Source organism: Apium graveolens, chromosome 2 (assembly GCF_009905375.1).
Source record: "Apium graveolens cultivar Ventura chromosome 2, ASM990537v1, whole genome shotgun sequence".
Lineage (NCBI taxonomy): Eukaryota > Viridiplantae > Streptophyta > Magnoliopsida > Apiales > Apiaceae > Apium > Apium graveolens.
This window is the reverse complement of record NC_133648.1, coordinates 192,226,803-192,298,891: the sequence shown is the minus strand read 5'-3', so window position 1 is coordinate 192,298,891 and position 72,089 is coordinate 192,226,803. Positions and strand designations below refer to the sequence as shown.

The 72,089-nt window shown below is 35.2% G+C and overlaps 2 protein-coding genes across 2 annotated transcripts; both read right to left on the bottom strand.

Annotated features, from left to right (window-relative positions):
- Window positions 1–56,353: 56,353 nt before the first annotated feature.
- On the bottom strand, window positions 56,354–57,205 carry LOC141695872 (uncharacterized). The gene has a single exon (XM_074500083.1). The coding sequence runs from the start codon at window positions 57,203–57,205 to the stop codon at window positions 56,354–56,356; it is 852 nt and encodes a 283-aa protein (XP_074356184.1).
- Window positions 57,206–59,340: 2,135 nt separating this feature from the next.
- On the bottom strand, window positions 59,341–60,576 carry LOC141695867 (uncharacterized). The gene has a single exon (XM_074500076.1). It carries the CDS (start codon window positions 60,574–60,576, stop codon window positions 59,341–59,343), a length of 1,236 nt encoding a protein of 411 aa, XP_074356177.1.
- Between the last annotated feature and the right edge of the window lie 11,513 nt (window positions 60,577–72,089).

The window sequence follows — 72,089 nt, the reverse complement described above, 5'->3', positions numbered from 1 at the left end:
ATAATTTTTTATGTAATCTGTTTTGATTTCATTGATATTAATAAAAGACTTGTTTTGTTTTTATTACGGGCTCTATCTATTTAAGTGTTTAAATAAGATATACCATAGTTTAGAGTAAAGCTTTTTATGGATTATGATGAGATCATAATAGTGAGACCTAAAAGATGATAACTCTAAACTTAAATAGTTCCTGATCATAGGATTACTAACTGGTAATTAATAATCCGCAAAGATCGATACATACTATGCTTGCTTCATTATGAAGGATGTCTGTTCTCATAGACATTTGTGTGGTGACACTATAGCTAGTATGTAGGTGCTTATTATAGAATAAGTTCACTGAACATGACTCGCACAGCAGAACAACTGATGGAGTTCACTCACGTGTCAGCAGTTGTTCACATAGTGATAGTTGTACAAGTATCCTTAGGCTTGAGGTCATCATAGTGATCTTGTGTACACTGAACTATACTTTGGTTTAGTTCTTAGTCTCCAGGGACAATTATTAGGGCTCTACTGGGTATAGGAATTTGTACACGAAGATAGTGTATGATCAATAAAGGATCTACCCCTTCCAGTGAAGGAAGCGAATGTTCAAGGCTGATCCACTTATGCTAGTTCAGGAATCTCTGGCCAGAGTGAATGAAATTAGAAAGGAGTTTCTAATTTGCATAGAACTAAGCATAGTAAATGGTAAGCAAGTGATTAAATTAGATAGGCTTGACACGAGATCCATGCCTTGTATTTAATCAGGACATTGTAGGGTAGAAGGAGTTTATTGTATGGTAACTATTCACTGAATAGGTTCTTAGTATTCTAAACAGTGAATTCGTATTATCCGGATAGTCGCGATATGCTGAGAAGTATCCCTCACGATGTAGAATAAATATGATTAATTAATTAATCATATTTAATAAATTAGAGAATTTATATAAATAATGATAAAATAGTTTTATTATTATTTATTTCTACTACCGGCTTAATATTGAACCTACAGGGTCACACCATAAAAAGAGAATGATTTAATGGTGGAAGAATTAATTAATAATGGCTGATAATTATTTATTTATGAAATAAATAATTAATTGGCAAATTTAATAATTGATTAAATTAGATTTAATTGATTATAAATTAATTAAGAAAAGTTCTTAATATTATTAATTAAGAATTTAATTTTTGGAAATTAAATCAAGAGAGAGAATTATTTTTAAAGTGTTTAGAAAAAGGATTAATAATTAAAAGGTGTTTTAATTATTAATGAGAATAATAAATGGGTTAATAATAATAATATTTTATGGGAAAATTTTAGCTGAAAATTTTGCTTATAAATATACTATTATAAACCCTATTTTTATTTTAACCCAAAAATTTTAGAAAAACCTAATTCTCTCCACCTCCTCCTCCTCCTTAACGTCGTTTTCTTGGTGGATACCGGTGGAGTGCTTCACGTTTGAGGAGCAGCTGCTAAGGATCTCCGATCGTTGCTTTTGGATCGCTATTAAAGGTTAGTAATCGATTCATATGTTTTAATCACGATTTATATGCTTTTATTTGGATTTTGTATGTGTAAAAGTGTTTTACCATGCCTCCGCTGCGGTTAAAATCCAGCAACTACTACTATGAGATCTGGCAAATGGACGTGAAAACGGCCTTCCTCAATGGGGAACTTGAGGAGGAAGTGTATATGACACAGCTAGAGGGTTTTCTTTCCAAGGGAAATGAACACCTAGTGTGTAAACTGCTGCGAACCATATATGGTTTAAAGCAAGCTTCTCGTAGATGGAACATTTGTTTTGATGAGACAATCAAAGAGTTTGGTTTTATCAAAAACATAGATGAACCATGTGTCTACAAGAAGGTTAGTGGGAGCGCGGTAACATTTCTTGTATTGTATGTAGATGACATACTTCTTATAGGAAATGATATACCGATGCTGCAATCAGTCAAAGTATGGCTATCAAAGAACTTCACCATGAAGGACTTGGGAGAAGCATCCTACATTCTCGGTATGAAGATCTATAGAGATAGATCTAGAAGAATGATAGGTCTTACCAGGGTATATACATCCAGAAAGAGCTTAAAAGGTTTAGCATGGAAAACTCCAAAAGGGGTCTCATACCAATGAGCCATGGAGTGTCCCTTTCCGAAAAAATGTCTCCTAAGACACCTGAGGAAAGAGAGTGTATGAGTAAGATTCCTTATGCTTCAGCAATAGGATCTATCATATACACGATGTTATGTACAAGGCCTGATGTTGCTTATTCAATTAGTGTGACGAGCAGATATCAGTCCAATCTAGGTGAAGACCACTAGAAAGCAGTGAAAATCATCCTTAAGTACTTGCGAAGGACTCAGAACATTTTTCTTGTTTTTGGTGGTGAATCTGAGTTGAAAATAGAGGGTTATATTGACTCTAGTTTTCAATCAGAAAGTGATAGCAAATCCATGTCAGGGTACGTGTTTACTCTGAATGGTGGTGCGATTAGTTGGAAGAGTTCCAAACAGTCTACAACGGCTGACTCCACAGCGGAAGCAGAATATATAGCTACAAGTGAGGCTGCAAAAGAAGCCGTTTGGATGAGGAATTTTTTTTCAGAGTTGGGAGTTTTTCCTAGCGTTGAAGAGCCTATTGTGTTGTATTGTGATAACAACGTAGCAATAGCACAAGCCAAGGAACCTATGTAATAACCCCAATTTTTGGAAATTTTTGAAACCCTTATGAATAGTGATTTTGCAGATTATGCTGAATAAGAAAACTTTTCATGCCACACTATGTAGGGGTTCTGTTATTGATATTCTGAGATTTTATAAGTACTCTATATGGTATATAAGTGTATGTAAAGATCATCAGAATCCAATTCCGAACACTTTAATTTTTCCCGGAAATCCACCAGATACAGAAAGAAGTGAGTATAAGGTAACAGGATAAAAAGGATTTAAATTCAAGGATTTTAATAGAGGATCATAAAAAGGAATATAATGTATTGAGAAAGGTTAAGGGAACCTAAGTAATAAGATCCCGGGTATGATCCCTCAAACGGTAAACTAAAACGAAAGTTAAGCGAACCGTATAACAGATCAGCGGTCATTAGGCAAGCAATTAAGAGTTAATCAAGGAGGTTAGGGATGATGATGTCATCAAACCAACAAGATGACATAGGAAAGGTGACATAAGCATGACATAAGGGGGAAGGAGGTGTGGTTGATTTAAAACCACACAAAGTTCATGGTTAAAAAGGTAATTAACCAAAATCAAGCTAAAAACAACCAACCAACAATCATTTCACCCAAAACACAAAGATCATTTCATTTTCTTCACTTTGCTCTCGGCTTCTTCTTCTTTTCCAAAGCAAGAAAATCAAAATCATAGTTCCAAGCTTTGTTAAATCACAAGGTAATTATCCAAGACTCGTTATGCATAGTTATGAATATCCTATAAGTTTGAGCTCCTAAATCATTCACAATCTCTTCCTAAAAATCATGGAAGAAGATGGTGAATAGTGTTTTTCAAGAACTAAATTTTTTTGTTCTTGAAGTTTTGTTTAGATTAAGCTTGGATAAGGACTTTAAGGGTGATTCCAAGCTATTCTCTTGATTTTCCACTCTCCAAGGAAGGTATAACCCCTCCAAACCCTAACTTTATTTGAGTAATTAGGTTTAGTTTTGTTGTTATAATTGAGGAGAGGCTTGCTAGTTGTAAATGTAGAGATTAGTTGATTTTGTGAAGTTTTTGGAGTGGTAGTTCTTGGATTGTTGATTACTGAACTTAAGTGTAGTTAAATTCAAGTTTAAGAATAAGTATAAATTGTTAATGTTGAGTTGTTGAGGCTGTTATGATGTAGTATGGATGGGGTTTTGATTGGGTTGTGATTGTGGATTGATTATGGGTTGAATTGGAGTGTTTTAAATTTGGGTAATCGCGTAAACATAGCCGTGGTAATGTCCGATTTACTTTAGGTTGTTTTTGTTCTTAACATTAGGACCCGAGAACTCCTTGCTAGCTTTTTTGACCATTGCCATGATTAGATAGTTCATGTTACGAGCTTCGTTTTGATATGTGGTTCGTTTGATTCCGATGTACGGTTTAGGAGAAACGGCCGTTTTAAGTAACGGTGTTTCGCGACTGAACCATTACCCCTCGCCTTACTTTGAAACCTTGGTTAAGGACTTTAAATGACTAATTGGGGTATGAAACAATTATGTTAAGTGGATTAGGAAATTGGTAAGGTACTCGCGAAAGAATCACTTTAAAATTCTTAATGGTTAATTTATTAAAAATGGTGGAGCCGAGGGTACTCGAGCGACGTAAGTGAATCGTTAAGCGCAAAAGCAAGCGTTAGAGTCTAATTGGTTAAAGTCTAGTTTCTTAAGCGACCGGGGTTTAATTCCGACTTATGTTGTTGTTCATAGGTTGTCGGACCCACTCTAAGCTTAAGTCTATCCGGGAGCACTCAGGCAAGTTTTCTACCCATATAACTGTTGTTGTGATGTATATGTGTATATGCATGATCTTGTGATAAATGTATGTTTGTTATTAGCAAATTCTTGCGATATATTGTAGCATGTGATATGGTATATATGCATGCCTGTTTCATATTCTTGATTTATATATCTGTTGGTACAAATGCTTATGAGTAGCATAATACCTATGCTAGAGATAAGCAGTAGTTGCGTATACCCAGAGGATAGGGGACCCAAAGATGAACCCTTTTCTAAAACAGGGAGTAGATGTTCTCGAGTATATGATATATATATAGTTATATATATATTGATATAGTTTTCAAAACTATTAATCGAATAAGGTTTATTCGATAACTTTATTTTATTTAATGAATATTACTTGAATATTCATTCGAGGACTTATGACTCAATTTATATTATTTAATGAATATTATTTTGAATATTCATTCGAGGACTTATGACTCAGTTTATATTATTTATTGAATATTATTTTGAATATTCATTCAGGGGCTTATGACTCCATTTATTTTATTAATGAATATTATTTTGAATATTCATTCAGGGGCTTATGACTCCGTTTATTTTATTAATGAATATTATTTTGAATATTCATTCGAGGGCTTATGACCCCGTTTATTTTATTAATGAATAGTATTTTGAATATTCATTCGAGGACTTATGACTCCGATTATTTACTAAGTAATATTCTTTATTTTATTAAAGAATAATGTTTCGATAATCAAACTTATTTTGATTATTCAAATAAAGATAGTACTTTCGTATAAGTATATCTTTGATTATTTAATACCCATTTCAAGTATGAGTTTAACACTTCTACTTCGATTATTTTATAGAGATTATCCTTTTTGGGAATATTATTATTTAAATAATAATATTCAGATATTTTCTAATATATTGGGACTGATTTATTTTAATAACTCAGCAGTACTCCAAACATTCTTAAAAATGTTTTCGAGTCTTTAAATTGACTTTTAAAGTTTAGAGCGGATCCCAAAACTCGTTTTCAAATTTAAGATCTTCCTTTTGAAGGGGACTTGAATACTCGTTCAAAAATCTAAAGGATCCGGCTCTGTGGTGTATTTTATATTCGCAACGAGGTTGCTTTTTTGATAAATGAATTGATTACTTACCCAACGTTCGGGAAGTAAGTCCATCTATTTGAGTCGGCATAAGCAACATGGGCTCAGTGGGCGTCCATGAAAGTGTAAGTGGCTCAGTGGGAGTCCATCAAATGCGTAAGTGGCTGAGTGGCAGTCCAGCATAAGGTCCTATTGCGGCCAGGGTGATGACCAGTGGGGAATTCGTCCATCTACTAGTAGAAAAGGTTACTTATTGGTATCTTTGCCTGATCAGTAAGATATCAGGTTTATGCCAAGGTCTTCTCCTTTCTAAATTCATTGGATATTGCAACTCTATTTATAATTTTCATAATAGAGGTTTTCAAGGAGTGTATGAAATGTATATATATAGGTATATATATATATCGGGACTTAATGAAGTATCTCGTAACTTCATTATTTATAACGATATTCAATGATTGAATCTATTCAAATCTTGTCTTGTAGTCTCATCTATGTGATGAACTTTTGAAACTAATTATAACTTGAACGGTGGTAGTTCAAGTAGTATTCGAAAAAGATATAAGCATATTGAAGTATCTTGTAACTTCATCTTTTCAACTAATATCTGGTTAATGATTATCTTATGCATGACAAAGATTTTCACAAAAACGTTGAGACAAGGTTAGATATATGAGATCACCTTGCAACGATAGTTTTATACAGTTATAAACTGGAACTCTGTGTATATTATACATGGCAGAGGATTTCAAAGATTTTGAAAAGTATATATGTATATATACTGAATATTTTGCGACTTCGTCGCGTTAAGATATCAGCTTGGTTCATTTCTTCTTGACCAAGACTTTCATGAGTACTATGAGAATGCTCATATATAGTTAATCATTATACATATTATTTTGGTGGGCTTGTTGCTCATCCTTGCTTTATTCTTTCATCACACAACATCAGATAGACAAGATGAACAGGACCAAGCTTCCAATTCACAAGCGGTTAGAAAATGTTCTGCAGTTTTCTGGAAGTGTTGATGCCGTCGTAGCTCAGGTAGGAGCTACCAATAGGCTAGGTTTTCAACTATTGATGAACCAGATTTATGTATATTTATGAATTGTAATAATGGCAAAGAAATGTAAATTTATTCAGAAACCCTTTTAAGGTATATTGGCATATACTTGTGGAATAAAATGACTTGTGATTATTTTTGGGATATTCATCTTTGAGACTATAACTTGTGGTGTGTGTGTTTATGGTGGGGTCACAGTACAGAATAGTTGATTATTAATTAAGATTGGGTGTTATTAAGGGAAATGGAACTCGTGACAACCCGGATCCCCGACCCCGGATTTGGGGGTGTTACAGGAATGGTATCAGAGCTAAGCGTTATAAACCTCAGAGATGATGCGACGTTAAGATAAGAAGTTCACTAAGATAATAAGAACTCTTGCCAAGTTCATAGTCGGACTACCTAGCGTAGTACTGACAGTTAAAACCCTTATGGGAACCCTTATAAATATCGTGATAGAAGCGTAGTTCGTTATCGTATATGGTAGCGGGACTCCGAACCCTAAGGTTGAGGAGCAACAACGCGATGATGTTTTATTACTTATTGGAGATCAGATTATGGATCCGATAGAGCGTCCTAACGCGAGATCGGATGATGTTCATATTGAGGATGTAGCGGTTGAGGATGTTATCCTAGAAGGGATAGTTGCTGAGGAGGATCCTGACAAGAATGAATAAAGGACCACTGATGAATTGATGACCATGGTTAGGTCGACTACCAGAGGTAGGATTGGTCGGTCACTACCGGAGGTTCGTTCAAGTTTGTAAAGATAGTAGCCCCCTTTAACGCGGCTTACTCGTAAGACTGAGAAGTTTGAATGGACAGAGAAATACGAGAACAGCTTTCAAGAACTGAAGCAAAGATTGGTGATGGCCCCTATGTTGGCATTGCCGGATGGAAAAAGGAGATTTTGTGATTTGTATTGACGCTTCGCATAAGGAATTAGGGTGCTTCTTATACAGCACAACAAGGTAATCGCGTACGCGTCAAGACAATTAAGGGAATATAAAATTCGATATCCCCACCCATGAGCTTGGGCTCGTGGCAATAGTTTTGTCCTAAAGATTGGAGGCACTACTTGTATGGAGAGAAGTACGAGATTTACACAAGCCATAAGTGCTCTAGTGCATTTTCACGCAGGAAGAGCTCAATATGCGCTAGAGGAGGTGATTAGAGCTAATCAAGGATTACGATTATGAGATTCTTTATCATCCAGGGAAAGCCAAAATGGTGGCTAATGCCCTTAGTATAAAGGAGAGACTCAAGATGAAAATGTCTTTGGGAGAGTTGATAAGAGATTTTGAGAAAATGGAAATAGAAGTGAAGGTAACCGGAGCCGGTACCGAAAAGATGTTTGAGATTGCAATACAGTCCGAATTATCGGAAAAGAACATATTGTGCCAGAAAAAAAATGATGAATGAAGGCAGAGAGCCAACAATTAGATAAAAGATTAATACCGAGAAAGATGATAAGGGAATAATGAGGTATTCCTACAGAATTTGGGTTCCAAATGTTCAAGAGCTTAAAGATGAAATCTTAGATGAAAGCTAGTTTGAGAAATAAAATTTAGAGCAAACCCTGAACGTGATAGTCAGGGAGGTCGCCATCAAGATAGAAGGAACCCTTAACATAATGGAGTGGAAAATGAGGATTTTAACGTATAAGATAACCCCAAGTATGGGAGAAGGATGAAACATTTCATACTAAGGAAACAGAAAGTCGAGTAAGGAAAGGAGACCCGAGACGGTACTCCTATACGGCAATTCATGGACCTGTCTAAAAAGAACTTAGACTATTATCCCCAACCACCACCTTGAGGAAATAATGTGGTGTGAAATTCTTTCAGGACCTTTAAGTCGCTAAGCCCTTAGAGTTCCAAGGAACAAGCTGACCCAGTCGAGGCAAGAGCCTGGCTAAAGGAAATATAGGAATTATTTGAGAGTCTAAATGATTGACGAATCACAAAAGACTGTTTTTGTCACTTACCCTCCTAAGAGAGAGACCACCCACTGGTGAAAGACCAAGAAAGGCACGGAGCCAGAGGTCATAATAAATTGATTAAAGTTCAGACAATTGTTTTCGGGAAAGTACTTCCCAAGGTTATGGAGGTAGTGTAAAAGCTTTAGAGCCAGAACAAAAGCGGACGAGTATGATGAATTATGAAGCGGCCCAACATTCTTGGAAAACAATCGAATCGACGGCTCGGAATACCCCAGAAGGGAATTCTGCTCTACTTCCCCCAATCTTCACTTTACGCCACGCCGCCAGAACTTGTAAAAGTTGTCGAGATTCGTTCTATGGACACGAATCCAGAATGACGGGATGTTTGAAATCAATGCTTATGTTGTGTTGGTTCATGAAATAATGATAAGAGAAAGGAAAATAAAAAGGAATTGAAGTGGAAAGGAATATAAAGGCAATAGAGTTTGAGGAATGATAAGGGAGTTGGGTATGAGGAAACCCTAAAGACTCGTAGCAATAGAAATAGAGAAGTATGTAATCGTCAGGATGAGGGTGATTCACTATGAGTTAAAAATTGATGGTTGAAGGCATAAGAGATACATATATTTTATTCCCTGTAAGTTGGGAGGATCCGAGGAAACCTTGAGATAGTTCGAAGGATGAATAATAAAATGCGGATAGACTAAGGAGACAAGAAAGTAAGAAATTAGGAAAATTGGATGAAGGAAGTGACCTTCAAGAATGTGAAGTGTAAGACCGGTGGCTTGATACCCAGAAAGGGAGACGCCGGGTATGAAAGATATCCCAACATTGAGATGACTGTTGAAATAAAAAACAAAAGTAAATACGGAATTATTAAGAGGAAATTCACGTTGAACATGACCAATATCTTCCAGGACATCCTTGTTATCATAACCAAATTAGGCAAGAAAAGCGGATAACCGTTGTTATCTTTTGGAGGCCATATTGATTGACCTCGTTTTGAATACAGATGTTATTGTGAAATTAGGTATAGACTATCGAGGTGGGAATGATGAATAAGATAATCTATCAAGGATATATGACTTGATTTATCCATGGAAGGATGCATGTACCTTTTTAAAGGTGGAATTAAGGATAGAACATCGATAACTTAAAACGAATCCTAGGGGAATGCATAAAGGTTGGCATTTCACCTTTAATAGGGATAGTATGAGTTTTGACAGTATGAATTGGAAAGGATTAAGGTAATAACAACCTTTAAGAATCAGTGGAGAAATTTTTTTTCAGAAGTATATAGACAATGATTAACCTCTAAAAAACTGAGGCAATAACTTATGGAAAAATGGTGATATTTTTTTTTTACTCATCAGATTTTAAGGAAAACATCTTCACACAAGCAGTGATGGGAAATGAGGTAGAAAATTTAGTGAAAGTGGTTAAGATGACATTAATTGTAAGGAAATTTTACTATCAGGAAAGGCCAAAGAGGTGGGCGACACTTTAAAGGTAAGAGGATAATTATAGGCGCTTGTGCCAAAGGAATACAGTGATGATGGTAAAAAAAACTGTGAAGGTTGTATTACGGTTTGGAAGATTGACATTCCTTCTGATGACTGTGCAATACCCAACCGTAATAGTAGTTTGGTAAAGGTTTAATGCGTAAAAATCACCATGAGCGGGCTATCTATCTTAGAAGGAACTATCTTGAGAATAATCCAGGACCATGTTTCAAAAAGGACTAAACGAACCTTCGAGTTAAGTTTTCTATTGAAGGTATATGATTAAGAATGGTATTAACCTGCTATCGGTGCTTTGATTGAAACTCTTCTGCAATTTTATATGCTTCATGTCATGTATGTATGTCAGGATCAGGAGTGTTCTTCATGAATTGCGAATGGTGATTATGTTAACCCCTTAGAAGAATTCTATACTACATGTATGGACTCCGTATTGTTAGATATTAAGATTTCATGGAAAGTGAATGAAGGCAGTAGGTCAGTGGTGGACCATAGTAATGCAGCAATGATTCTGCGAGTAATGAGCTGATTACAACCGTGAGAGTGGTATTGGAATGGATGTTGAGATTGAGTACCACTAATCGTGTCGTGTTGACGTATAAGTTATCAATTGATAGACTAATTAAGTAGATTATCTACCTATTGAATACTTATTCCTTCTTATCAATAGAGAGTCGTATTACTATGCGAGGAAGGTTGCGGTGCAAGCATAAAATTCTAGTAATGATAATGTATAAAATGAGATACCAGATTCGATTTTCGATGTCGAGGGAGTTTCAAAGGTGATTGAGTATAAGCTCGAGGAAGGGCATGGGTCCATAGAATGATGGACGGAATAGCAAAAATATTTAAGCATGTGAAATGCGATGCGATAATACTTGATATATATACACATATATTTTGTTCTCCTATGACAAACCTCTATAGTTCAGAGGTAAATTCCAAGCCAGAATTTTGTGGCAGCACGATTTATATATATACAATTCTCTTCAATTCATTCTTTTCTCTCCTTTTCATTTTGTATAAGCTGAGAAGAACAACCCTTCCAGAAGGGGAGGTATTGCTGAATGACTATCTATCTGTGTGATAGAAGCCTAGTAGGATACCACATGTTGTTTAATTGCTTGTCAAGTACTAAAGGCTGGCCACCTTCTGTACTAACTATGCAATATAACAAGTGTTCATGATCATAGTGATCTCTCAACAAATTCCTTTAATTCTATATGATTGATCAAATTTTGGAAAATGGAAATAGCTGAAAAAGGAGTAGTAAAGTTATGGTGGTATTCAGAATGGAAACACATTCGTGATACTAAGGTTGACGTGGTTATTAAAAGGTTATAGAACGCTAACAAGCAAAAGTATAACCAGTATAATATTAGGAACAGAAGGTAGTAGCGATTACGAACTGGAAAAGAATGGGTATTAAGAAGCAAAAGCTCTAATGCTAAAAGCTATATTGAGAGTCTGTGCAATAGACTTGAAAGAATTTGGAATGATCACTTAACACGGATTGAGTTTTCTTACGACAATAGATCATATGTCAGTATTGAGATATCGCCTTATGAGATCCTTGAGGGGAGACAATGTCGATCTCCCTTATGTTAGGATGAAGTTGTAGAGCGCAAGATGCTCGGACCCGCAGTAGTCCAAAGGACCAGGGATATAATAGATCTAATCAGAGGACGGCTGGTAGTAACCCAAGATGGACATAAGAGGTATGCTGATTTGACTCGAAAGGACAAAGAGTATGAAATAGGGGACCTAGTAATGTTATAGGTATCCCTTGGAAAGGATTGATGAGGTTCGAAAAGAAAGGAAAGCTAAGTCCACAAATGGTTGGACCCTTGGATGTATTAAGACGTATTGGGAAGTTAACATATGAGCGCATAGGCATGCAACCAAACGTAACCTATATGGAGCAACCGGGAAAGGTTATAGATTGAAAAGGAACTAGTGCTTAGGATAAGGGTTATCAAACTAGGCAGAGTTTGGTGGTAGGACCACAATGTGGGAACATTTACTCGAGAGTTAGAAAGTGCAATGCTAAGAGAGTATCCCTATTCATTTTCTATCTGATTCCGGGACGGAATCCTTTTAAGGAGGGGAGACTGTAATAACCCCAATTTTTGGAAATTTTTGAAACCCTTATGAATAGTGATTTTGCAGATTATGCTGAATAAGAAAACTTTTCATGCCACACTATGTAGGGGTTCTGTTATTGATATTCTGAGATTTTATAAGTACTCTATATGGTATATAAGTGTATGTAAAGATCGTCAGAATCCAATTCCGAACACTTTGATTTTTCCCGGAAATCCACCAGATACAGAAAGAAGTGAGTATAAGGTAACAGGATAAAAAGGATTTAAATTCAAGGATTTTAATAGAGGATCATAAAAAGGAATATAATGTATTGAGAAAGGTTAAGGGAACCTAAGTAATAAGATCCCGGGTATGATCCCTCAAATGGTAAACGAAAACGAAAGTTAAGCGAACCGTATAACAGATCAGCGGTCATTAGGCAAGCAATTAAGAGTTAATCAAGGAGGTTAGGGATGATGATGTCATCAAACCAACAAAATGACATAGGAAAGGTGACATAAGCATGACATAAGGGGGAAGGAGGTGTGGTTGATTTAAAACCACATAAAGTTCATGGTTAAAAAGGTAATTAACCAAAATCAAGCTAAAAACAACCAACCAACAATCATTTCACCCAAAACACAAAGATCATTTCATTTTCTTCACTTTGCTCTCGGCTTCTTCTTCTTTTCCAAAGAAAGAAAGTCAAAATCATAGTTCCAAGCTTTGTTAAATCACAAGGTAATTATCCAAGACTCCTTATGCATAGTTATGGATATCCTATAAGTTTGAGCTCCTAAATCATTCACAATCTCTTCCTAAAAATCATGGAAGAAGATGGTGAATAGTGTTTTTCAAGAACTAAATTTTTTTGTTCTTGAAGTTTTGTTTAGATTAAGCTTGGATAAGGACTTTAAGGGTGATTCCAAGCCATTCTCTTGATTTTCCACTCTCCAAGGAAGGTATAACCCCTCCAAACCCTAACTTTATTTGAGTAATTAGGTTTAGTTTTGTTGTTATAATTCATGAGAGGCTTGCTAGTTGTAAATGTAGAGATTAGTTGATTTTGTGAAGTTTTTGGAGTGGTAGTTCTTGGATTGTTGATTAATGAACTTAACTGTAGTTAAATTCAAGTTTAAGAATAAGTATAAATTGTTAATGTTGAGTTGTTAAGGCTGTTATGATGTAGTATGGATGGGGTTTTGATTGGGTTGTGATTGTGGATTGATTATGGGTTGAATTGGAGTGTTTTAAATTTGGGTAATCGCGTAAACATAGCCGTCGTAATGTCCGATTTACTTTAGGCTGTTTTTGTTCTTAACATTAGGACCCATGAACTCCCTGATAGGTTTTGACCATTGCCATGATTAGATAGTTCATGTTACGAGCTTCGTTTTGATATGTGGTTCGTTTGATTCCGATGTACGGTTTAGGAGAAACGGCTGTTTTAAGTAACGGCGTTTCGCGACCAAACCATTACCCCGCGCCTTACTTTGAAACCTTGGTTAAGGACATTAAATGACTAATTGGGGTATGAAACAATTATGTTAAGTGGATTAGGCAGTTGGTAAGGTACTCGCGAAAGAATCACTTTAAAATTCTTAATGGTTAATTTATTAAAAATGGTGGAGCCGAGGGTACTCGAGTGACGTAGGTGAATCGTTAAGCGCAAAAGCAAGCGTTATAGTCTAATTGGTTAAAGTCTAGTTTCTTAAGCGACCGGGGTTTAATTCCGACTTATGTTGTTGTTCATAGGTTGTCGGACCCACTCTAAGCTTAAGTCTATCCGGGACCACTCAGGCAAGTTTTCTACCCGTATATTTGTTGTTGTGATGTATATGTGTATATGCATGATCTTGTGATAAATGCATGTTTGTTATTAGCAAATTCTTGCGATATATTGTAGCATGTGATATGGTATATATGCATGCCTGTTTCATATTCTTGATTTATATATCTGTTGGTACAAATGCTTATGAGTTGCATAATACCTATGCTAGAGATAAGCAGTAGTTGCGTATACCCAGAGGATAGGGGACCCAAAGATGAACCCTTTTCTAAAACCGGGAGTAGATGTTCCCGAGTATATGATATATATATAGTTATATATATATTGATATAGTTTTCAAAACTATTAATCGAATATGGTTTATTCGATAACTTTATTTTATTTAATGAATATTACTTGAATATTCATTAGAGGACTTATGACTCAGTTTATATTATTTAATGAATATTATTTCGAATATTCATTCGAGGACTTATGACTCAGTTTATATTATTTATTGAATATTATTTTGAATATTCATTCAGGGGCTTATGACTCCATTTATTTTATTAATGAATATTATTTTGAATATTTATTCAGGGGCTTATGACTCGGTTTATTTTATTAATGAATATTATTTTGAATATTCATTCGAGGGCTTATGACCCCGTTTATTTTATTAATGAATATTATTTTGAATATTCATTCGAGGACTTATGACTCCGATTATTTACTAAGTAATATTCTTTATTTTATTAAAGAATAATGTTTCGATAATCAAACTTATTTTGATTATTCAAATAAAGATAGTACTTTCGTATAAGTATATCTTTGATTATTTAATACCTATTTCAAGTATGAGTTTAACACTTCTACTTCGATTATTTTATAGAGATTATCCTTTTTGGGAATATTATTATTTAAATAATAATATTCAGATATTTTCTAATATATTGGGACTGATTTATTTTAATAACTCAGCAGTACTCCAAACATTCTTAAAAATGTTTTCGAGTCTTCAAATTGACTTTTAAAGTTTAGAGCGGATCCCAAAACTCGTTTTCAAATTTAAGATCTTCCTTTTGAAGGGGACTTGAATACTCGTTCAAAAATCTAAAGGATCCGGCTCTGTGGTGTATTTTATATTCGCAACGAGGTTGCTTTTTTGATAAATGAATTGATTAGTTACCCAACGTTCGGGAAGTAAGTCCATCTATTTGAGTCGGCATATGCAACATGGGCTCAGTGGGCGTCCATGAAAGTGTAAGTGGCTCAGTGGGAGTCCATCAAATGCGTAAGTGGCTGAGTGGCAGTCCAGCATAAGGTCCTATTGCGGCCAGGGTGATGACCAGTGGGGAATTCGTCCATCTACTAGTAGAAAAGGTTACTTATTGGTATCTTTGCCTGATCAGCAAGATATCAGGTTTATGCCAAGGTTTTCTCCTTTCCAAATTCATTGGATATTGTAACTCTGTTTATAATTTTCATAACAGAGGTTTTCAAGGAGTGTATGAAATGTATATATATATAGGTGTATATATATATATCGGGACTTAATGAAGTATCTCGTAACTTCATTATTTATAACGATATTCAAAGATTGAATCTATTTAAATCTTGTCTTGTAGTCTCATCTATGTGATGAACTTTTGAAACTAATTATAACTTGAACGTGAAAGGAATATGTCCTAAGTCCAATCATGTATTAGGATTTAGGAATAACTTTTATGTAATCTGTTTTGATTTCATTGATATTAATAAAGACTTGTTTTGTTTTTATTAAGGGCTTTATCTATTTAAGTGTTTAAATAAGATATACCATAGTTTAGATTAAAGCTTTTTATGGATTATGATGAGATCATAATAGTGAGACCTAAAAAGATGATAACTCTAAACTTAAATAGTTCGTGGTCATAGGATTACTAACTGGTAATTAATAATCCACAAAGATCGGTACATACTATGCTTGCTTCATTATGAAGAATGTCTGTTCTCATAGACATTTGTGTGGTGACACTATAGCTAGTATGTAGGTGCTTATTATGGAATAAGTTCACTGAACATGACTCACACAGCTGAACAACTGATGGAGTTCACTCACGTGTCAGCAGTTGTTCACATAGTGATAGTTGTACAAGTATCCTTAGACTTGAGGTCATCATAGTCATCTTGTGTACACTGAACTATGCTTTGGTTTAGTTCTTAGTCTCCAGGGACAATTATTAGGGCTCTTCTGGATATAGGAATTTGTACACGAAGATAGTGTATGATCAATAAAGGATCTACCCCTTCCAGTGAAGGAAGCGAATGTTCAAGGCTGATCCACTTATGCTAGTTTAGGAATCTCTGGCCAGAGTGAATGAAATTAGAAAGGAGTTTCTAATTTGCATAGAACTACGCATAGTAAATGGTAAGCAAGTGATTGAATTAGATAGGCTTGACACGAGATCCATGCCTTGTATTTAAGTGGAACATTGTAGGGTAGAAGGAGTTTATTGTACGGTAACTATTCACTGAATAGGTTCTTGGTATTCTAAGCAGTGAATTCATATTATCCGGATAGTCGCGATATGCTGAGAAGTATCCCTCACGATGTAGAATAAATGTGATTAATTAATTAATCATATTTAATAAATTAGAGAATTTATATAAATAATAATAAAATAGTTTTATTATTGGGTGAAAAACCAAAATAACCATTTTTAAATAATAATCGCCCAAAATACCCACCAGAATTTTAAGCTGTCCAAAATACCCACCATATACTCCATTTTCAGTGGAGTATCCGGTGGATACTCCAGTGACATGGGAGTATCAGGATGATACTCCTTTGTCAGTGGAGTATCCACCCATATACTCCTTTGTCAATGAAGTATCCACCCATATACTCCTTTGTCAGTGGAGTATCATCTAAAATTTTAAAATTTTAATTTTATTTTTTAAAAATATTTTATTAAAAAAATTAAAAGTGATACTCCACTGGGAAAGGAGTATCAAGACTGATACTCCACTGGTAAAGGAGTATCCGGACTGATACTCCACTGACAGAGGAGTATCTGCCATGATACTCTACTGATAAAGGAGTATCATCCTGATACTCCATTGAAATTGGCGTATTATCCTGATACTCCAGTATCGGTGGAGTATCTAGTGGGTATTTTGGGCACCTTTTTCCAGAATGGGTATTTTGGGCAAAAGGACATCTAAAAAGAGGTATTTTGGTCATTTTTTCTTTATTATTATTTATTTCTACTACCGGCTTAATATTGAACCTACAGGGTCACACCATAAAAAGAGAATGATTTAATGATGGAGGAATTAATTAATAATGGCTAATAATTATTTATTTATGAAATAAATAATTAATTGGAAAATTTAATAATTGATTAAATGAGATTTAATTGATTATAAATTAATTAAGAAAAGTTCTTAATATTATTAATTAAAGGATTTAATTTTTGGAAATTAAATCAAGAGAGAGAATTATTTCTAAAGTGTTTAGAAAAAGGATTAATGATTAAAAGGTGTTTTAATTATTAATGAGAATAATAAATGGGATAATAATAATAATATTTATGGGAAAATTTCAGCTGAAAATTTTGCCTATAAATACACTATTATAGACCCTAATTTTATTCCAACCTCGAAACCCGAAAACCCAAAAAGTTTGGAAAACCCAATTCTCTCCACCTCCTTCCTCCTCCTTAACATCGTTTTCTTGGTGGATACCGGCGGAGTGCTTCACACTTGAGGAGCAACTGCTAAGGATCTCTGATCGTTGTCTCCGAATTATTTTAAAGGTTAGATTCGATCCCTCGAATTTTTATTCACGATTTATATGCTTTTATTTGGATTTTATATGTGTAAAAATGTTTTGCCATGCCCCCGCTGCGTTTAAAATCAAACAATGGTATCAGAGCATAGGTTGTATGCATATAGATCTGTGGTAAAAATTTCAGAATTTTATGTGCTTGTATGAATTAATTATGATTTTTACAAGTTATATCATGGATTAATTTTGTCTGACAAGAAATCGTTTCTCAGAATAATTTTGAATGTTGATCTGGGTTCTACAAGTGTTGTAGATCGTCTGGGTATTTTTTTCATAATTTTAGGATGTATAGATTTTTTATTATGAATTTTTGAAGTTCTTACAATTAAATTCGTAATTAAATAAATCATATATATATATATAAATTGATTGTTTGTAAGTATACATCTGTATATGTGTTGTTGTGCTGTTGTCTGTTAAAAGTCTGCTGCACGGAAGACAGAGAAGACAGGTGAGTACAGCGCACGTTTTCCGAGTAAAGCAGGCGGCGACTGCTGCGAGAATAAAAAAAAAATAGGGTGTCACGCATTCCATAAATGCGTTACACACCTGTGGCGCATTCACGGAATGCGTTACACCCTTTAATGGCTTAAAAGGGGTGTAACGCATCACTGGAATGCGTTACAGGGCTTGTAACGCGTTCCTGTAATGCGTTACAGCCCGTCTTTTGATTTTAAAATTGATTTTCTTGGAGTTTCGTAACTCCGTTTTGGGCGTGCAATATACCGTTGGATTCGTTTTTCCGAGACGGATCTAATGGAGTGATCAATTTTAGTTTATATAAAAGTTTTAAACTGTTTATATTTCCATGAAGTGTTTTAAAGCTGTTTTTGACTATTTTTAATTGCTTTTAAATGCTTCATGTGATACATAGAGATGTATAATGCTTAGACTAATGTGCTAGATGATATAACATGCCTACCTTGATGTTTATTCATGTTGATATATGTGATATATGCTTAGTTTATCATGCGATGATAGATTTAGGTGAACTTAAATGAACATAAGGCGTTTGTTAGACAACCTAGTATTGTGAAATTATTTCATAACCTTAATAACAATATTATGAATACAATCATGAGATTCTTGTGTTTGTGAAACACGTAATTGAATATGAATTTTCGATATGAGAGAAAGGATGATTCTGTCAACAACAGATTTCTATCTGTAAGAAAGGGTTATTAAGTGACGCCTCTTGACAATGCTCCACCCGATCTGGGAATCATCTGATTATTGATTATTGATTTGAAATATTTAATTTAAAAGGAAGAATTTCTTTATAATATGATTATGATTGTAACGTAATATAATCTCTCTAAAATAAAATAATATCAAGTAGTAATTGGCCAATGACACAACGGGCTTGTGTCGGTCATAGCCTTCCAACATGATAGAAAAGTAGTTCTTATTTTTGAATCATTATCGGTTCGTGCTACAGCCGAGGGCTTTGATTTCGAAATAAGAAATACTTGTCTATTACATAGAGATGTGTACATTGAATAAGAATCTAAAGGTCGGTACGTGCTACAGCCGTGGGCCTTTGGGGACTGATTCAACTGTACGGAATGTTGGGTTAGACTTGACTTAGAATATTGAGTTTGTCATGCTACAGCCGAGACTCAATTATTCAAGAGGCTAAAGTTTGATTAGGGAATAACATGAGATGTAATTTACAAGAGTTGTCTGCCTATTGAACATTACATGGCGGTTCGTGCTACAGCCGGGGTCGTGTAATGGAATGTAGGATCCATATTCCCACTAGCATTATGAATGCTTAATTTTTCACGTAGGGGGTTGAATAAATTAGATAAACTAGTGGGAGCCACTTATGAATAAAGACCCGATTCATATAGTGTTTTGAAATGAAATCGAATATATGCTAAGTGTTGTTATGTGTTTATTATTTACAGATTTACTTTGTACGTTATGTCTTCTGCACTATCACTCAGGAGCATACTGGATGCTCACAAATTGACTGGTCCTAATTATGCTGACTGGCTTTGAAACTTGAGAATTGTTCTCAGGATTGAGAAGCTGGAATACGTGATTGACTCACCTAAGCCTATTGAACCTGCTAGTGATGCACATAATGATGAACATGTTGTGTATCGTAAGTGGATAGATGATGCAAATGTTGCTCAATGCATCATGCTAGCTTCCATGAACATTGAGCTACAGAAGCAACATGAGCATATGGATGCTCACACTATCCTCATGCATCTACAAGAGTTGTATGATGTGGCGGGGAGGACAGCTCGATATGAGATATCGAAGGAGTTGTCCGGTTGTAGGATGTCTGAGGGATCATCTGTGAATGACCATGTACTTAAGATGATCAATTTGATTGAACGTCTTAGACAACTGGGTTTTGCCATGGATGGGGAGCTGAGCCAAGACTTGGTCTTGCAATCGCTTCTGAGTTCGTTCTCGCAGTTTGTTGTGAACTTTCACATGAATAAGTTGGATGTCAGCCTGCCTGAACTGCACAACATGTTGAAGACTGCGGAATCGAATTTTTCCCCTAAGAAGAGTTTTGTTCTTCTAATTGGTGAAGGTTCCAATCCTAAGAAAAGGAAGAGGAACTCTTCCAAGAAGAAGAAAGTAGGTGAGAAAATGCCGGTTCCACCAAAAGCTGAAGACCCCAAGAGCAAAGTTGTTTGCTTTCACTGTAACAAGGTGGGGCACTGGAAGAGGAACTGCAAGGTTTACCTTGCAGAATTGAAGAAGAAGAAGGGTAGTGAGACTACCGCTTCGGATTCAGGTATGTTCATGATAGAAGTGAATATGTCATTTCTACTTGGGTATTAGATACCGCCTGTGGTTCTCATATCTGTAATTTGTTGCAGGGACCAAGGAGAAGTAGGACTCTTGAGGAAGAGGAGGTGATTCTACTGATGGAAATGGAGCAAGAGTTGCTGCTGTAGATGTAGAATCGTTTCATTTACATAGGCCTACGGGCAAGACTATTGTTTGAAATAATTGTTATTTTTTCTCTCGATTGTGAGGAATATTATTCCCATGTTAGACTTGGGTGGATATTTCATTTATTATTGAGAATAATGAATGTTCTATTCTTAGAGATAATATTCTTTATGGACGTGGTACTTTAAATAATGGTCTGTATATATGTGACATAATTTACTTCAAATTGAACAAACTAATAGAAGAAAAGGGATGATGAAAATCTTACTTTATAGTGGCACTGCAGTCTCCATTTAGTGGACATGGAGAGAGGGCTGCATATTTGCTAGGAATGGTACACACAGTTGTATGTGGACCAATGTCTACGCAAGCCATGGGTGGATTTTCATACTTCATTACGTTCATAGATGATAGATCTGGATTCGGATATGTGTTTGATGAAACACAAGTCTGAGGCCTTTGAAAAGTTCAAAGAATATAAGTATGAAGTGGAGAAACAACCAAACATAGTATTATAACTCTTCGATCAGATCGAGGTGGTGAATACTTTAATGGAGTGTTTCTAGATTATCTCAAAGTAAATGGTATAGTCTCCCAGTGGACTCCTCCAGATTAGTATCTGAAAGGAGAAATCGAACTTTGTTAGACATAGTTCGGTCCATGATGAGCTATGCAAATCTTCCAGTATTCCTATGGGGTTATGCATTGGAAACCTCAGCATATTTACTGAATAAGGTGCCTTCCAAAATCTGTTCCTCAAACTTCGTATAAGATATGGAAATAAAGGAAACCAAGTCTTAAACATGTTAAGATTTGAGGATGTCCAGCTTATGTCAAGAAAGTTGACCCATATAAGCTGGAATATCGATCCGTAAGATGTAGTTTTGTGGGATATCCTAAAGAGACTTTAGGGTATTACTTTTACACCGATCATCGGGTGTTTGTCTCCAGACATGCTACCTTCTTGGAAAAGGAGTTTATCTTTGAAGGAAATAGTGGGAGCAAAATTGAACTTGATGAAGTTCAAGAAGCACAAACTACTACGGATCAAGAGGAAACACTTGCTCTGACTGAACAACCTTTTGTGGAACAGCCCATTCATAGAACAGGGAGAGTGTCTCGCCAACCTGAGAGGTATTATGGCCTTGTTATTGAGAATGACAATGAGTTGTCGATCATTGATGATGACGACCCTATGACCTATAATGAGGCTATGAGTAGTGTTGACTCAGAGAAATGGCATAGTGCCATGAAATCCGGAATGGAATCTATGTATACGGTATATGTAAGAATGATTAGAGCAGATGGCCAGGTGGAGACCTTTAAGGCCAGGCTTTTGGCAAAAGGATTCAAACAAAGGAAATGGATTGACTTTGATGAAACCTTTTACCTGTAGCCCTGTTAAAATCAGTTCAGATTTTGCTTGCGATTGCTGCTTACTACGACTATGAGATCTGGCAATTAGCCAGATGGTTTTCTTTCCAAGAGAAATGAAAACCTAGTGTGTAAGCTGCTGCGAACCATATGTGGTTTAAAGCAATCTTCTCGAAAGATGGAACATTCATTTTGATGAGACAATCAAAGAGTTTGATTTTATCAAAAACGCAGATGAACCATGCGTCTACAAAAGGGTTAGTGGGAGCGCGGTAACATTTCTTGTATTGTATTGAATTAGAGTTGACACACATAACAACATAGCAGACCCACTCACAAAGCTACTTTTTGAAAGTCACTTTGATCGTCATAAAGATGAGATGGGTATTAGATACCAGAGTGATTGGCTTTAGTACAAGTGGGAGATTGAAAGGAATATGTCCTAAGTCCAATCATGTATTATGATTTAGGAATAACTTTTATGTAATCTGTTTTGATTTCATTTATATTAATAAAGACTTATTTTGTTTTTATTACGGGCTTTACCTATTTAAGTGTTTAAATAAGATATACCATAGTTTAGAGTAAAGCTTTTTATGGATTATGATGAGATCATAATAGTGAGACCTAAAAAGATGATAACTCTAAACTTAAATAGTTCCTGGTCATAGGATTACTAACTGGTAATTAATAATCCGCAAAGATCGGTACATACTATGCTTGCTTCATTATGAAGGATGTCTGTTCTCATAGACATTTGTGTGGTGACACTATAGCTAGTATGTAGGTGCTTATTATGGAATAAGTTCACTGAACATGACTCGCACAGCTGAACAACTGATGGAGTTCACTCACGTGTCAGCAGTTGTTCACATAGTGATAGTTGTACAAGTATCCTTAGACTTGAGGTCATCATAGTCATCTTATGTACACTGAACTATGCTTTGGTTTAGTTCTTAGTCTCTAGGGACAATTATTAGGGCTCTTCTGGGTATAGGAATTTGTACACGAAGATAGTGTATGATCAATAAAGGATCTACCCCTTCCAGTGAAGGAAGCGAATGTTCAAGGCTGATCCACTTATGCTAGTTCAGGAATCTCTGGCCAGAGTGAATGAAATTAGAAAGGAGTTTCTAATTTGCATAGAACTACGCATAGTAAATGGTAAGCAAGTGATTGAATTAGATAGGCTTGACATGAGATCCATGCCTTGTATTTAATCGGAACATTGTAGGGTAGAAGGAGTTTATTGTACGGTAACTATTCACTGAATAGGTTCTTGGTATTCTAAGCAGTGAATTCATATTATCCGGATAGTCGCGATATGCTGAGAAGTATCCCTCACGATGTAGAATAAATGTGATTAATTAATTAATCATATTTAATAAATTAGAGAATTTATATAAATAATGATAAAATAGTTTTATTATTATTTATTTCTACTACCGGCTTAATATTGAACCTATAGGGTCACACCATAAAAAGAGAATGATTTAATGATGGAGGAATTAATTAATAATGGCTAATAATTATTTATTTATGAAATAAATAATTAATTGGCAAATTTAATAATTGATTAAATGAGATTTAATTGATTATAAATTAATTAAGAAAAGTTCTTAATATTATTAATTAAAGGATTTAATTTTTGGAAATTAAATCAAGAGAGAAAATTATTTCTAAAGTGTTTAGAAAAAGGATTAATGATTAAAAGGTGTTTTAATTATTAATGAGAATAATAAATGGAATAATAATAATAATATTTATGGGAAAATTTCAGCTGAAAATTTTGCCTATAAATACACTATTATAGACCCTAATTTTATTCCAACCTCGAAACCCGAAAACCCAAAAAGTTTGGAAAACCCAATTCTCTCCACCTCCTTCCTCCCCCTTAACATCGTTTTCTTGGTGGATACCGGTGGAGTGCTTCACACTTGAGGAGCAACTGCTAAGGATCTCTGATCGTTGTCTCCGAATTATTTTAAAGGTTAGATTCGATCCCTCGAATTTTTATTCACGATTTATATGCTTTTATTTGGATTTTATATGTGTAAAAGTGTTTTGCCATGCCCCCGCTGCGTTTAAAATCCAACAGAACGGTGGTAGTTCAAGTAGTATTCGAAAAAGATATAAGCATATTGAAGTATCTTGTAACTTCATCTTTTCAACTAATATCTGGTTAATGATTATCTTATGCATGACAAAGATTTTCACAAAAACGTTGAGACAAGGTTAGATATATGAGATTACCTTGCAACGATAGTTTTATACAGTTATAAACTGGAACTCTGTGTATATTATACATGGCAGAGGATTTCAAAGATTTTGAAAAGTATATATGTATATATATTGAATATTTTGCGACTTCGTCGCGTTAAGATATCAGCTTGGTTCATTTCTTCTTGACCAAGACTTTCATGAGTACTATGAGAATGCTCATATATAGTTAATCATTATACATATTATTTTAGTGGGCTTGTTGCTCACCCTTGCTTTCTTCTTTCATCACACAACATCAGATAGACAAGATGAACAGGACTAAGCTTCCAATTCGCAAGCGGTTAGAAAATGTTCCGCAGTTTTCTGGAAGCGTTGATGTCGTCGTAGCTGAGGTAGGAGCTACCAATAGGCTAGGTTTTCAACTATTGATGAACCAGATTTATGTATATTTATGAATTGTAATAATGGCAAAGAAATGTAAATTTATTCAGAAACCCTTTTAAGGTGTATTGGCATATACTTGTGGAATAAAACGACTTGTGATTATTTTTGGGATATTCATCTCTGAGACTATAACTTGTGGTGTGTGTGTTTATGGTGGGGTCACAGTACAGAATAGTTGATTATTAATTAAGATTGGGTGTTATTAAGGGAAATGGAACTCGTGACAACCCGGATCCCCGACCCCGGATTTGGGGGTGTTACAACCTAGGTCTCATAAAAATTCCAAACATGTCCTGCGGCGCTTTCATCTGATTAGGGAGATTGTTGAAAGAGGAGATGTCAATGTTGAGAGAGTTGACACACATAACAACATAGCAGACCCTTTAACAAAGCCACTTTCTCAAAGTCACTTTGATCGTCATAAAAACAAGATGGGTATTAGATACCAGAGTGATTGGCTTTAGTATAAGTGGGAGATTGAAAGAGATATGTCCTAAGTCCAATCATGTATGAGGATTTAGGAATAACTTTTATGTAATCTTTTTTGATTTCATTGATATTAATAAAAGACTTGTTTTGTTTTTATTGCGGGCTCTATCTATTTTAAGTGTTTAAATAAGATATACCACAGTTTAAAGTAAAGCTTTTTATGGATTATGATGAGATCATAATGATGAGACCTAGAAGATGATAACTCTAAACTCAAATAGTTCCTGGTCGTAGGATTACTAACTGGTAATTAATAATCCGCGAAGATCGGTACATACTATGCTTGCTTCATGATGAAGGATGTCTGTTCTCATAGACATTTGTGTGGTGACACTATAGCTAATATGTAGGTGCTTATTATAGAATAAGTTCACTGAACATGACTCACACAGCTGAACAACTGATGGATTTCACTCACGTGTCAGCAGTTGTTTACATAGTGATAGTTGTACAAGTATCCTTAGACTTGAGGTCATCATAGTCATCTTGTGTACACTGAACTATGCTTTAGTTTAGTTCTTAGTCTCCATGGACAATTATAAGGGCTCTACTGGGTATAGGAATTTGTACATGAAGATAGTGTATGATCAATAAAGGATCTACCCCTTCCAGTGAAGAAAGAGAATGTTCAATGCTGATCCACTTATGCTAGTTCAGGAATCTCTGGCCAGAGTGAATGAAATTAGAAAGGAGTTTCTAATTTACATTAAATAGAACTAAGCATAGTGAATGGGAAAGCAAATGTTTAAATAAGATAGGCTTGACACAAGTTCCATGCCTTGTATTTAATCGTGACATTGCAGGGTAGAAGGAATTAATTGTACGGTAACTATTCACTGAATGGGTTCTTGGTATTCTAAGCAGTGAATTCATATTATCCGGATAGTCGTGATATGCTGAGAAGTATCCCTCACGATGTAGAATAAATATGATTAATTAATTAATCATATTTAATGAATTAGAGAATTTATATAAATAATGATAAAATAGTTTTATTATTATTTATTTCTACTACCGGCTTAATATTGAACCTACAGGGTCACACCATAAAAGAGAATGATTTAATGGTGGAGGAATTAATTAATAATGGCTGATAATTATTTATTTATGAAATAAATAATTAATTGGCAAATTTAATAATTGATTAAATGAGATTTAATTGATTAAAAATTAATTAAGAAAAAGTTCTTAATATTATTAATTAAGAATTTAATTTTGGAAATTAAATCAAGTGAGAGAATTATTTCTAAAGTGTTTAGAAAAAGGATTAATAATTAAATGGTGTTTTAATTATTAGTGAGAATAATAAAGGGTTAATAATAATAATATTTCATGGGAAAATTTTCAGCTGAAAATTTTGCTTATAAATATACTATTATAAACCTTATTTTTGCCTCAACCTAAAAATTTACAAAAACCCTAATTCTCTACACCTCCTCCTCCTTCATTACATCGATTTCTTGGTGGATACCAGTGGAGTGCTTCACACTTAAGGAGCAGCTGCTAGAGACCTCCGCTCGTGGTTCTTGGATCGCTTTTAAAGGTTATAAACGATCCCTCAATTTAATTCACAATCTGTATGCGTATTATATGGATTTTATATCATGAAAAATTATTTTACCATGTTTCTGTGATAGATAAAATCCAACATAGGTCTCACACCACATGCACTCAAAGATTCAGTGGTGTTGCTACTTACTTGGGTTCATTGTCTTTTTGGTGCCATTGAGATTGAATAAGTTTGAGAGAATAGAAGTTTGTAAGGGAGATTTGTGTGTTTGAGAGTTTGAGAAGTGATGGAGAAGTTTGTGTATAAGTGTATGTATATATTGGAGTTTAGGAATATAATTAGTTATGGAAAAGGAGTGGGAATTGATTATGGGAATAATGGGAATAATGGGTTTGATTTGGAGAGGGAAATTTGGGATACGGGTGAGTAAAAATCGGGTGAGAATTGATTTTGCATTAAAATCCCCAAATTTTTCTTTATTCTAACTTATATTTTTTTCCGTAAACAGTGTCCCAGCGCGGTCACCCTGTCTGGCAGCGCGGGCGCGCCGTGCTTCTGGAAAACCAGCGCGGCCGCCCTGCATGCCAGCGCGGGCGCGCCGTGCTACTGACTTTTCAGCGCGGCCGTCCCGCTTCTCAGCCGGGTGCGTCGTGCTACTATAGTTGGCACTGATTTTTTTTTTGATTTTTTTGTGTTTTTCTCCTTTCTTTCTTCTTCCTCTATCTACTAATGTACAATAAACTTGGGTTGCCTCCTAAGAAGCACTTGGTTTACGTCGTTAGCTTGACGTAGAATCTCGAGATCAAGTAGACAATAGAACGGAACTAACCACCTCATGGTTTGCCGTATCCCCATAGTAGTGCTTCAACCTCTGACCATTTACTTTGAACGCTTGGCCTGGATCATTCTAAAAAATCTACACAGCTCCATGCGAAAACATAATTTTGATTATGAAAGGCCCGGACCATCTCGACTTCAATTTTCCAGGAAAAAGACGAAGACGAGAGTTAAATAACAGAACTTGTTGTCCCGGCACAAATGACTTGAGCAGTAGACCCCTATCGTGCCACCTCTTGACTTTCTCCTTGTATATTGTGTTGTTTTCTTACGCTTGAAGCGTCATTCAATTGAAGCAATCTTTTCATACCAGCTGCATCCAAGTTAAGGTTCAACTTCTTCAAAGCTCAATACGCTTTATGCTCGAGCTCCACAGGCAAATGACACCCCTTACCATAAACCAAATGAAATGGCGACATGCCAAGTGGAGTCTTGTATGTTGTTCTATATGCCCAAACAGCTTCATCAAGCTTCAAAGACCAATCCTTCCTTGATGGACACACAACTTTCTCTAGAATACGTTTGATCTCTCTGTTAGACACCTCAGCTTACCTATTAGTTAGAGGATGGTAGGCTATAGAATTGCGATGATTCACATCATACCTTTGCATCATGGCAGTGAACTTGCGATTGCAGAAATGCGATCCCTCGTCACTGATTATGACTCCTAGAGTCCCAAATCGTGTGAATATCTGCTTATGAAGAAAATTAAGCACTACCTTCACATTATTTGTCGGTAAAGCCTTGACTCAACCCATTTCGACACATAATCGACTACCAACAAGATATACTGATTATTGCAAGATGAGACAAACGACCCCATGAAGTCGATTCCCCAAACATCGAAAACCTCAACCTCGAGAAGCACACTAAGAGGCATCTCATCCCTCTTAAACATATTACCCACACGTTGGCATCGATCACACTTCAAAACAAAGTGATGCGCATCCTTAAACAATATAGACCAGAAGAATCCCGCTTGAAGGACACATGCTAATGTCTTCTCTCCACCATAGTGGCCTCCATAGACAGTCGAATGACAGTCTCACAAGATCCCCCTACCCCGTTTCACTGTACGGAATACATCTCCTGATGATTTGGTCAGCTCTTTGCCTAAACATATATGGTTCATCCCACATGTACCACTTCACCTCATGAAGAAACGTCTTCCTTTGAGCGTACGACAAGTCTGGAGGCATGATATTACTCACAAGGTAGTTCAAAAAGTTCTATAAACCACGGTTCTTCCTCTTGCACTCTAAACAGCTGCTCATCGGGAAAAGACTCATTTGTCAATGTCTTATCCTGTGAAGTTGCACTTGGATCTTCCAAACGAGAGAGATGATCAGCGACTTGATTCTTAGTACCTTTTCTGTCCTTGATCTCTAATTCAAATTACTGAAACAAAAGAACCATCTAATCAATCTAGGCTTCGAGTCCTTCTTCGAGACGAGATATCGAATTATAGCGTGATCAGTGAAAACTGTCACGTTCGTCTCAAGCAAATAAGATCGAAACTTCTCAAAACTGTAGACAATGGCCAAAAGTTCTTTCTCAGTAGTAGTATAATTCAGTTGAGCACCATTGAGGGTCTTACTATCATAGTAGACCACATGAAATATGTTGTTCTTTCTCTTCCCAAGAACTGTTCCAACTGCATAGTCACTTGCATCGCACATCATCTCAAAAGGTTTATTCCAATCAGGTGTAGTTATGACAGGTGATGTGATCAAACTCTTCTTCAAGAACTCAAAATCAACTAGGCACTCATCATCAAACTTGAACGGGACATCTTTCTCCAAAAGATTGCACAAGGGTTTAGAGATTTTTGAGAAGTCCTTGATAAACCGCCTATAGAAACCCGCATGACCAAGAAAGTTGCGAACTCCTTTAATAGAATTTGGTGGGGGAAGATTTTCAATGACCCCACATTGGCTTTGTCCACCTCAAGACCCTTACTAGAGACCTTGTGCCCTTGAACGTCATGTCGCACCCTATCTGGGACAAAGAAGGCCCAAAACCCTGATTATTAATTAATTTCATAATTAATTAATAAGGGAGAAAAACAGCTATTAAGATATCTCCTAGTGGGGATATAAATCCTTGTAGATTGGCCTCCAAGGAACCTCAAAGGATAAGGAATTAGCTTCCTACTTCCAAGGACTCCAATGTCATGTCGCACCATAAAGTGACATTTCTCCCAGTTGAGAACCAGATTGGTCTCAACACACCTTTTAAGAACGTCGCCAAAATTTTGCAAGCACTCATCAAATGAATCACCAAACACAGAGAAATCATCCATAAACACCTCCACATTTTGACCAATCATGTCAGAAAAGATAACCATCATGTATCTCTGAAATGTGGCAGGTGCACCACACAACCCAAAAGAAACTCTTCTAAAGGCGAAAGTACCAAATGGACCAGTGAAAGTAGTAGGGCAATGCAAATCTGATTATAGCCCGAATAGCCATCTAGAAGACAGTAATACTCGTGCCCAGCCAACCTGTCAAGCATCTGATCAATAAAAGGCAAAGGGAAGTGATCTTTTCTCGTGGCTTTGTTCAACTTCCTATAATCCATGTAAACTCTTCACCCCGTGACTATTCGAGTCGGAATGAGCTCATTCTTCTCATTAGGTACAATTGTGATACCTCATTTCTTTGGCACATATTGTACTGGACTCACCCAAGAACTGTCGAAAATGGGATAGATGATCATTGCATCCAGCCACTTGAGAATTTCCTTCTTCACCACTTCCTTCATAATTGGAATAAGCCTTCTCTATTGCTCGATAGTAGGCATGCTACCTTCCTCTAGCAGAATTTTATGCATGCAATAAGAAGGGCTTATTCCCTTAAAATCTGCTATAGTCCATCCAATTGCCGACTTGAACTCTCTCAAAATTCTTAAGATTTTTTCCTCATCACTACCTGAAAAGTCTGATGCAATAATCACATGAAAAGTAGATGCATCACCTAAAAAAGCATACCTTAAGTGTTCAGGCAATGGTTTAAGCTCAAGTGTAGGAGCTTCCTCAATAGATGGCTTGAGGCATTTTGGAGATTTGTTTAGCTCCTCCATTCCAATAGATTCAAAAGGCATATCCATCTTCCGCTTCCAGGGAGAAGCATTCAGATATTGCTACTGCTCATCACCTTCATCAACTTCATTATCTAAATTCCCCAACAAGGCCTTTTCTAAGGCATCAGACCTTAGCAATTGATCAAGTTCTGAAGTAACCACAGAATTGACCAACTCCGCCTTTAAGCACTCTTCATTTTTCGTAGGGAATTTCATGGCATTGAACACACTAAAAGTTACATCCTGATCCAGCACCCGCATGGTGAGCTCACCCTTTTACACATCTATCAAGGTTCGGCCAGTAGCCAAAAAAGGCCTTCCCAAGATTATGGGAATCTTCTTATCCTCCTCGAAATCAAGAATTACAAAATCAGCAGGAAAGATGAGTTTATCCACCTTAATCAAGACATCCTCCACAATGCCTCGTGGATATGTAATAGAACGATCAGCCAACTGCAAGATCATATAAGTCGGCTTTGTGTTAGGGCTAGAACACGCGCTAATATTCATGCAAGTATACGCGATCGTAAGTAATATAGAATAAATTCCAGTTCGTTCCCACATAAATAGGTTTAGGTTAATTTCAATCAATGTATTTATGCAACACTAGTATGGTTATTATCCAATGCTAAGACGAATAACAATTTGAGGTTGTTATACTAAGATTAACTAAGAATTATACTAAGGACATAAACTAGGAGATTAAAGAGAGTTGAATACTATATGACATAAACATGGGATTCTAACTTCATTAAATACTTCATTCAATAGCCTTTTTGTTCTTAACCTTAGCATGCAATGGTGATGACACTAATCAGATAACACGAAACTGATAAACGCCAACTTTCATTGTACGAATACCATACTACCAAACATCCACAAAAGAGATAAAAGCTGAATGGAAACCAATTATACAGAGACCCTATATCTATAAAATTTGACAACATAACGGTTTAATGCACAAGTTATCTATCGTGATTACAAAGGGCAAGTAAGATGGTTAAAATTACCTATGAATCATGCATAACAATTACATGAACCTATGTTAGCATGGCAAGTTCTAAACCCTTAAATTCACTTTTGCCTCATTAAAGATTAACACGCTATCTTATAAGTTCTCAACGCTCATAAGACGAATAAGCACAACCAATACTAGGTTATCATACAATCACCATACACTAAGGTGTCGAAACGAATTAACTAAAGAAATCCATAAATAAATCCGTTAAAACCCCACGATAACAATTAGCCCATAATCGGACTCATCATCAATGTGGGTTCCGATGAAAGCATGATATAATAAACGTAGTCTTTATACTGAATAAATAATAAACCAAGTACGAAACAAGAGTATAGGCTCACGAATAAGAAAATTAGCATCCAAAGTTATAACTTAAAACAAAGAATCACAATTATAAATTAGATCCTCTTTGCCTTGGTTGAATTGTGCTCTACGGTCTTCTTACGTCTTCTCATTAAGCTCTGGTACATCTTGTTATGAAAAACGACCTTAAGTTATATTTATATAGCAGCCCATGTAGATTAGAAGTCTTCTGGATCAAAATCATAGGAGAATCAGGATTCTAAAATCCCGGCGCGACGGAGCCGCACGCTTGACCAGCGCGGGCGCGCTGTACTTCTGCCATCCTGGCGCGACCGCGGGCTACTACAACACGGGCGCGCTGACTCTCTGGAGAATTTTATGACTTTCTCTTTTCTTGCCGGTTTGAGCTTGTCTTTTCACGAGCTTTTATTCTAGACACCATCCTAACATCATATTAGCATCAAAACAATGCCAAATCACCTGGATTCCTGATAAATGCCTGAAATGCAAAACACTACAAAAATACGTTAAAAATACTAACAACTTGAGTACAAATCATCAATTTAAAGCTTTACGGAGCGTTATAAAGTGACATAAATGCCACTCAACATCAGTTAAGGAAATGATCTATTGATAAACAGGGTATAACAATGTTGTTATCAGGATAGTTCCAAAGAACGTTATATCACAAGGCACATATGTTTTATTGTATTAGTCCAGGATAACAAGGTATGAATCACGAAAGGTTCGTTACATCTCTTAGGGTTAAAAGTTCATAAAGATAGCAACGACATGGAAATAGGGTAATAAGTAGTTAAAATAAGGGGTTACTAACGAGGTTTATCACAAGGGATCAACAACAGGTTTATCACAAGGAATCAATAACAGGTTTATCACAAGGAATCAATAACAGGTATATCATAAGGAATCTATAATAGTTTTATGAAGATTCTTTACTCTATCATTGTATAACATCAATAACCTCTCTATAATCAATTCACAATAAAAGACAGAGTTACTTGCCTCAGATAGCTTTTATGTTTCACGGTATACGAGCTACTGTCACCTAGGACCTCTTTTTCGCTCTTAGCCTGAATGCCTTCGCTTTTCAAATTTACAATTTAAATCAAAACCCTAATTAGACACTTGATCGATTCCCGATATTTCTCAGAATGTCTAACTTCTAACCCAAACGTAATATTTGTTTATATTATATACACATACATAACGCGTAGCACATAATATGATATACCTTTATACTCTTTATATCACCGACTATCTCGATATTTTACACTTAGCAAATAATCACTGATTCATATAATTCGACACCAAATCAACTCGAACCTATACCTTATATAAACCTATCCACCTTCTTTTCGAGAATCGGGCATGACGTACTTATAACTACGCTTACCCTTTTAATACAATAAAATATATATAGTTACTCTTTAACACTTAACATTTAGCATACAACTTCACTTTACACAATCACCAACTCACAACTTAAGATACTAAATCCACAGTATAATATGCAACTCGATATTATCTAATATATCACAAAATCACACATTGATATCCCATTTATTCTCGAATCTTGAATTCACAACCAAATTGGATATAGATTAATCCTCTTAATTTACTAATCCAACATACAACCATTTAAAATTAACACGCATACTCTTAAATCAAAACCGAACCTATTTCGACTTAAAACTAATGAACAAAATCATATCAATCGGATTTATCATATAATTTGAACCAAAATTTCCTTAAACCGAGAGTTTCATTCGGTTTTTCAAACCATAATCGACATGCAACATTAATTCTTATAATCGATTACTAAACCTTGAACCAAATATCAAATTTGAATCATTCTTAGAAAATTAAACTCTAAAATTTTGGAAAATCCAAAGACAAACACATGCATGTAGAAACACAAGTTTAAATCAAAGTATTTGTGACATTTTCGTACTCAAGTAACATCATTGTCCCCGTCGGCTCACCAAAGGTTCACCGCTGACGGCGGCGAAGCACGGCGGTGCCCCGTTTCGGGGTTTGCAACCGATCTCCACCCATTTCTTTGATCAATCACCATTATAATCTTACTTTATCATCACAGTAAATCAAATAAATAATTTTAATAATTTTATAAAATTATATAAGGATCAGTTACATCCTTATTTTAATCAAATAAATCCTCTGAAAATATTTTAAAACTCGTGAATCACATATTCACACACGTAACTTTAAAATAACATATATTCAGTCAATAACATCAAACATATTTCACATTGGTATACTTAAACACATTAATCCTCTTTTTAATAACTAATTACGTGCATAACATTTACTGAATAATTCAAATAAAAAAATAATTTTTCAATTATGAATCCAAATCACAGAAACACACAGAGGACTCCACATTTATCATAACATATTATATGCTCAACTTTATTATTCTTAATCCTTTCCATTTAATCCATCATTTGAACAACGGGTCCCGTTCTACTTAACGGCCCGACAATCATATCTTCACCCTTTTAGCTGACTCATCAAACTGGAACGAGACTTTGCCCGTTCCTTATTACTATTTCACAGAAATTCACATAAACCACAAAATCATATAACTTAATATTTTTATACTCTAATTCCACATGATCCATAATTATAACACAAAAATGTATTTTATTCATATAAATATTTCACGAAAATCCCAGTCGTTACAGAATCACTCAAAATGACTAAGAGATCAATGAGATATGATCATCCAAAGTTAGTCTCTTAGAAGTGGAATTTTGTGGAATAAATGAAAGTCCCACATTAATTTTGCAAAGAAGCGTACATAGCTTTATATACAAAACACTTATGTGATGTTCAAATATGTTACTTATGTATTACTCCAACACCTACGTGCGCGCGCAGGGGGTGCAAATCTTGGGCTTTCGAGGGGCAATCAGAGGTTTGCGAAGCCTTTGAGCTTGTCCGCGCCTGCGACGTGCGAACACGAATGTATCATAATTATTTATCTCTTTAGCTACATATTTAAACAATATTTATCATAATTATTTTTGTGATTTCAACTAAATATCGAGTTCTATAATTTGTAAGTACATGATCCCGGGATCGATTATCTCCAATTACATATTTAAATAAGATTTATTGTTACATGAACTTTTCATATAAATCTAGTATACCTATCTTGATTTATTTAAATGTTAGTAGTTGATACCTGTTCAATTAGCTTTACTGTCCTAGATATTTTTTAATTATATGAAATATTTGTTTAGTCTTCATGATCTTATATGTTGTAATATAATCTAGTTACGTTATATATCATTTTTGTTAAAAAAACAAATTCCACTTTGAATAATTTTTTAAAATCAAATTTGGTTTCACCTTTTTGATTTTACAGGTTTGGATCCTTGCAACACATGATTAAACAAGATTCTTTAATTAGTTTCACTTCTTTTTTAGTCCCCCATTTATAAAAATGTGATTTTCATTCATTTTATAAGACAAAATACCGTACTAAGTGTGCCAACAAATCATAATATTTGGGAATCTTTGATAGGTTTGTGGATTACCCAAGTTGATTGTATTTAGGTAAGTAGGTTTCAGCTTATTTCACACTCGGAATCGGAACTTGACCCATTTCTCGAAAAGGGCTTGGGATTTACCGCGTTATCATATCTGTTAGATATATTTGACGATGTCATGTCTAATATGATTTGTTTTAGTTTTCAGATCTTAATTAAACAGGACAAATCAGTACTTAACTGAAATCAACACTTATACTGAAGTCGGAACTTAAGTTATCAGTACTTAAGGTTCAGGAGATATTTATCAGGAGATAATATCAGGACTTAAAGGAAACTTTCAGATAAGGAAGGCGGCTGATTGAAAGGAAAGAAGATCGAGACAAACGTAAGAAGAGATATGCATGAAGAAGGAATTCTATGAAGAATGGAATACTTGGAAGAAAAGATATCTGATTGATATATTTTAGGAAGCAGAATTATATTCTACATCAATTAGCGATTATCTTGTAACTGTGTAGTATATAAACACAGACATAGGGTTTACACTATGTGTGTTATCATTATCGAGAATATTATTCATTGTAACCCTAGCAGCTCTCGTGATATTTGTTCATCACTGAGAGAGAACAGTTCCATATTGTAACAGAGTTTATTGCATTAAATAAAGTTTGTTTTCTGTTACTTGCGTTATTTGAATTCAATTTAATTGTGCTATACACTGTATTCAACCCCCTTCTACAGTGTGTGTGACCAAAAAAGTGGTATCAGAGCAGATCTGTTAACACACGAACAGTTTAAGATCCAAAAACAATCATGTCTGAAACAGAAACTCCAACCAAGCCCACCAAAACTGAAGAACCACCAAAGACTCAAATCCATAGTCGATATGAGGCTATTAGAGTTCCCATACTGAAGCCATCTGAATATCCCATATGGAAGGTGAGGATGATTATGTTTCTGGAAGCTACTGATCCAGAATATCTTGACAGAATCCATGAAGGACCTCACAAGCCAACAAAACTTGTTGTTGTAGTTGCAGGTGAAGTAGCAAAGTCTGTACCAAAGGAGAAGAATGATTATACTGCTGAAGATATTGCTTCAATTGCTAAGGATGCTAAGGTACGAGACTTGCTGCATAGCGCCATTGATAATGTAATGTCAAACAGGGTAATTAATTGCAAGACTACAAATGAGATATGGGATGCCTTGGAGACAAGGTGCCAGGGAACTGATTCGATTAAGAAGAACAAGAAGACAATACTCACTTAAGAGTACGAACACTTTGACTCAAAGCCTAATGAGTCATTGACTGATTTATATGACAGATTTGTCAAACTCTTGAATGATTTGTCACTAGTTGATAAGGAGTATGATATTGAAGATTCAAACCTTAAATTCATGTTAGCTCTTCCTGAAAGTTGGGATTTAAAGGGAACAATTATAAGAGACGACTATAATCTTGAAGAAACAACTCTTGATGAAATTTATGGGATGCTCAAGACTCATGAACTTGAGATGGAACAAAGAAGCAAGAGGAAAGGAGGAAAGTCAAGGACAGTTGCTCTTAAGGCTGAAGAAGAATTCCCCAAGGCAGCTACCTCAAAGAAAGGCAAGGGAAAAGCGCTCATCACAAAGTATGATACTGAATCATCAAGTACTGTTAGTGATGATGACTCAGAAACTGAAAGCTTGCCTGAGATGGATGCTGATGAAGAGATGATGAAGCTGTGTGCTCTTATGGCGAAAGGAATCACAAGGATTGCATACAGGAAGTTCAGGAAGGGAAAGAGGTTTTCCAGGAAAGGTGCAAGTTCTGATAAGAAGAACTTCAGAAAATCTGAAGGGAAAGGAGGGAAGTCTGACAGAGGAGATCACTCAAACGTCAAATGCTACAATTGTGGTGAAAAAGGCCACATATCTCCTGATTGCAAGAAAATGAAGAGTGACAAAGGAAAGGCTCTTGTCATAAAGAAGAAAAGCTGGACAGACACTTCAGATTCTGAAAGTGAGGAGAACTATGCCTTGATGGCAAATGCTGATATGGCAAATGCTGATAGCAGTCCTGAAGCTGCTGAGTTAAAGGTACCTCAAACTACTTATGCCTTTCATACTGATGATATTAATGAGTTGAGAAGATATCTTAAAACCATGTTTATTAGTTAAAGAGATCAAACTTTAACATGTGAAAGATTAACTTCTGAAAATCTTGCTTGTAAAAAGAGGAATGATTATTTAGAAAAAGAGTTAGTCATATTCCATCAAACTCAGAAAGATAGAGATGATGCTTTCTATGTTAGGGATGAAGTACTTAAAATGAATAAATCTCTAAAGACTGAGTTAGAAAAGGAAAGAGAGATTATCAGGACTTGGACTAACTCTGGCAGAACAACTCAGAATTTGTTAAGTAGTGGAAACTGGAAAGAGGGCTTAGGTTATGGAGATGATAAGAATGATAAAGGAACTGTAGAAATTAAGCCTATAGTTGTTAAACAAAAGCCAAAACTAAAACCTGTTAAGTTTGTACCTATAAAGTCTGATACTGAGAAATCAGAAGTTAAAGAGGAATTAACTTCTGACAAACTAAAACGGGAAAGGATAACTGAAGTAAACGTAGGTTTAATGACAAAGAAGCAGCTTAAGCATAAGCTGAAAGATGTAAAGAATATAAACAAGGTAAAGTCTTCTAGGAAAAATAGGAATGGAAAGGAAGGTATAAATAAAAACAATGATTATAAGCCTGTTCCTAATGCTCCTAGAAAAATGTCATAACTGTGGAATTTCTAACCATCTGGCTTCTTTTTGCAGGAAGAATAAGAACATAAACTCCTTACCTTCAAAGTCAGGAGTTAAGAGTCAGTCTGTTAGATATAGGCCACAAAATCCTTGTTTTCATTGTGGTAGTTTATGGCATTCCATTTATACTTGTAAGGAATATCATAGTTTGTATTATGATTATTATCAAATAAAACCTTCTTTAAAGAAAGTTAGCATTGTTCCTTCTAGTGTAAGTTCTGATACAAAGTCTGATAGCATAAATGCTGATAAGAAAAATGTTAACATAAACTCTGATGCTAAATCCGCTGCAAATGTTAGCAAACTTAATAAGGCCAAAGGATCCAAGCAAGTCTGGGTCCTTAAAGCTAATCATTAGTGGTCTTTGTGATTGCAGGGCAACAGGAAAAATATCCTAGTTCTGGACAGTGGATGTTCAGGACATATGACTGGAAATAAAGCCCTGCTATCAGACTTTGTGAAGAAGGCTAGCCCAAGTGTTTCTAATGGAGATGGCAACATTGGAAAAATATTGGGATATGGCAATATCAATCTTAGGAATGTCATCATTAAAGAAGTAGCTCTGGTATCAGGACTTAAACACAATCTGCTGAGTGTTAGTCAAATCTGTGACAGAGGTTATCATGTGGATTTCTTTGAAGAACACTGTGAAATTGTAAGCAAATCTACAGGCAAAGTTGTTCTGAAAGGATACAGGCATGGTAACATCTATGAAGCCAAGCTTTCAACAAGTACTGATGGTTCTGCAATCTGTCTGATGAGTAGAACATCAATTGAAGAAAGCTGGAACTGGCACAAGAAACTCTCTCATTTAAATTTCAACAATATAAATGAACTAGTCAAGAAAGATCTTGTGAGAGGACTGCCAAAGTCAGCATTTGCTCCTGATGGCCTTTGTGATTCTTGTCAGAAGGCTAAACAAAGAAAATCTTCATTCAAGAGCAAGACTGAATCATCAATTCTTGAGCCATATCACCTACTGCATGTTGATCTATTTGGTCCAGTGAATGTCATGTCTATTGCAAAGAAGAAATATGTTAGGGTCATAGTGGATGAGTTCACCAGATATACATGGGTGTATTTCTTGCACACAAAAAGTGAAACTGCATCTATCTTGATTGATCATGTTAAGAAACTGGATAAATTGGTCAAAGATTCTGTGAAAATAATAAGAAGTGATAATGGCACTGAGTTCAAGAATTTGACAATGGAAGAATTCTGCAAAGACCATGGAATCAAGCAGGAATTTTCTGCTCCTGGAACTCCACAGCAAAATGGAGTTGTTGAAAGGAAAAATAGAACTCTCATTGAAGCTGCTCGAACTATGCTTGATGAAGCAAAGCTTCCAACCTATTTCTGGGCTGAAGCTGTGCAGACTGCTTATTTTACTCAGAATGCAACACTTATTAACAAGCAAGGAAAGACACCATATGAGATGCTGAAGAAAAAGAAGCCAAATCTGAAGTATTTTCATGTATTTGGATGCAAGTATTTTGTTCTTAAGACTCATCCTGAACAGCTATCCAAATTTGATTTAAAAGCTGATGAAGGAATTTTGTTGGATATCCACTTTCCATAAAAGCCTTCAGAGTCTACAATTTAAGAACAAGGGTTGTCATGGAATCTATCAATGTCTCCTTTGATGATAAGAAGATTACTGGACTTGAAGATTTCAATGATCATGATCAGCTGAGATTCGAAAATGAAAACTTAAATTCTGATACTGAAAATCCTGACAGCTTAAATCCTGATACTGCAAACTCTGATGGATTAGACTCTGATGTTATTGAAACTGTGGTGACTACGTCAAAGAAAGATGCACCAGTGCAGGGGGAGCATACTGAAGATACAACCACATCTCAAGAAGCATCAGAACATACAACTGGCTCTTCAAGTTTTGATTCATCAAGTTCTGATAAGCCAAGTTCTGATAAGCCAAGTTCTGATAGTTCTGATAACTTAAGTTCTGATAACTTAAATTTTGAAGGATCCAACTCAGAGAGCATAGTTTCAGGGGGAGCATCAGAAAATGTTGATGAAGATAGCATGGATCATGGGGGAGCATCCAGTTCTAGAGAAAACCTTCCATCTGCAAGGAAGTGGACTAAATCACATACACCTGACTTAATTATTGGAAATCCTGATGCAGGTGTCAGAACTAGAACAACTACCTCAAGTGAATGTCTCTATAATTCATTTTTTTCTTAGACTGAACCAAAGAAAGTGGAAGAAGCTCTTCAAGATGCTGATTGGGTGCAAGCAATGCAGGAAGAGTTAAATGAATTTGAAAGAAACAAAGTCTGGACCTTAGTGCCAAGACCAAAGAACATATCTGTTGTTGGTACAAAGTGGGTGTTCAGTAACAAAACTGATAGTGATGGCATAATTACAAAGAATAAAGCAAGATTGGTTGCAAAAGGATATTATCAACATGAGGGAATTGATTATGATGAAACATTTGCACCAGTTGCTAGATTGGAAGCCATAAGGATATTTTTGGCTTATGCTGCTCACAAAAAGTTTACTGTCTCTCAAATGGATGTGAAAAGTGTTTTTCTCAATGGAGAATTGGAAGAGGAAGTATATGTTGAACAACCTCCAGGCTTTGTAGATCCCCAGTATCCAAATCATGTCTACAGGCTTGATAAAGCACTTTATGGCCTTAAGCAAACTCCAAGAGCATGGTATGAGACTTTAGCTCAGTTTCTTCTAGAAAGTGGATTTAACAGAGGAACAATAGACAAAACACTGTTCTATCTCAACCATGGAAAGGACTTACTTTTGGTTCAGATATATGTTGATGATATCATCTTTGGTTCTACAAATGACAGAGTTTGCAAGAAGTTTGCCAAACTGATGCAGTCAAGATATCAAATGAGTATGATGGGGGAACTTAGCTATTTTCTGGGCCTTCAAGTCAAGCAGAATGAAGAAGGCACTTTTATTTGTCAAACCAAGTATACCAGAAATTTGCTGAAGAAATTTGGAATGCAAGATTGTTCAAGTGCATCCACTCTCATGGCCACTGCAACAAAACTGGATAAGGATACTAGTAAACCAGTAGATATTACTGATTACAGAGGTATGATTGACTCTCTACTCTATCTAACTGCTAGTAGACCTGATATCATGTATGCTACCTGTCTTTGTGCAAGATTTCAAGCAGATCCAAGAGAACCTCATTTAACAGCTGTGAAAAGGATTTTCAAGTATCTTAAGGGAACAGCTGATCTGGGATTGTGGTATCCCAGAGAATCAGACTTTAAACTAATAGGTTACTCAGATGCAGATTTTGCAGGTTGCAAAATTGACAGGAAAAGCACAAATGGAAGCTTCCAATTTCTTGGAGGCGGATTGGTTTCTTGGTTTAGCAAGAAACAAAATTCAATTTCCACATCAACTGCAGAAGCAGAATACATTGTTGCAGGAAGCTGTTGTGCACAGATTCTTTGGATGAAGAATCAGTTACTGGATTATGGGTTAACATACTTTAAAATCCCTTTTTACTGTGATAATCAAAGTGTTATTGCTATGAAAGGTAATCCAGTTCAACACTCAATGACAAAGCACATCAGCATAAGGTACCACTTCATAAGGGAACATGTGGATGAAGGTACAGTGGAATTGCACTTTGTACCAACAGATCAACAACTAGCAGATATCTTCACCAAACCACTGTGTGAAGCAACTTTTACAAGATTGGTAAATGAACTTGGGATGGTTTCAGGTTCTTTCTCTAAATCTGCTTAGTTTTTGTTCTGGTGCATCAGACTTTATGATCAGTATTTACAGATATTACTATCTTTATGTATTATGTGCCTAATTGAAAATTGCTTAAGTACTGATTGTTGTCTGATGTGAATTTCTAAACTCTGATAGTGATATGAATGTTTCTGTGTTTATTCAATCCAATGAGGATAAATATGCTAGATGTTGACCTAGTAGTCTTTAATATACTAAAAAATCCCATGTTAGAAGTAATTATTTATGTGGAAATCTATTGACACAAAAAAATTCTGATATTGAGCTTAGTTAAGTTTACTTTGTCTATCTTATTACTAAGTCAACAACTCGAATAATGCTTTTCATCTGTTAAGTTCTGATGTTAGTAAATCTGGTGAATGTACTAAGAACTGTGGAAGGGAAGACCCAAGTGCATTGCTGGTATTAAGTAATATGCATCAGAAAAGCAAAAATAAATATTTTTCTTGGTGACTTTTCACACTCTATGATTACTGGAGAAATACTCTGATAATTGAATAAATTCTGATAAGCAGACGTGACTCACTTACACTGAGAAGCCATTGTAAGAAATTTCAGAAGATGCATAAAATGAGCATAAAATAGTTGAGGTGGACTCATGCATGAACTCATTCTAAAGTAGACTTCAGAATCATGACAGGTTTTCAGCAAAGTTCTTAGTTATGTCTTATTTTTAAGATATATTGAAGTGAATCAGACTTTAATCTTTATCTGATATTTAGCTTACTGCACACACATACACTCCATATGAATGATGAAAATTACTGTGGTGATAAATGATGTTTTTGATGAACAGTTTATGTGTCAGATTGCATAAATTCTGAGCACAAGTTATGATGGAAGTTCTGATGATTAAGTTCTGAAGAAATGAAATTAGAATTTGTGTGAAGCATTGCAGAAATAGGCATTTACTTTTTGAGTTAAGAAATCATGTTCTGATGACTGTTAAGTTCTGATATAAGTCTAAGTTCTGATACTACACTCTGATTCTTTACTTGACTTATTTGTGGTTAAAATCTGAAACAGTCTTATTTAAAATCAGAATATGTTTGTGTGAGATATTAACAGTCAATACAATGAGGGTTAATGGTACATGTCCATGCACAGTAATTCTTACTTGTTTCATGTGCGCATTAAATCCTGTTTTACACTTCCAATGGCTGTTTTTATTTTCATCAGTCTAGGGAGACGAGGTAGAATTATTTCTACCTATAATCATTAAATTTTCCTTGTGTCTCCTGACATTCCATTGGATATATAAACCAACAATTCATTCCAGCCAGCACATATCTCATTTTCTCACAAACTCACTCTCGTCTTATTCTTATCACCTCAAATGGTTGCGTTTGGCTGGTTTTACAATTATGGTACTGAGACAATACATGTCTTTCTCAATGGAATTCCAACTCAATACCCTATCGACAACATCCCTCACAATCTCTGGATCCAATTTCCAGAGATCATTAAACGTGATCTGTTGACAGTCCGAAGAGATCTACATCTCCGTCGTCTCCGACAGCAGGAGCGAATCATTCGTCTCGCTGTTCTTTTTGTTGAGAGTAGGAAGAAGAAATAGTTTCTGCTTCCTGGTTCTCTTCACTATCAGCTTTGTCTGGCCTTTAAAGCTTAGGACAAAAGCTGTTGATGTTAGGAAGTGTAGCTTAGGACAATCTTGTACTTTTGTAATGTAATTTAAATTTCATGGAATGTATTTGCTCAATATATTAATGAAATTTTATATTAATGCAAGATTTTGTCTCTGAGTCGTTTGATATTTTGATGCATTTATAAATCCTATATTACCCATATTCTGATGACCGTTTTAACTCTGATACAAATCAAGTTCTGATTCTGACGTATAAATATTTGCTACTTGGTTTCTTTACGGTCATACTCTAATTGGTTATATTTTTACAGAATATTAGTCTCGCAGTGAAAATAATTTATTAAGTGGGAACAGTTTTAAATTTCAAACTAAAACTGAACTACCTTAATTAATGGGATTACTTGGTAAGTGGAATAGTTCTTCCTTGAAAACTGCATGTGATAAGTAATGATTACTGTATTCCCGTGCCCATTAATTATTCTTTACTGCTGCATGTCTAACAGGTGTCCAACGGTTACTTTTTCTACAGTGTATAAGTAAAAGAGAGAGAAGATTGTAAAATCTTTTATTTACTTTCACACTTTATCTCTCTTTCTTTACTACTATTCTCTCTCATATCCTGACGCTTTTTTATACAGACATTTTATCAAACACCTTACAAGCAACCTTATTTCTCAATTTTTCTTATGGCACCTAAGGATTTGATTATAGATGGAGCCAAGTTTGTACCCAACAACTATGCTGCAATCTTAAACCATGCTGAAGCTCCATTTGATTTGCACTTTGTGCAAGATCTTCTAGCACACAGTGAGATTGGATATGCGTTGACCCAACCTCAAGTAATTTCAAGCCAACAAGTTCTGACGTTCTAGCAAACTGGGCATTTTGATAATGGTGGTGCTACTGGTACTCCAAGCATTATTTTTGAAGTAAATGATGTTGAACATATGGTAACTCCTGGAGCAGTTCGTAAAGCTCTACACTTACCAGAAGGCTGCATTTTCTCAACAGCGGAGGAACCTGTTCTACAGCAGCTCATGGCCAATTTGGGGTATGAGAAGAGTTTGGCCAAGCTTGGACAGTTGAAAAGAGCACATATCAGGAAGGAATGGAGCTTTTTCTTCGACTGCATCATTAAGGCCTTCGCCAATAAGTGTTCCAACTTTGATGTCATTCCAATTATGAGTCAACACATCGGGTATGCTATTATTCACCAAACTCATTTTGATTTTGCAAGTGTTGTGCTAGGCTTTATAGGGAATAGGATGACAGAGGATAGGAATGTAGTATACTTTGCTAGATTCTGTCAGCTTATATATACTTTTTGTTGTGCTGATGACCCTCAACTAGCCAGTTCTTTAATTCCACCGTTTAAGCTTGCAAAACGGGCTTTTAATGACTTGGTAAATGCTGACCTTAAGAAAAAGGTGGTTAGACCCTTACAGATACCTCAGTCTGTAAAACAGATCCTGGTAAATGCTGATCCTCAAACCTACAGATCTGTTTATCCTGATGTTCAACCCACCAACACATCCCGGACACCACAACAACCATCAGAACATACCATATATACACCTCAACCTACTCAACCCTCTATCAGAACATATATCAAACCTTCACGGATATTTCAACCTTCATCATCAGCACATACTGTGAGGCCTTCATCTTCAAAGCCCAAGAGGACAAAGACTGTACCTTAGACACCACAGAAGAGAAGGAGGATTGTTCTGAGAGATGAGTCAGACAGTGAGGAACAGGTTCCTGTGTCAGAACCTGTTGTCAAAGAAGCTAAGATGGTCTCTTCTCAGAAGGATACTGGAATTGGGGGCTCTAAGCTTCTCAAAAGGCTTAGAAGGATGTATTCTGCTGAAACTCCCAAGGAATCTCCATATTCAAAGAGATACAAGAAACAGAGAGCACAAAGGTACATGGTTGAGTTAGTTTCAGAGGATGAGGAAACAGCAGCTAAGGAAGGAGATCAGGAATCTCTGATCTCAAAAGAGTCAAAATTTGTTGAAGCTACTGCATCTACACCTCCATTGTCACCAACTCAGAAAGCTGCTCAAGATAAAGTATCTACACCACCTGTGTCTCCTGTCAATGAACCAGTATCTACTGTAGACCCAGGCACCAGTGCTGAGATTGATATTCACAAACTAATTGTGCCTGAGGTTCTCTACTTAGAAGCTCCACCAGCTCTACTCAATCCATCAACAACACCAATTCCTGATGCTAATGAAACTCCAGAATTGTCTACAACACCTTCTCTGCATCTAGACATTGAAGATCAGACTATAGGTGAGCATCAGAATATGGCTGTTGATCAGAACTTGGAAGCCGATCAGCACTTAGAGGATGATGTTGAAGCCTCAATAGCTTCTCATACTGTTCTTTTATCAGAGGATGTTGACTCTGTAAATTCTGATGCTGCAAATGCTGATGATACTGGTGATGCTGCTACAAATGAAGATGATAATGCAGCTGGTCCATCAGGACATGCACTCAACAAACTATTCATAAAGCTGAGATAGTCAAGAAGTTTGTTACAGGGGAAGCACCAGTATCTTGGAGTGGACCTCCTATAGGACAGGAGTGGACTAAGGAGTGGAACACAGTCACCTTTGTTCCATCTGAAAAAATTCTTGTTGAGCACTTGGCAAAAGCTGATGAGATGCTAATTAATGATGATTTCAAGACACAGCTACGAGTTACTGCATTGAGTACTAGACATCTTCAAGGTCAACACTCAACAACTCATGCCGAGGTGCATAAAATTCAAGAAGCATTACTCAAGCAAGAAATGACTATGAAAATTGAAAAGAAAAGTTTTTTCCAACCTACCTTTGACAGAGTTGCTTACATTGAGAAAACCCAAGAGAAGCAACAATCTCAGATTGATGAAATTTTGAAAAATCAAGCTTCTCAGCAATCTCAACCCGATGAAATTCAATCCTCAGTGGAATTGCTTGTCTCTCTTCTTTTACCTGCTGATGCCAAAAAGGGGGAGAAAGTAATTAAGTCCAAATGCAAAACTGTTAAGACACTGAAGGGGAAGGATGATGACAAAGATGACCAGGGAAACTCTGGAATGGGTGGAGGTCATGATCAAGGTAGAGGTCTCTCATCAAGAAGAGTTGGAACTACAAGTCATAGAACAAGTTCTGATACTGGGAGAAGAATAACTTATGATACTGGTAAAAGGATAAGTTCTGATGAACTTTTGGATCTTAATGAAGAAATTTCAAGACAGTTATTTTTGAAAGAAAATCCAGGAATGGACTTTGAGAGTCTAATGGAAGAAGAAGCTAGACTTAAGTCAGAAAAAGTCAACTCTAAATCTGAAGCTTCTATTGGTAAAAAGAAACTTCCTAAGGCCAAAGGCATTGTGATAAAAGAAAGGACAAATCTTGAGGCAACCAAGGCCAAATCACAATTGCAGATAGATCCAAGGTCCAAGGGCAAAGAAAAAGTTGGTGAACCTATAAAGGTTTATGTGCCTCCTATGGATGAAGAAATTTATGTTGAAGATGTTGATCTTACTCTGACTTCAAGGAAGATTTCTAAGACTACCTCTGACATGGCTCAAGTTGTTCAGAGTCAAGATATAGTTAGTTCTGATATAACCATGAAGCAAGCAACCTTTGATATAGCTCAAGTTGACTTGATATCAGAAGATAAATCAAAGGGAACCTCTGACATTGCTCATGTTAAATCCTCAAGGTTACTCCTACCAGGATTCACTAAAGCCAAACAGACTCAACCTTTGAAGACTATAGCAAGTGGTTTTGAAGTAAGAGTGGTTACTGGAAAGGAAGCAAGAGATAAATCTGGATTGGGTAGTGCTGATGAAAGAAGAGTGCAGAACACAACCAATGATCCAACTTCCTTAAGTGAACCAGGTGTTGGAACAACTCCTGAAAGATTGAATCAACTAGAATCTGTATAGATGGTCTACCATACCTACTTGAAAGAACACATCTTGTTATATTTCATGACAGATGGTAGGGTTTACCATATAAGGGAAAATGCTATACCACTGAAGTATTTTGAAGAACTTGAACATGTTTTATTCTTACTTCAGGTGAATGACAGAATAACAGAAAGTGCTGCAAACTATTTGAAGACTCAAATTCAGAGACAGAAAAGGCTTTATTCTGTAAAGTCTGACAACACATATCTTCCAAAGTACAGAGATCACAAGGGTGATATTGTTGAGATGAAGCCTAACTCTGCTAAGATTATAAGTACCTTTCTGGGTTATAAGGCTGTAGAATTCAATCTTGAGTCTGACAAGGCATATTTGATCAGACTGGATCAGGACATAAGGAAAGCTAGAATAAATGATCTCAGAGCTGCTATCTTCCAAACTGGTGAAGATTCTGCAGAACTCAAAGATGTTAAAAGGAGGATGATTGATGAACTCAGATATGCTGAGAGATGTTTGTTAAAGAACTATCTCAGAACAACTCCTGACATCAGAGAGATCAGAAAGTGAAGCCAAGTCAAGATCTACAACTGCTCAAATTTTGATATATATATAGACTGAAGTTGTTATCAGAAGTTAAAATTGGTAAAGCTTTAAGGACTGTAAGTTGTAGTTATCTAGTCAATTTCTCATGCATCTGTACTTAATGTTTTTGACATCATCAAATATCTGTTAAACTTGTATATTATGCTAATTTACAGGTTGGGGGAGATTGTTAGATATATTTGACGATGTCATGTCTAATATGATTTGTGTTTAGTTTTCAGATCTTAATTAAACAGGACAAATCAGTACTTAACTGAAATTAGCACTTATACTGAAGTCAGAACTTAAGTTATCAGTACTTAAGGTTCAGGAGATATTTATCAGGAGATAATATCAGGACTTTAAGGAAACCTTCAGATAAGGAAGGCGGCTGATTGAAAGGAAAGAAAATCGAGACAAACGTAAGAAGAGATATGCATGAAGAAGGAATTCTATGAAGAATGGAATACTTGGAAGAAAAGATATCTGATTGATATATTTTATGAAGCAGAATTATATTCCATATCAAATAGCGATTATCTTGTAACTGTGTAGTATATAAACACAGAAATAGGGTTTACACTATGTGTGTTATCATTATCGAGAATATTATTCATTGTAACCCTAGCAGCTCTCATGATATTTGTTCATCACTGAGAGAGAATAATTCCATATTGTAACAGAGTTTATTGCATTGAATAAAGTCTTTTTTCTGTTACTTGCGTTATTAGAATTCGATTTGATTGTGCTATACACTGTATTCAACCCCCTTCTACAGTGTGTGTAACCAAACAATATCTTTGACTTGGTATCAATCGCAAGCTTGATTCCATTTAGCTACATACCCCAGTGTGTCTGTTCATTTTATAAGATAAAGTATTGTACTAAGTGTGCGAACAAATCATGTTCTTTTGGTTAGGCCAGTACGTTTCGGCTTATTTCAGACCCTTATCAGGACTTTACTCGGTTTTCGAAAAAGGTTCGAGATTTATCCGGGTTGTCATATTTTTGACTTCGTACCAATCTCAAGTTTGATTCTCCTTAGCTACATACTTATATAACATTTATTTTTATAAACGATTTTTATTTAACTAAAATCTCGTATACGATTATCTGCAAGTACATAATTAAATAAGATTTGATCATGCTTGAGTTATAGCTATATATCAAGAAAAAAAAATATTTACAAGTACATACTTTTACTACATTTATTATAAACTCTTTCTTTGTTTTCACCACAATCGCGTGTTCAATTACTCGGAGACACTTATTTAAGTTAACATCCATCGTGATTTCAACTTTATGTAGTTACACTCTTGAGTAATATTTGTCTCCTGATTTATCTAATTGTTTAATATGATAACTGACGCAACGTTAAAATATGATATATAATGTTTCTAAAAATTTATTTATTTTTCAAATCTATTATATATATATATTAATTGTTTTTAAAATCTAATTTTCCTATTTGTTCATGATGTGGTCAGTTTAATTCCAATGAAAGACATTTTTATATGTTAATGTAATCAAAAATATATATAAGTAGTTTAGGGAAAAGGGGTGTCTAAGTAGTTTAGTAAAAAAAGGGTATATAAGTAATTGTATCAAATTTTGTGTTGGTGCACTGGTTGTGGATGTGAATAAATCTTCTTCAAGCATGAGGTCATGGGTTCAATTCCAATTGTGAGCATTTTTTTTAAGATTAATATGGTTAGAAGGGTATATTAATAACTTACTAAATAGATTGAAAAGCCATGTTCACCTATAATAGATATAATATTTGAATTATTTTTTTATTAAAATATTAATTTGAATTGAATTAATAATGCATTTTTTTAGAAAGAAAATTAGTTAAATATTATTGTTTTACTTTATCAAATTGATATGTTCATGTTATATTTTGGAAAAGAAGATAGGTTAGGTTAGAAAAATTTAGCTTGAAAAGATAATTTGTTTTACCTAAAAAGAGTAATTTTTTAGTTATGCTATAGTATTATTATTATATTTATTAATAGACTTTCTCGTAAAATATTACTAACAGTTGTCATAAATATAAAAAAATTGTAAAAATAATAAAATAATTAATACTTAACAAAATATTATCGTGAAATTAAAATAAAAAAATAAAAAAATGTAAATTTAATTAAAAACAACTTCTTTGATCTTATTATCTTATTACATTCAAATAAAGCAGTTTTAAAAAAAATAAAAATCAGTTATCAAAATATTATACCGTATTTAATATATAATAAGTATTAATAATAAAAAGGTTATGTGAACATAAAAAAGAACTATCTAACTCGTGCAATGCACATGTTATAAGCTAGTATTATTTATCCGTGAGATATAAAGTATTAATCGATTATATTCAATTTATTGTAAAATTTATTTTATTTCAGTTTTAATATTATTTTATTTTAGCTCGAAAGAGTAGTATATTTTATTTTACTTTAACTCAGGGTCATTTTCTCGACCAACGAAATATCTTTCATAAATTAGTTTTGTATTAGCTCAGTTTAATGGTATATTTTTTTTAACGGCATCTATTGTATTATTATTTTGTTTTAGCCCTATACATCACTATATTTATTTCTTTTTTATCTTTATTTTAACTCGAATCAATAATATAATTTTGTTTAATTTCGAATAAATTGACCTAAAATATAATGAAGCGATAATGGATTGTTAGAAGAAATAACAATAAAGAAGTATATAATTCTTTTTTATAATCTTTAGGATGTAAGTTTTATCCCACCCATTCCAATCCGTTTGGATTTTCTAGAACTTGGTTTTTTGGAATTAGAGTCCCGATTTGAATTTTATTTTTTTAAACATGAAAGAGTTTTCAAATCCGTTCCGGGTACCCGAAAAAAATTCGATTATGTATATTTACATATATTATTATTATAATATAACATATTCATCAAATTACTCAATTTTTCTCTCCATTATCTTTTGTTTCGTATGAGTTCAAGTTAAATTTAAGAATAAAAAATTAATTAAAAGTGAACATAGAGAATATTGCTGAAGATGAATCTATACTATAATATAAAATCGGAATGGGGTAAACTTTGGTTGAATGGTTATTCCCCTATTTGGTTTCTTAAAAATAAAAATAAATAGTGTTATATATATTTTAAAATATTAAATTGCTAAATTACTAGATATAGTGTTCTTATCACGCTAAACTATAACCAAAACTTATGATATTAAACTACGACCATAACTTCTTACTAATTCTTTTATTATTTTTGTTAAAAATCTATAACTATTATATATTTATATGATTAGATAAATAAAATTTTAAATTTATTTAAATATTAACGAACGTACATCACACGAGATCTAAACTAATATATATTAAATCTTTGTCAGAAAATATTTTATAATATATTTAAAGTAACAATAAATCTTGACTTACATAGATTGTAGGATGACACTTGACCCACTTGTTACTTAAAAGATTTGTTTTATAAGTTCATGATTTACAGTGTTTGTGTGCTAAGTAAGACTTATAAATACATGTTTTGACTCTTTTTTAATATTTATGATTCCTTTTTTATATTATATAATTTAGTTTAGTAAATAATATTGATTTAAATTTTTATTAAATATTTTTCTTTGAATTTCATGTATCATAAATAGCTGTTAAACATTTTAAATAAATATGGTTACATTTGTTTTGTTTTTTTAAATATTTTTTGTTGAATTTCTATTGATTTCTTTTCTTTTTTTTTGAATAAAAGACAAATTTCATTAATACGAAATGTCATACAGAAGAGTCTCCAACAATACATCTGGAGGAGACGTAAACACCTTTTGACAATTTAGAGAACAGGGTAATTTAGCTACTAGATGAGCTACTCCATTCGCTTGTCGTTTAACAAATGAAACTGAATAACCTGGCTTCGAATTTAAAATAAGCTTGCAGTCATTCAAGATGTGACCAACTTCTAAATGATTTTCCTGGGAGTCATGCAAGGCTCTAACAGCAAGCAGAGAGTCTGATTCAATTTCCACCACCTCATGATTTAACGAGCACAACCACTGGAGACCTTCATAAATAGCGCATGCTTCTGCTTCAAGGACAGTAGCCACCATGGCTTTACAAATTGTTTTACCCATCACAAAAACTCCCTCGCTGTCACGCAAAACCAAACCCAACGAGACCGAGGCCTCACTGAAACGCACACCTGCATCAACATTTAGTTTAAGAACTCCACCCTCCGGCTTTTTCCACGTCACTCGAGTAGAAGATGCAGCACTGGGAGTACTACCAACCTGAACAACATGCTTAGCTTTAGCCTCCTTTCAGTCAGAAATAACCTTAGCGCTCCAATCCATAGCAATAGCAGCTGTAACGACTTTATGATCCCAGACTTTCTTTTTTCGAAAAAACCAAATTCCCCAAAGAACTCGAGCAATATTGAAAGCTTCATGAACAGGACCTGATTCAAACTTATCAAGTAGCCAGGAGGGGGCAGACCCCACCAGAGACAAATCAAAGACCATACCTGAGTATTGCCAACATAACGTCGCAAACTGGCAGGTGAAAAAAATGTGAATAAGGTCTTCATCACCAGAGTTACACATGGGACATTCAAGAGAAAGATTTACTCCCTTAGACTGCAATCGACTTTTCACAGGCACATTATTCCTGCAAAGACGCCATAGAAATACTTTGATCTTAAGAGGAACTTCCAAATGCCAGAGCTTCTTCCACCCACTAGATTGTGTAACAGTGCCAGTGCCAATATTTTGGGCATGCCAAAACTGGTAACCTATTTTCACAGAATATTGGCCATTAGTAGTCTTTGACCAAGCTAGACGATCCACGGCCGGCCTGCAGGGAATAGAAGTTGCCATAATCAGCTGTGCATCACCTTCAGAAAATAGACTCCTTATTTTATCACCATCCCACTCCTTTGTACCGTGCTTAAAAAGCTGAGCTACCACAAGGTCTCTATTCTCATAATCACGTAGTTGGTCCACTCGAAGATCATCTTTACCCCGCAACCATACATCATGCATGCACTTGATCGATTCCCCATCTCCCAGAATCCATCGGTAGCCTGGCAACACTGCGTTTTTTGCTGTAATAATTCCTTGCCAAATAAAACTTGACCCTTGAGGAGCTTTAGCTTGTAAGATGTGAGCATCTGGGAAATATTTTGGTTTATAAAGTCGAGCCACTAGAGAATGAGGGTTCTTGATAAAATTCCACACATGTTTGGCCATGAGGGCAATATTATAGCCGTAGAGGTTACGAAAAGCTAACCCTCCCTGACATTTCGACATGCTTAGCCCATCCCATCCAATCCAGTTGATTCCTCTCCTATCAGTGGACCCTGATTGCCACCAAAATTTATTCATCAGTACCTCCATTTCCTTACACATAGCTCGTGGGAGTAAAAAGGAAGACATACAGTACGAAGGAATAGCAGTAGCCACATTATTAATCAAAACTGTTTTGCCTGCACGAGATATTGTCTTAGCTTTCCACCCCTGCAATCGCTTCCACAATCTCTCTTTAACAAATCCGAAGACCCGCTTCTTCGACCTACCCACTAGAGAAGGCAAGCCCAAGTACTTGCTATTCTGTAAATCATTAGACACCCCCAAAATAGACGAGATTATGACCTTCTGCTCCTGCTTAACATCAGCACTGAAAAATATGCCCAATTTCTGATAATTAATATGCTGGCCTGAACTTATTGCATACTCATCTAAAATAGACTTAACTGCCTCTATTTCGAGAGTATTTGCACGAAAAAACAGAAATGAGTCATCTGCAAACAAAAGATGAGAGATAGCTGGTGCCGACCTACTTACTTTAACGCCATGAATCACCTCCTCAGAAGCAGCTTTAGACAAAGAAAGGGATAGACCCTCGACACAAAAAAGAAATAGGTAGGGGGAAATAGGGTCTCCCTGCCTAATTCCCCGTGACGGAATGATCGGTCCAATAACAGCACCATTGAAGCAGAAGTCATACGACACCGTTGTCACACACAACATCATCCACTTGACCCATTGAGAACAAAACCCCATCGCTATCATTCGACGTTTCAGATACCCCCATTCCACCCTGTCGTATGCTTTAGATATGTCTAGTTTAAGAGCTACATCCCCTACACGACCTCCCGATGACTTTTTCATATGGTGAATAAGCTCAAAAGCTATTAGAACGTTGTCATTAATACTCCTACCAGGAACAAATGCAGCTTGGTTCTCGGAGATTACATGAGGCAGAATACGTTTGAGTCGATTGGCTAACACCTTCGACAAAATTTTATAAAGCACATTGCACAACGCTATAGGACGAAGGTCCTTCATACTAACAACATTATCTTTTTTGGGGATGAGTACAATGTTTGTGTCGTTCAGATTTGCTGGAAATGTGTTCGATTGCAACCAGTCTCTACAACAGTTGAAGACCTCCTTCCCAAGAGTAGGCCAGAATTGTTGAAAAAAAGCTGGATTCAGACCATCCGGACCACTAGCTTTGTCCGGATGCATTTGTTTGACAGCAGTAGTAAATTCTGGAAACGTGAGCTCTGCCACCAAAACACAATTCTGAGCTTCTGTTACACATCTGTTCTCCTCAATACCAGAATCTGTCAAGTCTTGTTGCTCACTTCTGAAAATATCAGTGAAGTACGTATTAACCACATCACACATACCCTCCATGTCATTGACTTGCACCCCCATGTCATTGACCAGAAACGGAATTTGGTTTGTCTTCTTACGAGTGGAGGCTGATGCGTGAAAAAACTTTGTGTTGGCGTCACCTTCAGTCAGCCAAAAGATTTTGGCCCTTTGTTTCCAGTAAATCTCTTCGTGAAGCAACAACTCATTCAACCTTTCCTTCTCATTCAAATATAACCTAACTCCATCACTGTCAATACGACTAACAAGCTCTGTTAACAGCTCCTTACATCTCCTCACTTTGTCTCGAAACTTATGAAAGAAGTTCCTTCCCCATCGGGCCATAAAACTTGACACCGAAAGAAGCTTAGGGAGGATGTTGGAGGGAGGCAGAGAAAGCCAAAAATCAGTAGTTTCCTTATGAAAACCAGGTTCCTGAAGCCATGTATTCTCAAAGCGGAACCGGAATTGTTTTCGAGTGAACGACACGCTGAATAAGTCCAAGAAAATTGGTTCATGATCCGAAACAGGTGTAAGAATAAGAGAAAGCTTACAAAGAGGGAACATGTGCAACCAGGAACGAGTTGCAAAAGCTCTGTCTAGACGCTCTTTAACCCAACCATTAGTACCACGAGATTTCTCCCAAGTATACTTACCACCTTGCAACTCAATATCAACCAGCAGAGAATCATCAATAGCAGATTGGAAACCAGTCATGAGAGAACGAGAATGAGGATTTCCCCCCACTTATCAGCACTAACCAACAAGTCATTAAAATCTCCGATAATAGTCCACGGAAGATGAGTCATACCAGCTAACTGACGAATAAGATCCCATGAGTCTTTCCTGCGAGTGCTCTCAGGAAATCCATAGAAACAAGACAAAGACCAAACAGCAACACCATTATGGAGAAAATTGACATTAATATGATTACGAGAATATCCTGTGATCTCGCAATTCACATTATTCTTCCAAAAAATCGCCAAACCACCACTACGACCAACTCTATCTACTGAAAAACACTGAGCATAACCAAAAGAAACACGCAACTCTTCAATCTTATTAGAAAAAGAAATTGTTTCTGACAAGAAAATAAAATCAGGTTTATGTGACTTTATAAGGTCACCAAGGGCTCGAACTGTGCGAAGGGAACCCAACCCTTGACAGTTCCAACTTAGGATATTCATTGCGGATGGCTAGCTTGCACTGCAAGCTTAGCCAAATCAGTTGGGGAAGAAACTGGACAATCAGAGCTAGAAAGACCAGTTCCAGGGTGAACTTCTCTACTGTTACCTTCTACTTCCATTAACATATGCATGTCTGGGCCTCTTCTTCTTTTATTACTTTCCTCCATATTAAGCCCATTTAACTCATCATCTGGAGGCCCATTATGAATTTTGAAATTTGCCACCAAAACAGCCTCATTATTTATTCCGGAATAAGCTCCCATAATTCTATCATTTGTAGATAAGGCATTACTAGAATTACCCCGATACATATCAGTTTGAACAACTTGCTTATCCAAATCCCCCGAAAAAACGCTGCTGGACGTTAGAACTTCCTTGATTTGCGCCCCAATCAACATCTCTTTCATCCCGTAAAAATTTACTCCGATCTTGGCCACCTGCCCTCCTCGCCGGAGCACGAAGCCATGCCCCCCATTCTCTTGTGTCAGCACTTGCTGTCGTGTTGATTTTCTTTGAACAGAATCGTTCAGTATGAGTCACCAATCCGCACACAAAACAGAAATCTCCAAGACGTTCATACTTACACTGAACAATACATTCCGTGCCATTCTTCCTGCAGATCTTTTTCTTCCTTTTTAAAGGTTGGCGCACATCAATACTAATCTTAATCCACATACATTCTCGCCAAATGCTTGTGTTGTTATTCGGATCATAAGCACTGAATGACCCAAAGAAATTACCAAGCTGTTTTCCGGCTAACTCCGTCATTAATCCTGCAGGCACACCAAAAAGCTGAATCCAAAATTGAAGGTTAAATAGCTGAACCTCCAGAGGATCCTCGTTGGCTCCAACCCTACTAAGGACAAGCATTGCCCCGTCGAAGGACCATGGTCCACCATTTAAGACCCACTCCAAATCATCAACATGATAAAACTGGAATAAGTATACACCTGGTTTCAAATCTTTAATGGTTATTCCTCGTGGAGGGCGCCAGATGTCTGCAAGCTTGGACTTCATAGCCCTAACATTCAAACCCTTCTCTGTTAAGAAACGACCTACCAGACATGTCTCAAACTTATTCGAAACATCCTCCGCCTCCTCATCAAAGATGAGTTCAGTATTCTCCTCATCCTCAATACCCATCCCCGCCATTCTGTCATTAAGATCGTCTACTCTCGCCATGATCAAAACTCCCACACTCTTACGAAGAAGAAAGGAGAGAAAAACAAAGGCTCTCACATGAAGGAGAGAATCTTTTTTTAATATTATTGATTTCTTTTTTGAAATCCCTTATTTCATCATCAAATTAATACAGTATGTAAAAAAGAAAGTTAGCAGCAAACTTCCTTTCATTTTATCACCAAAATAATACAATGCACAAAAAAGACAAACATCAAGAAAAACTAAAAAGACTACTTAAATGACTGTTGTAACCAAAGCATAAAAGAAAATCATAGACAAACATAAAGATATGAAAGCCACACACCGTAAACATTAAAAATAATATATAGGATTTTTAATTAGTTAAACTATTATTGAAAAAACATTAATTACTCAAAAAAAATTCTAAATTTAACTATTTATAAATTACATGATTTTGATTGATCTTGTAAGATTTTATTTAACTATAAATGTAATTTTTTCTTAAACTAGTATAAGGTGAAAAAATATATAAAATTAAAATAGAGTTAGAACACTGTTATAAGTTTGCTGGAGTATACAAACTCGTCTCATAGACATCCAATTTATAAGAGAAAATATTAGCAAAAATGGATTAGATGTCATTCTAAAAAGTTCCATAGTGTATTGATAAGTTAAGATTTATTTTTAAAGTGGAGATGCTCTAAATCTTATACAGAGTTCTAGTTAAACTTCTTTAAAATAAGTTTATTATTTTACCGTAAGTAAAAATATACTGTATATTATGGATCGGGAAAAAATATTATTTTAAGGAGATTATTACTTTATTGATTATTATTTTATTAAAATTTAACTGTACCATTTTCTAAGCAATCCTAATTTACATGTCGTTTAATCATATATTACTTACGTATCCAAAAAGTGAAAAAAAATAACCTTTGACATAATTAGTTAAAAGAACCTACGACACTAGTGCAAAAAATAAACTATGACGCAAGAAGGCCGGCTCCGTACTTTTATGGTACTCCCTCCGTCCCAATTTATCTGTCTTATTTGAATTTTGATGCTCAAATTGACTCAAATTTGATCGTAAATAAAAACTCATTCTTTCATTATTTTGAAAAATTAAAATATACATATAAAAGTAGATTAAGCATATTTTCTAATTATATAAATTTTATAAGTATTTTCGATATTATACTATGTGAAATTTTCGGTCAAAGTTGAGTCAATTTAACCGTAAAAAGTCAAACAAGACAGATAAATTGGGACGGAGGGAGTATATTAGAATGGAGAAGTCATTTTTTTGGTACATCTGTTCAAAAAATTTCATTTATGGTACGGAACGCCTGTACTTGTGGGATTCTACAACTGACACCCAGAACAAGTGGCGTTCTAGGGTCATTTTAATTTTTTTTTCTCTTTTTCCCGTGATGAAGTTGTGTTAGTGTGTTTTTGAACGAAATAAAATTAGATAAAGGGCTATTTTTGGACTCCCATATTAAAAAAAATGGAAAATGTTTTTAGTAATTTTTTTTTTTGGCTTGTAATGTAAACCTAATTTATGTGTGTATTTTTTAATTCAAATAAAAAACCGTACAAATAAGATTTTTCTAGCTCCGAAAAGGGTGTCGTGCAATGTGAGTGTATAATTTTTAGGTGAGTGCATGTTTTGGCACGTGCGTATGTAAATAACCGTAGTTTTTTTGGGATCCAAATTTTTTTGTTGTGTTGTAATGTAAACCTATATTTTGGGAAAAATTTAATTTTAAATTAAAAATTTATATGGCCAACACTTTTGTAGCTTCGAAAATGGTGTCTTGAGCGGCGAGTGCGTAATTGTCACGGGAGGGCAAATTTGTGCACGACATATTTAATTAACCAGAAATTTGTTTAGGTCCATTTTTCTATTGTTTGGTAGGTATGTAAAAAAATTTTGAGTGTGTATGATTAAATAATAAATTTTATTTATTCGAGAGAGGGTGTCATAACGTTAAATGTAAAAACGTTAACTGTTAGTCGTAGACATAAAATGAATGTGCATTGAGCATTGGAAACCAAAATATTATGATAAAACAAGTAAATAATGAAATGGGAAACAAGGAAACATAACCATATTACAAGTAGACTGCTTGTAATAACAGTTGTACATATGTTTGACAACAAGATCACGTGTTTTAGTGGTGGCACCCTGGGCATTTCTTACTACGCTTGGTGTGACCTTCTTGGTTACATAAACTACATTTCTTTACAGACCGCGGACTATCAATCTCCGTTCGGATCCGCACCGATTGTCCCTTATCTCCGCGTTTTTTCTTTAGTTTTTTCAAGGACTCTTCCGGCACTAACTTTCCATACCCCTGCCAAGGTACGGGTAAGTCATAGTTCCAGTATTCAGTTGGTTCCAATGGATAAATTATTGGCCTGTACAAGTCCTGCATTGTTTGGTTCTTATGGAAATGTTCGATGAAATGCTCCCAACTCAATCCATGTGTTATACAACCTGCCATTGCATGAGAGCACAACAGGTGATGGGTCGCCCATTTTCCACAGGTGCACGTACGGTCATTGAGGTTGACAACCTGGGTTTTACCTCCCTTTACTATCCCCTTAGCTGTTATGTACTGATGTCTTAGTATTTTCATAATCCCGCGAAGACGATGGAAAGTAATAACCGTATGTCCTGTTGCCTTTCTCCGAATTTTTGCTAACACAGAGGCGGAACGTGCACATAACTGTTGCCCCTCTTGTAGACCGTCATCCACTATGTTTCGATGTTTTTCTACAATTGTGACCACTTTGTAGAAGAGGTACTCCATCATTGCTGTTACTGGAAGATAATGAGCCCTCCTTATGTTGCCATTGAATTCCTCAAGCATGTTTGTGGTTGTTTGACCGTAGCGAACACCACTATCGTGGGAAAGTGTCCACCTATCGACGGGTATTGTAGCAAGATATTGTAGGGCGGTGGGGGAAATTTCACCAATCCGTGACATATATGCGTCGTGCTTTGAGACTTGTATGGTTCTTCCAGCTTTCCACATTAATTTTTTTAGTTCACCACCTGGGTGATGACTACAAAAGTTACTTCTTACATGGAGGAGACAGAACCTATGGATGCCGAGTGGCTCAGCAAAACCATTTTGAGGGTCTCGTAGGGCGGAGATAATGCTGGCAGCACGGTCTGAAATGATGCAGACGCCTGTCCGTTGCCGACAGACATGTCTTTGAAGATGCTGCAAAAACCAAGACCAGTTCCCGTACGTCTCCTCATCAACCAAGCCATAACAGAGAGGGAATAGGTGGCTGTTCGAATCAACACCCATAGCAATAAGCAGCTTGCCCCTATATCTTCCTTTCAAGAATGTCCCATCTATTGAAATCACAGGACGTGCATGTTGCCACCCGTCCATCATTGCCTTTAAAGACCAAAAAATCCGCTTGTAGACGGACGTGCCCCGCTCCTTAGTATGAGGGACATGGGTAGAGCTTTGTATGTTGTAGCCCAACTGCCATACACTTCCTCAATTGCTATTTGCTTCCCTCTCCATGCTTTCTTGTACCCCACTATGTGGTTGTGCTCGTTGTTGATCAGCGGGATAATGGTTTTAATGGGAATTTCTGGTGTATCTATTACCTGTTTCACATAAAATAGTAAATGTCAAAAAAAAATCGGCCTTAATAAGTGGCGTTTGCTAAAGATTTACTTACAAGTGGTTTTACAATTTGCGCAATCATCCTTGCAGATAACTTCTTGTGATCTTGTAACGGCTGATCGACCATGCATTTGTGTTCCTCTCTATTAACATTAATCCGCCAGTACCCGGAATCATGCATGAAAGCAGCCCTCATCCTCCAGTTACACCCCTCAGCCTGACATTGTAAAATCAGCTGTTCTTTCTTACTCCTTGTAGTTTTATATGTACGATCAGTGTTAATATGTGCACGCCTCACTGCTCCCAAGAGCGTTGCTTTGTCACGGTAACACATTCCCTCACTCAGTTCCCCCTTGTCGAGGTCTTCATCAGCATATATATCATTAGGGTTATCTATGATTGGTGGAGTGTATTGCTCTGTGCGAAACCATGGAACCCTTGGAACATGATGTTGTTCTTGAACTACCGGAAATGTAATGGAAATTTCTTCATTTCTCTCTGAATGTCCTTCACCATCTTCGGTGGCAGAAGATTCCTCGTCGTCATCATCGTGAAGGTGAAAATTCTCCTCACTTGATGAATTGGCTACAACTCCATCTGCTAGCAGGGCTAACCGCTGACCTGAACCTCTTCCCACCACATCACTTTCATAACTAGCCCCCCTTGAAACCCGCCACTAAATTGACTGCTTTCCCCTCCATACCCTCTACCATGTTCAGTAGTCCCCCCTCCATAGCCTCCACTATATTGACTACTCCACCCTCCATTACCCCCACCATGTTCAATAGTCCCCCTCCATACCACTCACCATGTTGACTACTCCCCCCTCCATACCCCGCACCATATTGACTACTCCCCCCTCCATAGCCTCCATCATATTGTATACTCCCCCCTCCATACCTTCCAACATATTGACTACTACCCCCTTCATACCGTCCACCATGTTCACTAGCCCACCTACCAGACCCTCCACCATGTTGAGTAGTCCTCCCTCCATACCCTACACCTTCATCAAAAAGTATATTTGACCACAGTGGTTGTACATCACCACCGTATATTGTTGTTGTTGGTTGTGACCCGAAATTATGCCGGAATGAGTACAGGTCATCAACAACAATTTCTTCTGTTTCGATGAACAAAGAAACATCTCCTTGAATGTTTAGCAATATGGCAGGAACATTTAACATGCGTGTAACATCATCATCATCACATAAAATATCCATTTGATAAAAACCTTCAACTAGGTTGTACTGACCAATATATGGATACTTTAAACTCAATTTTAAATTCCACTGATATGAACTAATGTTCATTAAATTATACACGACACTTTTAAGGTCATTGTAAGTGGTACCAAACCTAATAAACATCATTTTTTTAGATCGATAGAGTAATTGATATTACTACCATCTCGAATAACTACTCCACCCTAAAAATATTTGACGTTCACGTGGCCTTCCATCTCCCTGCGTTGAAGACATCATTAACAGTTAGGAAACCAAAGTCAAGATTGTACATGTAAACAAACATACATGTAATGCTGACATACCTTTTTGGACAGAGGAGTGTTCTACAAGTATGAACGATATTATTTTCCTAAAGATTTAGGAACTTAGAATTGCAGTATGTTTTGAATACATTCAATGTTGGAGGACACATATATATAGGAATAGAAGCTGTAGGCTAGAGATAGCTAAACATTTTGAGAATTCGGATAGGAATGCATTATTGATAGAATCCAATGGAGATTTCCGATAGGATTTTTGTTAAAGAGAAATCTACTATTTTTGTTTCATTTGGAAGATATGAAAGAGAAGATAAGATTCTTGAAATTTACAACAGAAGCAAATGTTTTATTATGTTGTTTATGTTTTTAGTGTTTAATTTTATTTGAGTTCGTGATTAGTAATTATATCTTACAAAATTACTTGGCATAAGTAATTGTCTTACTCATCGTCAGACAAAAAATAATCAGAAACATAATCAGGACCTATAGTGAAATGATGATACATCATTGCAGTGTGGAGGTCGCCATCTTCAGTATACTCCTGACTTCTTCTTTGTAGGTCTTTATGGTTTAAGCGCATCCTCATTCGATTCTCTTCCTCTCTAGCACGAAATAATGCAAATTCCAGCTCATGAGGCGTGTTTCGCTGCATGTGTATGGCGCGTTGTTTTGCTACGTGAAGAGGAATAACAGTGGGATAAGAAATATGATAAGTATATTGTCAAACTTGGGGATTTTTCTCAAGGCCACGATGATGCTGGTATGGCTACAAACATCTGTTATAGCACTAACGGCCCCGGCCGTGGCCACCGCGTCAAACTCGGTCGAGTAGGCACGCATCAACCCACAAAAATGGGGAGGGAGGTCATAAGCATACCTCCCCTCACATTCAAGGGGATGAGGAAGAAAATTATGAGAAAGCTAACAAGATTGAAGATCAAGAATTTGATCATTACGTTGTTAATCTTGCGGATGACTAAAGAATTTGAGAGTTCTTTCATTATCCCTTTTTCAGTTGCAATGTACTTCCTACTTTATCATTTTCATTATCCACTTTCCGTTACAACGTACTTTTAAATTCTTTATCCCTTATGACACCCTTTCTCGAGTTTCAAATTAAAAACTAAAATGTAACATATACAATTTTTTTGCCAATTACGCCCAAACATGCCCTCGCTTACAATTAAGCACTCGCCGCTCAATACACCATTTTCGAAGCTACAAAAGTGTTAGTGATATTAGTTTTTAATAAAAAAAACTCCAAATGTTTATTTATTATTTAATCATACAGACTCCAAATGTTTTTACATACCTACAAAATGGACATAAACAAATTTCCAGTTATTTAAATATGTCGTGCACAAATTTGCCCTCCCGTGACAATTACGCACTCGCCGCTCAAGACACCATTTTCGAAACTACAAAAGTGTTGGCCATATAAATTTTTAATTCAAAATTAAAATTTTCCCAAAATATAGGTTTACATTACAACACAACAAAAAAAATTGGATCCCAAAAAACCTACGGTTATTTACATACGCACGTGCCAAAACATGCAATCACCTAAAAATTATACACTCACATTGCACGACACCCTTTTCGGAGCTAGAAAAATCTTATTTGTACAGTTTTTTATTTAAATTAAAAAATACACACATAAATTAGGTTTACATTACAAGCCAACAAAAAAAAATTACTAAAAACATTCTCCATTTTTTTAATATGGGAGTCCAAAAATAGCCCTTTATCTAATTTTATTTCGTTCAAAAACACACTAACACAACTTCATCACGGGAAAAAGAGAAAAAAAAAATTAAATTGACCCAGAACGCCACTTGTTCTGGGTGTCAGTTGTAGAATCCCACAAGTATAGGCGTTCTGTACCATAAATGAAATTTTTTGAACAGATGTACCAAAAAAATGACTTCTCCATTCTAATATACCAAAAAGGGACGGAGCCCAAGAAGGCCCCATGTTATGCATAGTATGTATAATTGCAAAGCATTGAAGCTGTTACATTGAATAGTAGCGTGTCCTTAACTTGGTCAGAAACATGTCCTTAATGTGTCACAATAATCTCAAGGGAACCCCACTAAAACCCGCTTAGGGCACACCTTAAAGTTGAAACATTAATATATTAGATTAAAACAATATGATTCCTCCACTTGCACTGTTTCCTTGTTTAGTGGGAGCCGGCTATTAAGTGAGGTGACAATTAGCATAAAGCAGGTCATAATCAAGGTGACTAATTCCAACTTAAATACTATGTAGCTATTTATTTGTACGCAATAATCAAGGTTATTTGTTGTTGGTCTTTTATACAATTTTCTATTGCGTGATACATATGTGTACGCTTATTGCCTTGCCTACAACTAGAGGTGGCCAGACGGCCGGTTTGAGTTGGCCCGCACGTGAATCGGCTCGCCTAAAACTCGCTTGACTCGGCTCGTTGCGTGCCGGTTAATTATTCGGCACTAACTGGCTTTAGAGGCGAACCAGACACGAATCAGGATTACTGAAACCGCGAACGGACCGGCATGGCACGCGAACCGGCCCATGTGATTCGTAAACGAATGAGAACTGGATTAATCGTTATTCGGCACAAACTGGCCCGTTATTCGGGCACCTTCAGTACTATATAGTCACTTATTTGCAAAACAAACTTTGTTTTTAAAAATAACAAATTTGTTTTTATTATTTGATTAAATAAAAATGTTGAAATGTTAAAATGTGTTAAAATTTTGAAAATGTTAAAAATTGAAATGTTAGAAAAATATAAATATATATTTATTTTTGAGTCACTCACTCACAAAGTCACAATTCACCAAGACACCAACATTCATAATAAAAAAACAAAAAGAAACTCAGTGGACCACTTGCCATTTGCCAATTGCCAACTTGCCGGTTGCCAGACAGAAGAATTATAGAACAAACCGTGAATTCGTCTGGATTCGCCAAAGTGAACCACCTAATTCGTGGAACTCGCCTAGCTCGGAAAAATCGTCTAATTCACGAGCCGAACACGGGTCATTGTTTCATCAAATCGGCCCGACTTGGCACGGCTCGTTCACTACCACGGGCCGTTCACGAGTTATCTGAGCATTGAATCGGACCGCTGGAAATTTGGCACGGCACGCCCGGCCCGATCGTCTGGCCACCTCTACCTACAACTGAAACTAAATGGACATTATTTACATGCAAATCGTACTTAGTAAAACATAGAACATATATTAACAAGTGGATCTATGTCTTACTCCCTAATTTTAGGAGAAAAAAAGTAAATGATAAAAAGATAAAATATTTTTAAAAATTGATATTCTTAAGTACGTACTCAGATTACGTGAGTAAAATTACTTTTAACTTTCATTTGTTTTCCACATCTTTTAAAACTCCCCAGTAGGATGTTAGTTAGTTGAAGCCAGCAATCATTTTTTTGCTAAAACCTGTTGGTTACTCCAAATTACAATGTAAATTCATTGTCATTGGCATGCTTTGGTACCGGTACTAAGACTATGTTTGTATTTTACTATATTTAATATATATACCCTTTTGTTTTTTCACCTTTTAAATTTTTTTATGTTTATTGAAATGACAGAACTAAGAGGTTAATTTAGGCTAAACTTCATACTTAAAACTTAAGAACAATTATTTGAATAACGATTTTTTGATGTTGTACTCAACAGTTTCATCAATTTTATCAATAAAAAATGAATAATATTTTTTTGTACTTATTTTTTAATAATAAAAATGATTGATACATATAAAGTTAACGTCTATTGCATGCGCATAACCAAAGGCACTTACTTTACTATCCAATCCATATCCTTTGAATAAAAACTGTAAAAGCGCATTAACAAAGCTTGACTGGGGAAGCTGTAAAATCTTGACTTGTAAAAGGTTATAGAAAAGGGAAAGAGAAGAAAAGCCTAGTCTGTGAAATCTGAAATGGTTATCCGTATAAATAAAAAAAATAGTAAAGTAGGAGAAAATAGAGGTAGTATGGCATGTGAGGTGTTGGTTCGGGGGGATAAGAAGTCAAAACAACATCCACGTATCGGGGATCGTAATATAAAGACCGGACCATGTTTGGTCAAATGAGTTGCTACCCGGTTAGACAAACAGCCGCTACTACTTAACTACCCCTCCTTTTTGTAGGCCTACGTATCACCCGTTTTGCTCCTCCTTTCTTCCGCACATAGAGTTATACTACTCCCCCTCACCCTCTCTTTTTTCTTTTAAGTTTGACTTTCTGCACAAAATTAACAAATTCTTTCAATCACATTGTTAAAATTATAATTTTTAATTTTCTTTTTAAAAGATTATATGACTTAAATTTTAATTTATAAAAATATTTAAAAATTATTATTTAAACTATTCGGTTACAAAATTTAAAACGTGTGCTGAATTGTTAAACGACAGATAAAAAAGTAAAGAAAGTATTATATATTTATTCTATATTTTTCGGGATTTGTCTAATGTGACACATTATCATATGTTAAACAATAAAATTTATTAATTTAATTCATTTTATTTGATGTGTTTTTCTGAATGTCGAGATTTACCATTATCAAAACAAGGTAAATTTATAAAATTTAGAGATCGCAGAAAAACAGTTCTTTTATTTTTTTTCGTCGAGTTACTGTATATTCCCAAATTAGGATTTGTAGTGAGTTGTCTACTTAAATAATTTTATTTGTCCCATTTTGATTGACCTTATAAGGTATTTAGTGACCTCATAAGGTATTGATAAGGTATTTTTTAAAATTTGTATACATGCTTGTTAAATAGATATATAGCATGTTGTGACTTGTGAAGAGTTAGTTTTGTGTGTAGTTACCTCTATGGTAAGTATGAGTTTTTTCGGTGTGTATATTCTATAGCCCGTGCGAGACACAAACTTTTTTTAAACTTATGTATGGACCGTGTTTATATTAAATAAATGAAGTATATGTTATGTTGTGAGGTTGTCTTTTTTTTTTCTTCTAATTTTGGATCGAATAATAAATGTATAATATTCGTAAATTATGTAATTTGAAATGTTATGAATTTTGGAATTCTACAATCGGTGTCATCGAGCATGGACATTTATAGCTATTTTACAAGATCATGTTAATCGATTAAGAAAAAAATTAGTTCATTTGCTTTAGTTGCCTTCATTTTTGTTCCGGATTTGCAATATTCACCATAGTTATTGTTAGTCTTTTTTACCACACATGTTAAAAATGCAAATGCATTATTTTTTAAAACAAATAACTAATGTATTTTGTTAAAAGTGCGATAAGTGAGTTACATGATTGTTGATCTTGACAGAAGTATATGTTGTGAGACCGATGATCTCATGAACAAGAAGTATATGTCGTAATATTAATGATTCTCGAGTTTGTTCAAATGTTTTTCTTATAGACCTGAAAGTTCTATAATTGTTATATCTACGTACGTTTGAAATTTTTTACATGTACATCACATTTAGCCTTAAAAATTTGAGTCTCATCCTCATTTGTATTTAGTTTTCGCCGTTTTATGATAACGATGCTTTATTATAAAATAGCTTATTGTATGATCATAATAAGATATATATATATATAGTTATAAATTGTTAATTTTAGATTACGTAATAATAAGTTATACTAATTAATAAATGCATATTAAGTTAGATGCAAATAATACATGTATATTAAATGAAATAATTATTAATATACAATTATGAGGAGTAAATTAGTAATTTAAATATGAATAAATTATATGTCTCATCCAACCCCCTAATTGCTCTATTATATATATATATAATAGATAGATTAGAGCACCAAGAGAAGAAGAGTTTTTAACATATATACAAAACTATATTTTTAAACTTTTATTTAGAAAATTACATTTCTTCAATTTTTTGAAAAAAAAAGATTTTGCAACAAAATTTAACAACGAATCTAATAAAAAAACAATTTTCAATTATCTTCTAAAAAAACGTAACAAAATAGATTTTTGTTACAAACCATTTTCATATACAGTTAAACCTCGAGTAAGTAATATCTGATAAAGTAAATAACCTCACTTAAGTAATAAATTTTGTCGGTCCTAACTTGGGTCAATGTTGTAAAGTAATATTATCGCTAAAACTATAAGATAATAAAAATTTAGAAAGTCATTAAGGGTCCAAGTAATATGTAAAGTAATAATTGTTCATATATATATACATATATAAAGTAATAATTATATATATAGAGAGAAAGAGAGAGTTAAGATCTATGAAGTCCACCATTTCATTGAGTCCTTTGAGTCCACAAAATTCAATTCTTTTAAAATATGAAACGATAGTTGCTTTTTTCTTTTTCACCAAATCCAAAATCAATATCATTCTTGACTTTATATAAAATATACATAACTCACGGTCTTTTTACTATATTGTGACAAGTAATTTTTCAAAATATTGATCGCTTGAAATACTTCTTTTGAAGACACGCTTGGCATGACGTTGTTATCGTCCGTTTCTAAATCAATCTCTTCATCATTGTTCACTGTCGACTAAATGATTTCTTCATCAGTAGGTGATTCCATCATTCTCAACTTTGATAATTTAAGTGATGCTTAACATCTATCACATTCCTATATCATAAATTAGAGATATTTTCATTTAATTCTTCAATTTTATTATTTATTTCACTAGTTCTTATTCATTATTTTCTTATGAACGAATTTTGCAATGCCAAAAATAATTTGTAAATGGGGTTGTTTTCACATAAATATTGGGTAAAGTAATAAAATATTATTTTATCGATAAAGTAATAAAATATTATTATATGAATAAAGTAATAAATTCGGTAAATTAATATTTTTTTCCCGGTCACAAGGATACATGAATTGTTTAGCTAGGAAAAAAGGTAGTGAATGAGAAATGGGTATGAGGATAAACTTAGACAACTCCCTTGAGGTTATAAGGTTTTTTTTAAATATTTTTAATGATATTTTTGTAAATATAAATTTTTTATTCTGAATTTATAAATTTATCCTCGTGTATTTTTGTGAGAAAATATTATAATTTCAGGCTTATTATCTGACTTCATCTTATTTTTACACTTCACACTAAATTCCATTTTTAGAATATACAATATAAATTTCACTATTTGCTTTTCTATTAATCCGCTTTTATGTTTATTTGAAATTCAGACTAGGGCGTAATATGTTAGGGGGAATACACACAAATATACAACCAAACAAACAATGCAAAATAGACACACAATATATGATGCGGAAAAACCCACGTCCCAACTTGTATTATTAATCCAAACAATTATCAATAATACAATTAATCTCTCCAAACGGCATTCACTCAAGCGATACTTAAGTCAAACAATACTCAAGTATACATCAAAACAATAACATGACTATGTATATATAGCCATCACAAACTTGACCACCAAACCTAATAACCTAATCCCATTATAATAATAATTATCTACCCAATACCCATATAATTATTACCCAACTCAATTATGATAATAATTGTCTATCCATATAATTATTACCCAATCCAAATATGTTTTCGGGTTAAGTATTACTTTGGTCACTGAACTGAGAGGCATGTATCAAAAGGTTCACTCTAGTAATCGGGGTATCACTTGTACCACTATAGTGGAGAGTAATAAAACACCGTCAGAGTTGACCTGTTGACTTGATGAAAATAGTGACATGGCCCAGTTACGTGTATTGTAATTGATAGTTTTAGTTGACGTGGCATTCATTCACTTGTAACGGCTATATAGTATTGTAGTTATAGACTTACAGACTCTATATATATATTAGGGTTCTTATTTTTTTCCCCAAACTAAGAAAATAGTTTGTATAATTCAATTATTTGTACATGTAGCATCTCAACACGGCGACAATTGAAAGCCCCATAGCCAAAAGCAGTGGTAGTTCTTCTCGCGATTCTGTTAAAAATTGGGAGCACAAAAGTTGTCATTGTGGGATAAGAGCTCAAATTTATACTTATTGGTCTTTGAATAATCCTGAGAGGCATTTTTTTACGTGTTCTAAACTGAAGGTAATATTTGTGTTTAATTCATTTTCATTTAGATATGTATGGGTTGATTTTCATTAAGGAAATATCAAAAAAAGGAACTAATATTCTTCAAGATAGGCATCCGGAGGTTGTGAATTTTTTGAATGGTATGATGCAGACTTTAATGGAAGAGCCAAATCTGTGATTACAGAGTTGAATCATAGAAGAATATTTTTGGAGGAGAAGATGAGACTTGTTGAAGAAGATCTTGGCAAAAAGACAGAGGAAAAGAGTGCTTTGCAAGTTGAGACTAAGGATATGCTTGAGTTAACTGTTGCTAGTGAAGATTAAATGAAGAAGCTTTCAAAAAAGTTGAAGATATTAATGTTTGTGTTTGTTGTATTGTTGGCTTTGCTCTTCTGTCAGACTGGTTGAATATAATGAATGTTATGTAAGGAGTATGGTTGTTAGATGTAATGAATGTTATGTATATTTTTTATTTATAATGATAAAGGCTCCTCAGCTGAATTTTACCAAAAAATAGAGTAGACATAAATATATTGGTTAACAACCATAACAACAGATACAGTCCATTGCAAAAGTTTGAGGACTAGCAAATGTTTCAACCACCAAAATATAACAAAAGTACTAGAATGGTCTACATACCAAAAGCAAATAAGTTTGAACTTAACACAAAAGTCTAAATCATGGAGAACATAAATATAATAGATTTCTAATCCTCCTCTAGGATGACAGGTTCATCTTCAGAATTTTTGAAGTTGAATTTATCTTTTATCAACATCCTTGCACTCCTCTTTGATGGTGCTTCAGGTGGTGCTTCAGATGATGCTAAAGACCTTGTAGTCTGAGAAGAGGTTGATGGTGATTGAGATGTGGTTACAACAGTTTCAGAAGTTCTTGACCCAGCTGGCATGAAAGGAGTGTGAGGGTGAAGTGGTTCAAAGACAGCAACATTATCTAGTGGACCTCTAACAGCATCTTCAAGGCCTCTTGACTGATTTCCCCTCAAGAACATATTGTTGGTGAGACTGCGTAGCTGTATGAACAATTACGTGATAACTCAACATGAGAACAACACTAGAACATGACAGGTTAATAATACTACGACTACACAAGAAATTAGAAGAAATGAAGATAAGGCAAATACAAAGAATCAAAAAATTAGAAGAAAGCTTGAAGTCTGTTTACAGGTCACTGAAAGAAGTTCATTAATATAATCATGCCTCAGTGAAGAATAAAGGTTAAAGACTTACAAGGTTTCAGAAATGATGAAGATTCAGTGTATAAGTGCTACTAGAAGATTTCAGTGTATCGGCATTGATTGAAGACAGAAAGTGTTCGAAGCATATGAATCTGAAGAATTGAAGACATGGTATAGAAAGAGGTTAAAGAAGACAACTGTAGTCTCGAAGCTATACTTACTGACAGGAGTTCATTTATATGTTCAAGCGTCGGTGAAGAATAATGAATGCAGTATTCAAGATTGTAGTAGCAATGAAGATGTTGTCTACAATACCAGAAAGGATTCTAGTGAAAGTACATTTGTTTGTTGACAGTCAGTGTTCGCAGCGATAAAGTTGTTGTAAACTTAATAATGTAATCAAGGCTATAATACGAAGACCTGAATCGGAGTTAGTCGTCTGTGAACCAGACCAGTTGCATTAGGCGTTAGCGTTTTATGAAAGGAATTTGAGTATTATCATTAAGAAGATTGTTAAGTGAGGATTCGTATTCAGGAATGCAAGT

What these genes read in the sequence shown, in the direction of transcription:
- LOC141695872 (XM_074500083.1), bottom strand. Translation starts at nt 57,205, where the DNA reads ATGGCGAGAGTAGACGATCTTAATGACAGAATGGCGGGGATGGGTATT.
- LOC141695867 (XM_074500076.1), bottom strand. Translation starts at nt 60,576, where the DNA reads ATGGACGGGTGGCAACATGCACGTCCTGTGATTTCAATAGATGGGACA.